The sequence below is a fragment of the Bufo gargarizans genome, chromosome 1, assembly GCF_014858855.1.
Source record: "Bufo gargarizans isolate SCDJY-AF-19 chromosome 1, ASM1485885v1, whole genome shotgun sequence".
Classification (NCBI taxonomy): Eukaryota; Metazoa; Chordata; class Amphibia; order Anura; family Bufonidae; genus Bufo; species Bufo gargarizans.
In genome coordinates this window covers 158,849,380-158,921,468 of record NC_058080.1, presented here as the reverse complement: position 1 = coordinate 158,921,468, position 72,089 = coordinate 158,849,380, and the positions used below count along the sequence as shown (strand labels likewise).

Here is a 72,089-nt window from a genome sequence, read left to right as displayed (position 1 = left end):
TTCCAGTTTTTAATAATGCGTTGGACAGTTCTTAACCCAATTTTAGTAGTTTCTGCAATCTCCTTAGATGTTTTCTCTGCTTGATGCATGCCAATGATTTGACCCATCTCAAACAGACTAACATCTTTTCCACAACCACGAGAAGTGTCTTTCGACATGGTTGTTTAAGCAATGAGAAGCAACTCATTGCACCAGTTGGGGTTAAATAACTTATTGCCAGCTGAAAGATAATCGCCCATGCAGTAATTATCCAATAGGAGACTCATAACAATTTGCTTAGTTAAATCCAGGTGGCGACTTTTTTTTGGGACAGGCAGTGTAGAAAGTAGCATTGGGATTACAAATATTTGCCCCCACACTGCCCCCACATAGCAATTTGTCCCCACACTGCCCCATCTAGTAATTTGCCCCCACATAGTAGTCCCTCCCATAATAATTTGGTGCCATACAGCCCCACATTCCCCCCCATGTACTCTATCTTCCCTAATATGTCCTACTGTGTGTCCCCCCCCCAAGTAGGCACATGAAATAAAAAAATAAAAAATGAACAAAAAATGAAAAGATAAATACTCACCTATGTCCAGGGCCAGGCGCTTGCTCGCAGAGGAAGGCGGGAGGAGTCAGGCGCATCACAGTGCTGCGTCCCGGCACAGGTGCGCGATGACGTCATCACGCACGCCTGCGCAGGGATTTCACTACCGCATAGGCCTCAGGCCTACAAGGCCTGAAGCCTATGGCGGTGATCGGCGACGGGACAGGGAGCTATGCGCTCCCGTGCCCCGCCGCAGTATGTGGGCGTTCGGGTCAGCGTTGGGCCCCCCATCGGTGCTGGGCCCGGGGCTGCCGACCCGAACGTCCCTATTGTAATCCGCCACTGGGCGTCAGTGTGCCCACAATTTGATCCATATATGCCTTGTAAAAATCTCCTGTCAGACCATCTGGCCTTGGAGCTTTCAAGGCCCCCAAGTTCTTAAAGTGTTACTGCCATTTCACTACCAAAAATGAAATTCCTAACATATGTGATGCTGAAGGAAAGTTATTCATGAAGCTTTATTGTTCAGTTAATTTTACCTTTCTGATGTCTGTATTCAGCCCTTAGCAACCCTATTTCTCTGTACCTTTATTTCAGTATCTTTCTAAAATAGCCTCCTCTGCACTTCTTGTGGTGATGCTTGCCATGTCCTTAGGGCCATCCTAAATTTCCCTCTCTATCCATAAGCCCTTGCTCTCCTCACTTGTTTTGTTTGAAAGCTGACTTTCCAAGCTTTCGGACAATACCAGAATAACAGCAATGTGTTCTGTACAGGGAAATATATCACCGGTAGAAATAGGGATGCAGTGAATGCAGCTGAAAGTAAAAGTAGGTTTTACCCGCGATTATTCACAACTCGATTTCTAACATTGATTTCTCCTCTGTTGCTTGGACTTTAGCTGAAATTCTGGTCTTGTATGAAAGCCTGGAATGTCAGCTTTCAAACAAGACCAGTTGCATGTTTTCTCCATTCAGGGGAAAGCATCATCTAAAGCAGCCCTCCCTCCTCCACTTTCTGCCCGAGCCCAGGCACTCAGGGTTGTGCTCCTTCTCCCAGTGCTCTCCCCGTCTCTTGTTTATATCAGAGAGGAGACAGCCTGAACATGAAAACACTGTGAGAAGAGGCTGCTCAATGTGAAAGTGACACATTTCTGAGTGTTATTATGAGGTGAAACTGAAAAAGATTAAATTATAAAGCACAAAAGCATTTATATAGCAGGATGTACTATACCAAGGTATAAAAAAATGAAACGGCAGTTACACTTTATTAGTAGTCTTGACTTCCTTGTGCATAATGTGAGCATTTAGCCTCTCCAGTTGCTCCGCAGTTATTTTTGGAGATTCAGTCTCTTCTAACAACGTTGACCTGTTTATTGGTGAATGGTAATCTGAACAGAGCTCTCAGTGATACTCCCCTTATAGTTTGCTAATACTACCTGGGTCGTGCACGATGATTAATCAATAGAATACTCGATTACAAAAATAGTTGATAGTTGCAGCCCTAATTCACACTACAGTGAAAAGCAGCCATGTGGTGGCCATTTTTAAAACAAGTTGAAGTCAATGGGGCTATTCACATAGCCAGTCAATAGCAGCCATGTGAATAGCGGCTGCCATTTTTATGGCCAATGGATCATGTTGAAATCAATGGGACAGTTTTTTAACCACTTCAACCCCCCTAGCTAAAACACCCTTAATGACCAGGCCACTTTTTACACTTCTGCACTACACTACTTTCACCGTTTATTGCTCGGTCATGCAACTTACCACCCAAATGTGTTTTGGGGTGTCATTTTGCTGGGTGAGAGAAATATCTTGGTCAAATGCCAACTTTGTATAAAAAAGTGGGAAATGTTGTCTTTAGCCAAGATATTTCTCTCACCCAGCATGGGTATATGTAAAATGACACCCCAAAACACATTCCCCAACTTCTCCTGAGTACGGCGATACCAGATGTGTGACACTTTTTTGCAGCCAAGGTGGGCAAAGGGGCCCACATTCCAAAGAGCACCTTTCGGATATCACAGGCCATTTTTTACACATTTTGATTGCAAACTACTTCTCACGCATATGGGCCCCTAAAATGCCAGGGCAGTATAACTACCCCACAAGTGACCCCATTTTGGAAAGAAGACACCCCAAGGTATTCTGTGAGGGGCATGGCGAGTTCCTAGAATTTGTTATTTTTTGTCGCAAGTTAGTGGAATATTAGACTTTGTAAGGAAAAAAAAATTTAAAAAAAATCATCATTTTCCGCTAACTTGTGACAAAAAATAAAAAATTCTAGGAACTCGCCATGCCCCTCACGGAATACCCTGGGGTGTCTTCTTTCCAAAATGGGGTCACTTGTGGGGTAGTTATACTGCCCTGGCATTTTAGGGGCCCATATGCGTGAGAAGTAGTTTGCAATCAAAATGTGTAAAAATGGCCTGTGAAATCCGAAAGGTGCTCTTTGGAATGTGTGCCCCTTTGCCCACCTAGGCTGCAAAAAAGTGTCACACATCTGGTATCGCCGTACTCAGAGGAAGTTGGGGAATGTGTTTTGGGGTGTCATTTTACATATATCCATGCTGTGTGAGAGAAATATCTTGGCAAAAGACAACATTTCCCATTTTTTTATACAAAGTTGGCATTTGACCAAGATATTTATCTCACCCAGCATGGGTATATGTAAAATGACACCCCAAAACACATTCCCCAACTTCTCCTGAGTACGACGATACCAGATGTGTGACACTTTTTTGCAGCCTAGATGCGCAAAGGTGCCCAAATTCCTTTTAGGAGGGCATTTTTAGACATTTGGATCCCAGACTTCTTCTCACGCTTTAGGGCCCCTAAAAAGCCAGGGCAGTATAAATACCCCACATGTGACCCCATTTTGGAAAGAAGACACCCCAAGGTATTCAATGAGGGGACTGGTGAGTTCATAGAAAAAAATTTTTTGGGGCATAAGTTAGCGGAAATTGATTTTTTTATTGTTTTTTTCTCACAAAGTCTCACTTTCCGCTAACTTGGGACAAAAATTTCAATCTTTCATGGACTCAATATGCCCCTCAGCGAATACCTTGGGGTGTCTTCTTTCCAAAATGGGGTCATTTGTGGGGTGTTTGTACTGCCCTGGCATTTGAGGGTCTCTGCAGTCATTACATGTATGGCCAGCATTAGGAGTTTCTGCTATTCTCCTTATATTGAGCATACTGGTAATGAGATTTTTTTTTCTGTTCAGCCTCTGAGCTGAAAGAAAAAAATGAACGGCACAGATTTCTTCATTCACATCGATCAATGTGGATGGAAAAATCTCTGCCAAAAAAAAAAAAAGGAGGGGAAAGGCGTCTGCCAGGACATAGGAGCTCCGCCCAACATCCATACTCACTTAGCTCGTATGCCCTGGCAAACCCGATTTCTCCATTCACATCAATCGATGTGGATGAATAAATCATTGCCGGGATTTTTTTTTTATATACAAAGTGTTTGCCAAAGCATATGAACACCGCCGCCTCCTCAGTTCATATGCCTCGGCAAACGTATCTTTTACTGCAGAGGAGAAATCTTGTCTTGCAGCGCCGCATACACTGACTTGTGTGTAATCTGACAGCAGCGCAATGCTTCTGTCAGAATGCACATCAGTGCTGCAGCTATTCGATCGGTTGGTCCACCTGGAAGGTAAAAAAAAAAAAAAAAAAAAAAGAAAAAACCAGGCCGCAACGCAATAAATTTTATTAACTTTGTAATAACTTTTGAACAGAACATATAAACTTTAACTTTTTGAACTGAACGTTAACCTTTTTGCTTACTGGTGATTTTTTTTTTAGTTTTTTTTTTTTTACCTTTATAGGACAAACCTCTCCTTCCCCATGGGACAATGTGCAAAGCGCAAATCGGCCAAAGATGTGGCAAAGTACATCATGCACTTTGTCCCAGGTGAAAGGAGAGGTTTGCAGCAGCTCTGTGTGTAAATGGGCCCTAATAGCCCTGTGTGCCTGTCCTGGTGAGATGTGATTCCTATGCTAGGTGTACCTGTGTGTGGTACTTCCGGAAACACTCCCCTAAGCATAGGGCAGGGTGGTCAGGGCAGTCAGGACAGAAATAGCGGGTGTCACGCCTTATTCCACTCCTGCTACAGACACAACATTTTTTTTGGGGTGACGGATGGGTTGAGGTACCAGCAACGACATTGGGGAAATGTCGCTCGTGTAGACGGCTAACTACACTGGTGGATGGGGCCACGGAACCTCCTCGATACAGGAGGTTCTCGATGATCTCTTCTTGAAATTTGAGGAAGGATCCAGTTCTCCCAGCCTTACTGTAGAGAACAAAACTATTATACAGAGCCAATTGAATCAAATATACAGACACCTTCTTATACCAGCGTCTGGTGCGTCGGGAAACTAAATACGGAGACAACATCTGGTTATTGAAGTCAACCCCTCCCATGTGAAGGTTATAGTCGTGGACTGAGAGGGGCTTTTCAATGACACGGGTTGCTCGCTCAATTTGTATTGTCGTGTCTGCGTGAATGGAGGAGAGTATGTAAACGTCACACTTGTCTCTCCATTTCACCGCGAGCAGTTCTTGGTTACACAAGGCAGCCCTCTCCCCCCTTGCAAGACGGGTGGTAATGAGCCGTTGGGGGAAGCCCGCGCGACTAGTTCGCGCGGTGCCACAGCAGCCAATCTGTTCTAGAAACAAATGCCTGAAGAGGGCCACACTTGTGTAGAAATTGTCCACATAAAGATGGTACCCCTTGCCAAATAAGGGTGACACCAAGTCCCAGACTGTCTTCCCACTGCTCCCCAGGTAGTCAGGGCAACCGACCGGCTCCAGGGTCTGATCTTTTCCCTCATAGACACGAAATTTGTTGGTATAGCCTGTGGCCCTTTCACAGAGCTTATACAATTTGACCTCATACCGGGAGCGCTTGCTTGGGATGTATTGTTTGAAGCCAAGGCGCCCGGTAAAATGTATTAGGGACTCGTCTACGCAGATGTTTTGCTCTGGGGTATACAAATCTGCAAATTTATGGTTGAAGTGGTCTATGAGGGGCCGAATTTTGTGGAGCTGGTCAAAAGCTGGGTGGCCTCTGGGACGAGAGGTGCTATTGTCGCTAAAGTGCAGGAAACGCAGGATGGTCTCAAATCGTGTCCTGGACATAGCAGCAGAGAACATGGGCATGTGATGAATCGGGTTTGTGGACCAATATGACCGCAATTCATGCTTTTTAGTTAGACCCATGTTGAGGAGAAGGCCCAGAAAAATTTTAATTTCGAAAACTTGGACTGGTTTCCACCGGAAAGGCTGGGCATAAAAGCTTCCCGGGTTGGCGGTTATAAATTGTGTGGCATACCGATTTGTTTCTGCCACAACTAAGTCCCAGAGCTCCGCAGTCAAGAACAGCTCAAAAAATCCCAGGGCCGAACCGATCTGAGCTGTCTCAACCCGAACTCCAGACTGGGCGGTGAAAGGGGGAACTACAGGTGCGGCTGAAATTGGGGACAGCCAATCAGGGTTTGCCAGCACCTCAGGGATTCTAGGAATACTCCCTGTTTGACATTTGGGCAACTAAATTTAGGTGTAGTCCCTGAGACTACCCAAGAAAAAAAGCAAGCCTGTCTTACAAATGGGAGGCTAGCGAAGTACCGTAGGCCGCTGCGGTTCATAAAAAATATCAAAACTGATTTTTTTTATCGCCGCAGCGCTTGTAAAGTGAATGTGCAGTGATCAAAAAAAATAATAATTTTTTGTCACTGCGGCGGGGCGGGCGTGGGTGAACGCACGTGTGGGCTACCGATCAGGCCTGATCGGGCAAACACTGCGTTTTGGGTGGAGGGCAAACTACGGTGACACTAATACTATTATAGATCTGACTGTGATCAGTTTTGATCACTTACAGATACTATAAAAGTACAAATGCTGATTAGCGATACGCTAATCAGCGAATAAGTGACTGGGGTTCGGTGGGGTGGGCGCTAACTGATCGCTAAACTACCTAACCAAGGGGCCTAAACTATCCCTAAAACCTAACAGTCAATACCAGTGAAAAAAAAAAGTGACAGTTTACACTGATCACTTTTTTCACTTTCACTAGTGATTGACAGGGGCAAAAAGGGGTGATCAAGGGGTTAATTGGGGTGCAGGGGGGTGATCTGGGGCTAAAGTGTAGTGTTTGGTGTACTTACTGTGAAGCCTGCTCCTCTGCTGAGACCAACCGACGAAAAGGACCAGCAGAGGAGCAGGGAAGCCATATAACACATCATATTTACTAATATGATGTGTTAGCTGGCTTCTGATTCGATTTTTTAAAAATCAGCAACCTGCCAGCGACGATCATTGGCTGGCAGGTTGCTGACGAAATACTCCTTTAACTTTTGCCGGCCCGCGATGCGCATGCGCGGGCCGGCTCAGTCCGAAATCTTGCGTCTCGCGAGAGGACGCACGGATGCGTCCAGGAGGAATGAATCAACCACTTTCCGGACGCATCCGTGCATTCGGCGGTCGGGAAGCGGTTAAAGGCTGCTAGATAGGTGTGCAGTATGTTCTTTTAGGGGTTAAAAAAATTTACTCATCGACACGCAGGTCCTTCGACAGGTCCTTCAGAATGGTCAGCGTGCAAGTGGATGTAATTTTTTATTTTTTTTTGCTAAAAAGAAAACATTACAGCTGAGGACCACTATGGGGAACATTATTACTCCTGTGGGACATTATGTATACTGCAGGGTTGGGATATTATAAAATAAAAAAAAGCCAAGAAATTCATCCATTGTTACGGCCATTAAAAACGGACAGACGGACAGAAAATGGATGCAAAAAATAGCCATAAAAAACTGACAGTGTGTCGTGTGAATGTACCCTAAAGAAGTGTAAAAAAAGAGCCAAGTCACAGAATATGTACTATACTCACTCTTCTGCTGTGTCTGCTCTTTCGAAGATTAATTCAAGCTACCAGCTTGTGATGTTTGGTCAGTCACCTCAGACCAGTCAGTCAAAGTCAGAGACTGCTTTCTTGGACTTGCCCTGTTTATTATTGTGATCAAATGCTGATGTCTTATTTTCATTCTGGTCCCTAGTTCCGTCACATCTGCACTGCAAGGTGTAAGGTCCTGCACCTCCAGGAATGGCATAGTTGCCGCTGGTGTTTTGAAAGTATGTGCCACTCCATTTGGGTCATTAGTAAGATCATAGGGTACTGGAGCTGAAACTTAATGCGTAAAATGTAGTACAGTCTACGCTATATTCTCTACTCTTGCACGTCACCTCAGCGGAGTAATCTGCAAAGATCAGTACTTTTTCTCCCCTTCAGTGATTTACGAGATCTGAAAGCATGCAAAATGTCTTTCTTATGATTATAATCCAAGTAATGCTCAATCACTTGCAATGGTTGGAGAGACCTGGTTTCAGGGCAATAGTCTTTTTTAAGTGGGGGTCCTACTCAGTGCCCCCATTCCATTGAACTCGTGCCAGCCAGTGCTAAAGCCACCGGTAGTTCCTCCTCACAGATATTCTGTAGGTAGTAGAGTCTGATTGCCTCTGGGAAGCCAAGGATACGCAAGTTGTTTCTCCTGGATTGATTTTCCACGTCTTCCAATGAAGTCCTTAAAGGGATTGTCCCACAAAAAATATTCTACAGTTTTCAAGCCAGCACCTGGATTTCAATACTTTTGTAATTGCATGGAATTAAAAATTTAGCATAGCCACTCAGTTATTTATTAAAAGGTAACTGTATAGCACCACCTGCTGTTTGTTTTGTTTTCTCTTATTGTAGTGTACGGGAGAGTAATACCCCGTCACTACAGAAGGGTCACTCGGGTACTGTTGTTCCCCCTGTATTTATGGGGAGGTTGGTATAAAACATCTTGTTAATGTAATGCTATGTACTTCCTGTTACTGTGAAATGTGCATGTGCAGGCCGGCTAGGGTGTCATTCCAGCTCTGAGTCACTAGAGGGAGCTAGGGAACCCTAGTTTATATAAGGCCCAGTCAGGAAGTAGTAGGCAGGCAGACAGTGGGAAAAGGAGTCAGAGATGATCCTGTGTCTGAGTCAAGGCCAGGCTATGGGCCTGTGAGAGTAGAGCAGGCCTGAAGCCTGCCGACTAGGAGAGGGTAGTAAAGGCCCTGTAACCGGGTTCCGGATCCAAGGAAAAGGTTCCCCTCCTGAGTCATCATCCGTTTTAGCTGAAACATCATAAGCAAGCAACCAGCCGGGACACAGAATACAACAAAGGCCGATCAGATAAAGCAAGAGGTACTCAAGATAACAGAGGAGGTACTAGATAAAGACAGCTTCAAGGATACGCCAGATATAGGGCATTAGACCTTGGAGAATAAGTCACATGTTTCAGGACCAGTCAGGAATAGTGTGCAAGCCGCCTGTACTGCATCTCCTGTAATCAACACTCTGTAAAGAACATTGCTAAAACCGGCCAATCTGTACTTCTAAGAACCAACTGTATTCAAATAGAAACCAACTGTCTTCCATGGAACTGCGCTTCCAACTGCGTCCATGTATGATTCTCACTGACATTCAGTAAAGTTCCAGTTTTGGTTGGCTATCCCGTGGTTGTTCCGTTATTCCACTTTACTTTACACGGCGTGTCACCATTTAATTGACACTGGCGTCACGAACATTAAATACCTGCCTGTTCCAGTATTTGCCCCGATTGAAGACGACAGTGGATCCCAGGTTAGTGGGTTAATCTGCACTACAAAGCCCAGCATACACTACTGACCCCCTGGGACACTGCATTATTTCTTTGTCCTACTTACTAAGAAGGTCGCACATGCTCAGTTCTACCCTTTAACTGCCTCCTGAACCGTGAGAGAGTTACAGAAGAAAGACATGCCCCCTGATAAAGGACATTCCCCTTAACCGCCTCCGGACTGCCTAACGCAGGATCGCGGTCCGGAGGCGGCTGTCTCAGGCAGAGTGACGCATCTATGCGTCATCTCGCGAGACTTCGTGTGAACGCGCGCACACAGGCGCGCGCGTTCACAGGATCGGAAGGTGAGCAAGTGGATCTACAGCCTGCCAGCGGCGATCGTTCGCTGGCAGGCTGTAGATGCGATTTTTTTAACCCCTAACAGGTATATTAGACGCTGTTTTGATAACAGCGTCTAATATACCTGCTACCTGGTCCTCTGGTGGTCCCTTTTGCTTGGGTCGACCACCAGAGGACACAGGCAGCTCAGTAATAAGTAGCACCAATCACCACACTACACTACACCCCCCCTGTCACTTATTAACCCCTTATTGACCCCTGATCACCCCATATAGACTTTCTCATCACCCCCCTGTCATTGATCACCCCCCTGTAAGGTTCCATTCAGACGTCCGTATGTGTTTTACGGATCCACGGATCCTTGGATCGGATCTGCAAAACACATACGGACGTCTGAATGGAGCCTTACAGGGGGGTGATCAATGACAGGGGGGGTGATCACCCCATAAAGACTCTCTGATCACCCCCCTGTGTCATGGAACCATGAACCAGACGTACAACAAGAGATAAGTGGAAAATAAGAAGGTTTTATTGAAGAGCAAGCCGTAGCAAAGTCCGAACGGATGGCTAAACCGAAGCAGGGTCTTGCGGAGACAGAGGTCAGGAACCAGAAGGGTAGTCAGACGAAGCCAGGAACAGGAACCAACGGGGTAGTCAGACGAAGCCGGAATCAGGAACCAACGGGGTAGTCAGACGAAGCCGGAATCAGGAACCAACGGGGTAGTCAGACGAGGCCAGGATCAGGAACCAGAAGCAGCAGCAGTCTTGGAAGCATGTGAACACAGGAGGAACAAGCAAGGAACTGAAGCCACAGACCTCCTATATATATGAGCTAGGCATCCAGCTCCTCCCAGTGGGAAGGAGGAGCCGCAGGGTGGGAGGCTACAAGAAAACCCAGAAACCAAGATGGCCGCCAGCACATGTCAAACGAAGGGAACAGCAAGGAGGTAAGACCATGACAGTACCTCCCCCTCAAGGGCCCCTCCTCCGCGGAGTAAGGAACGGTTTCTGAGGGAAGCGTGCGTGGAAGGCTCGGAGCAAGACAGGAGCATGGACATCTGCGGAGGGAACCCAGGAACGCTCCTCTGGACCATAACCACGCCAATGGACCAAAAACTGCACCCGGCCGCGGACCAGGCGTGAGTCCAGGATATTGCTCACCTCATACTCCTCACGATTGCCCACTTGGACCGGACGAGGCCGAGGAATCGAGGAAGTGAAACGATTACACACCAGTGGCTTCAACAGGGAGACATGAAACACATTGGAGATCCGCATGCCAGGAGGAAGCGCAAGGGCATAGGCTACCGGGTTTACCCTGCGAAGCACTCGGAAGGGACCAACAAAGCGAGGCGCCAGCTTGGGAGTGGGCACTCGAAGGTTGAGGTTGCGGGTGGACAACCATACGCGGTCTCCGACCTGGTAGGAAGGAGCGGGCGCTCGTCTGCGATCAGCCTGGAGTTTCTGGCGCTGCGCAGAGACCTCAAGGGACCTCTGGATCTGTACCCAAGAAGCACGTAGGACGGAAAGGTGATCCTCCACAGCCGGAATATCCTGGGGAGAGAATACCTCCGGTAACACGGCAGGTTGGAACCCATAATTGGCCATGAAGGGAGACGTCCCAGAGGAAGAGTTCACCGCCGTGTTCCTGGCAAACTCAGCCCAAGGCAGGAGGTCAACCCAATTGTCTTGGTGATCGGAGACATAGCAACGAAGGAATTGCTCCAAGGCCTGATTGGATCGTTCTGCGGCCCCATTGGACTGAGGGTGGTAGGCCGAGGAGAAAGAGAGATGAATCCCCAACTGGGAGCAAAAGGCGCGCCAGAACCTGGACACAAACTGACTCCCCCGATCCGACACAATCTCCTTGGGCAAACCGTGCAACCGGAAGACCTCCCTGGCAAAAATCGAGGCCAACTCTTGTGCAGAGGGTAACTTCTTGAAAGGAACACAGTGGCACATTTTGGAAAACCGATCCACAATCATGAGAATGACCGTATGGCCTCGGGATGCAGGGAGGTCCACAATGAAATCCATCCCCAGGTGTGACCATGGACGCTCCCCGGTGGCTATGGGTTGCAAAAGGCCCAACGGAAGGTGCCGAGGGGACTTACTCTGGGCACAAACAGAGCATGCCGCTACATATGCGGCGATGTCGGAACGTAGAGAAGGCCACCAGAACAGACGTGAAACCGCCCAGGACAGCTGATTCTTTCCAGGGTGCCCCGCGGCCTTGGAGTTATGGTAGGTTCGCAACAACCGAGTGCGCAACTCCTCAGGCACAAAACATCTGCCGTTGGGTCTCCCAGAGGGAGCACCAGATTGAGCCGCCAAAATCTGCTCACCCAGAGGAGAAGTCAGGCTGGTGCGAATAGCGGCCAGGATCTGATTCGGGGGTATGACCGTAGTCGGAATCGACTCCTCCCCGGACAGCTCGGAGTACTGCCGTGATAAGGCATCCGCTCTGATGTTCTTGGAGCCGGGTAGGTAGGAAACCACGTAATTAAAGCGTGACAAGAACAGAGCCCATCTGGCCTGACGTGGTGTCAATCTCTTGGCCTCAGAGAGGTAGGTCAGATTCTTGTGGTCCGTCAGGATGAGAACCGGAACCACCGAGCCCTCGAGCAAGTGCCTCCATTCTTTAAGGGCCTGCATGATGGCCAATAACTCCCTGTCACCAATCTGATAGTTGCACTCCGCGGAAGACAGTTTCCGGGAGTAAAACCCACAAGGAAGCAGAGGACCCTCTGGTGTTCTACGCTGAGACAGGAGGGCGCCTACTCCCGTCTCAGACGCGTCCACCTCGAGGACAAAAGGCAACCCAGGGTTGGAATGCGACAGAATCGGAGCCGACACAAAGGCGGACTTTAGAGCCTCAAAAGCTCGGATGGCCTCGAGCGGCCAGACCTGAGGATTACTGCCCTTCCTGGTCAGATCCGTGAGAGGCTTGGCTAGCATGGAAAAGTCCCTGATGAACTTCCGATAATAATTGGCGAAGCCCAAAAAGCGCTGCAGGGCACGAAGCCCACTGGGCTGGGGCCACTGTAAGACAGCCGAAACCTTCTCAGGATCCATGGAGAACCCCTCAGCGGAAATGATGTAACCTAAGAAGGTTACCTGGGATCGGTGAAATTCGCATTTCTCAAGCTTACCGAACAGCTTGTTCTCTCGTAAGCGTTGCAACACTCGTCTGACATCCAGAATGTGGGCCTCCATGGATGCAGAATATACCAAGATGTCATCCAAATAGACCACCACACACTGCTGCAACAGGTCACGGAAAACATCGTTGATGAATTCCTGGAAGACTGCGGGCGCATTGCACAACCCAAAGGGCATAACCAAGGATTCATAATGACCGGTCCTGGTGTTAAACGCGGTCTTCCACTCATCGCCCGCCTTGATCCTTACCAGGTTATATGCCGCCCTCAGGTCGAGTTTGGTAAAGACCGTGGCCCCTTTGAGGCGATCGAACAGCTTCGGAAATCAAGGGTATCGGGTAAGCGTTCTTGATCGTGATGCGATTGAGACCCCTGTAATCGATGCAAGGCCTCAACTCGCCGCCCTTCTTTTTCACAAAGAAAAATCCAGCCCCTGCCGGGGACGAGGATTTGCGAATGTGTCCGCGTGAAAGCGCCTCCCTCACGTACTCCTCCATGGCCTCATTCTCCGCTACCGACAGTGGATAGACTTTGCCACGAGGAGGAACGGCACCGGATTGTAACTCTATGGCACAATCGTATGGGCGGTGCGGAGGTAGGGCAACCGCGCGCACCTTATCGAATACATCCCGGTACTCTTCGTATTCAGGAGGCAACAGAGAGTCCGAGGAAGTACACAGCAACTTGACAGGCCCATGGATGCAACTAGCCCCACACTGCGGTGACCACGAGAGGATCTCGACCGATCTCCAATCGAAAGTCGGATTATGCTTCTGGAGCCAGGGGTACCCCAAGACCACCGAGTAGTGTGGAGACGAAATAACCTGGAGACAGACCGACTCTCTGTGAACGGCACCAATGGCCATCCCCACTGGAAGGGTCTCATGAGTCACGTGTGGCGGCAGAAGGGGTCTGCCGTCTATCGCCTCAAGAGCCAGTGGGGAACCTCGAGGCTGCAGAGGAATGGAATTGGCGGCAACGAACACTCTATCAATGAACAAACCACCAGCACCAGAGTCCACCAACGCCTGGGTCGTCACCGAGCCCCCGACCCAGGAGAGGACAACAGTGATCAGTGGTTTGTCAACACGGGAAACCGGGGACGAGGAGACTCCACCCAAGATCTGCCCCCGACAGGACCTCAGGTGCGAGCGTTCTCCCGGACGGTTCGGACATGCCAACCGAAAATGCCCACCGAGACCACAGTACATGCATCGGCCCTCGCGTCTCCGGAGTACCCTCTCCCCCTCAGACAGGCGAGCAAACCCCCGCTGCATGGGTTCACCCCCAGACAAGTCATCCCCAGGAGGCGTGGGAGGAGAGGGAGGCACGGGTGGGACAGCAAACGTAGGCGCCAATCTGTTAGGAGACCTCCGCAGGCTCTCCTTAAAGGAAGGTCTCTCCCTGAGTCTGGTGTCAATCAAAATCAGGAAAGAAATAAGAGACTCGAGCTCCACTGGTAGGTCCTTAGCTGCAACCTCATCCTTCAAGGCATCCGAGAGACCATGAGAGAAAGCAGCGACCAGAGCCTCATTATTCCAGCCCACCTCTGCTGCCAGGGTACGAAACTCAATGGCGTATTCAGCTACGGATCGTGAACCCTGTCTGATGGACATAAGGAGCTTCGCAGCAGAGGCAGCACGAGCCGGCACATCGAATACCTTCCGAAGAGAAGCAACAAAACCGGAAAACTCGGCAACCACCGGATTGTTGTTCTCCCATAAAGGGCTGGCCCAGGCCAAGGCCTTGTCCGAGAGCAGCGAGATCAAGAAGCCCACCCTTGATCTCTCAGTAGGAAAGGCATGTGGCAGCAACTCGAAGTAAATGCCCACCTGGTTAAGGAAACCTCGGCACTGAGTTGGCTCTCCCCCAAAGCGCTGTGGAAGGGGGGCAGAACCGGTCATACCCTGAAACACCACAGGCGCAGCAACAGGTGTCAGGGTAGACTCTGGCGCAACAACCGGAGCGGCAGTAGGAGCGGGCCCAGGAGCGACAACCGACCCATCGGCAACGGAAGCTAAATGAGCCGTGCGTTCAAGCAGGGTTTGCAACGCCACAGCGAACCGACCCAACAGGTGATCCTGCTGATCAAGTCTGGCAACCAGCGTAGGTAGCGAGGGTGGCCCTGTACCGTCAGAATTCATGGCTTGGTCCTAATGTCATGGAACCATGAACCAGACGTACAACAAGAGATAAGTGGAAAATAAGAAGGTTTTATTGAAGAGCAAGCCGTAGCAAAGTCCGAACGGATGGCTAAACCGAAGCAGGGTCTTGCGGAGACAGAGGTCAGGAACCAGAAGGGTAGTCAGACGAAGCCAGGAACAGGAACCAACGGGGTAGTCAGACGAAGCCGGAATCAGGAACCAACGGGGTAGTCAGACGAAGCCGGAATCAGGAACCAACGGGGTAGTCAGACGAGGCCAGGATCAGGAACCAGAAGCAGCAGCAGTCTTGGAAGCATGTGAACACAGGAGGACAAAGCAAGGAACTGAAGCCACAGACCTCCTATATATATGAGCTAGGCATCCAGCTCCTCCCAGTGGGAAGGAGGAGCCGCAGGGTGGGAGGCTACAAGAAAACCCAGAAACCAAGATGGCCGCCAGCACATGTCAAACGAAGGGAACAGCAAGGAGGTAAGACCATGACACCCTGTCATTGATCACGCCCCTGTAAGGCTCCATTCAGACGTCTGTATGTGTTTTACGGATCCACGGATCGGATCCGCAAAACACATACGGACGTCTGAATGGAGCCTTACAGGGGGGTGATCAATGACAGGGGGGTGATCACCCCATATACACTCCCTGATCACCCCCCTGTCATTGATCACCCCCCTGTAAGGCTCCATTCAGACGTCCGTATGTGTTTTGCGGATCCGATCCATGCATCCGTGGATCCGAAAAACACATACGGACCTCTGAATGGAGGCTTACAGGGGGGTGATCAGGGAGTCTATATGGGATGATCACCCCCTGTAACGCTCCATTCAGACGTCCGTATGTGTTTTACGGATCCACGGATCCATGGATCGGATCCGCAAAACACATACGGACGCCTGAATGGAGCCTTACAGGGGGGTGATCAATGACAGGGGGGTGATCACCCCATATAGACTCCCTGATCACCCCCTGTAAGGCTCCATTTAGACATTTTTTTGGCACAAGTTAGCGGAAATTGATTTTTATTTTTTTTCTTACAAAGTCTCATATTCCACTAACTTGTGTCAAAAAATAAAATCTCACATGAACTCACCATACCCCTCATGGAATCCAAATGCGTAAACATTTTTAGACATTTATATTCCAGGCTTCTTCTCACGCTTTAGGGCCCATAAAATGCCAAGGCAGTATAAATACCCCACATGTGACCCCATTTCGGAAAGAAGAAACCCCAAGGTATTCGCTGAGGGGCATATTGAGTCCATGAAAAATTGAACTTTTTGTCCCAAGTTAGCGGAAAGGGAGACTTTGTGAGAAAAAAACAAAAAAAAAATCAATTTCCGCTAACTTGTGCCTAAAAAAAAAAATTTTCTATGAACTCGCCATGCCCCTCATTGAATACCTTGGGGTGTCTTCTTTCCAAAATGGGGTCACATCTGGGGTATTTATACTGCCCTGGCATTTTAGGGGCCCTAAAGCGTGAGAAGAAGTCTGGAATCCAAATGTCTAAAAATGCCCTCCTAAAAGGAATTTGGGCCCCTTTGCGCATCTAGGCTGCAAAAAAGTGTCACACATGTGGTATAGCCGTACTCAGGAGAAGTTGGACAATGTGTTTTGTGGTGTCATTTTACATATACCCATGCTGGATGAGATAAATACCTTGGTCAAATGCCAACTTTGTATAAAAAAATGGGAAAAGTTGTCTTTTGCCAAGATATTTCTCTCACCCAGCATGGGTATATGTAAAATGATGATTTTTTTTTTCTTACAAAGTCTCATATTCCACTAACTTGTGACAAAAAATAAAAAATTCTAGGAACTCGCCATGCCCCTCACGGAATACCTTGGGGTGTCTTCTTTCCAAAATGGGGTCACTTGTGGGGTAGTTATACTGCCCTGGCATTTTAGGGGCCCTAATGCGTGAGAAGTAGTTTGAAATCAAAATGTGTAAAAAATGCCCTGTGAAATCCTAAAGGTGCTCTTTGGAATGTGGGCCCCTTTGCCCACCTAGGCTGCAAAAAAGTGTCACACATGTGGTATCGCTGTACTCAGGAGAAGTTGGGCAATGTGTTTTGGGGTGTCATTTTAGATATACCCATGCTGGGTGAGAAACATATCTTGGTCAAATGCCAACTTTGTATAAAAATTTTGGAAAAGTTGTCTTTTGCCAAGATATTTCTCTCACCCAGCATGGGTATATGTAAAATGACACCCCAAAACACATTCCCCAACTTCTCCTGAGTACAGCGATACCAGATGTGTAACACTTTTTTGCAGCCAAGGTGGGCAAAGGGGCACATATTCCAAAGTGCACCTTTCGGATTTCGCAGGCCATTTTTTACACATTTTGATTGCAAAGTTCTTCTCACACATTTGGGCCCCTAAATTGCCAGGGCAGTATAACTACCCCACAAGTGTCCCCATTTTGGAAAGAAGACACCCCAAGGTATTCTGGGAGGGGCATGGCGAGTTCTTAGAATTTTTTATTTTTTGTCGCAAGTTAGTGGAATATGAGACTTTGTAAGAAAAAAATAAAATAAAATAAAAATCATCATTTTCCGCTAACTTGTGAAAAAAAATAAAAAGTTCTATTAACTCACTATGCCCATCAGCGAATACCTTAGGGTGCCTACTTTCCGAAATGGGGTCATTTGTGGGGTTTTTCTACTGTCTGGGCATTGTAGAACCTCAGGAAACATGACAGGTGCTCAGAAAGTCAGAGCTGCTTCAAAAAGCGGAAATTCACATTTTTGTACCATAGTTTGTAAACGCTATAACTTTTACCCAAACCATTTTTTTTTTGCCCAAACATTTTTTTTTATCAAAGACATGTAGAACAATAAATTTAGCGAAAAATTTATATATGGATGTCGTTTTTTTTTGCAAAATTTTACAGCTGAAAGTGAAAAATGTCATTTTTTTGCAAAAAAATCGTTACATTTCGATTAATAACAAAAAAAGTAAAAATGTCAGCAGCAATGAAATACCACCAAATGAAAGCTCTATTAGTGAGAAGAAAAGGAGGTAAAATTCATTTGGGTGGTAAGTTGCATGACCGAGCGATAAACGGTGAAAGTAGTGTAGTGCCGAAGTGTAAAAAGTGGCCTGGTCATGAAGGGGGTTTTAGCTAGCGGGGCTGAAGTGGTTAATGATCACCTTAGATGATCACAAAGAAAATTAATGTTTTTTCTATGCAAAATTATCCAGCCGATCGCGTTTGGTCTGTTTACAATGAAGCAACGACCTAATCATCTGGGGTGTGCCAACATTGCCATTGCCAACACACTCATAGAGGTGATCACTTCATTGTGATACGCAAGCCCCTTCACAACAACAAGGTAACGATCATGAAGGGGAATTGACACATGTATGTGCCTTTTTTTTGTTTTGTTTTTGCAGCCACAGTGCAGCACCAGAGGCCAGAAAAATTAGCGTTTTCCAGGCAGAAAGTGCACTTATGCCCACTGCCAGTGCCCACCACTCATATCGGGTGGCACAGTACCTTGCAGATAAAAAAAAGTCATTACATTTTTTCTGTGTAATATAATTGCAGTTGCCTGCCAGTGAGTGTCAGGCCCACAGACTGTACTGTGCCCACTGCCCACCACTCATATCGGGTGGCACAGTACCTTGCAGATAAAAAAGTAATTTCATTTTTTCTTTGTAATATAATTGCAGTTGCCTGCCAGTGTGTGTCAGGCCCACTGACTGTACTGTGCCCACTGCCAGTGCCCACTACTCATATCGTGTGGAACAGTACCTTGCAGATAAAAAAGTCATTTAATTTTTTCTCTGTAATATAATTGCAGTTGCCTGCCAGTGTGTGTCAGGCCCACTGACTGTACTGTGTCCACTGCCCACCACTCATATCGGGTGGCACAGTACCTTGCAGATAAAAAAGTCTTTAAATTTTTACCCTTTAATATAATTGGAGTTGCCTGCCAGTGTGTGTCAGGCCCACTAACTGTACTGTGCCCACTGCCAGTGCACACAACTCATATCAGGTGGCACATTACCTTGCAGATAAAAAAGTCATTTAATTTCTTCTCTGTAATATAATTGCAGTTGCCTGCCAGTGAGTGTCAGGCCCACAGACTGTACTGTGCCCACTGCCCACCACTCATATCGGGTGGCACAGTACCTTGCAGATAAAAAAGTCATTTAATTTTTTCTCTGTAATATAATTGCAGTTGCCTGCCAGTGAGTGTCAAGCCCACAGACTGTACTGTGCCCACTGCCCACCACTCATGTCTGGTGGCACAGTAACTTGCAGATAAAAGTCACTTAATTTTTTCTCTGTAATATAATTGCAGTTGCCTGCCAGTGTGTGTCAGGCCCACTGACTATACTATGCCCACCTCCAGTGCCCACCACTCATATCAGGTGGCACAGTACCTTGCAGATAAAAAAAGTCATTTAATTTTTTCTCTGTAATATAATTGCGGTTGCCTGCCAGTGAGTGTCAGGCCCACTAACTGTACTGTGCCCACTGCACACCACTCATATCGGGTGGCACAGTAACTTGCAGATACAAGAAGTCATTTAATTTTTGCCCTTTAACAGTGGGCCTGATATGAGTGGTGGGCACTGGCAGTGGGCACAGTACAGTCAGTGGGCCTGACACACACTGGCAGGCAACTGCAATTATATTACAGAGAAAAAATTAAATGACTTTTTTACCTGCAAGGTACTGTGCCACCCGATATGAGTGGTGGGCACTGGCAGTGGGCACAGTACAGTCAGTGGGCCTGACACACACTGGCAGGCAACTGCAATTATATTACAGAGAAAAAATTAAATGACTTTTTTATCTGCAAGGTACTGTGCCACCCGATATGAGTGGTGGGCAGTGGGCACAGTACAGTCTGTGGGCCTGACACTCACTGGCAGGCAACTGCAATTACATTACAGAGAAAAAATTAAATGACTTTTTTATCTGCAAGGTACTGTGCCACCCGATATGAGTGGTGGGCAGTGGGCACAGTACAGTCTGTGGGCCTGACACTCACTGGGAGGCAACTGCAATTACATTACAGAGAAAAAATTAAATGACTTTTTTATCTGCAAGGTACTGTACCACCCGATATGAGTGGTGGGCACTGGCAGTGGGCACAGTACAGTCAGTGGGCCTGACAGACACTGGCAGGTAACTGCAATTATATTAAAGGGCAAAAATTAAATGACTTTTTGTATCTGCAAGTTTCTGTGCCACCCGATATGAGTGGTGGGCAGTGGGCACAGTACAGTCAGTGGGCCTGACACTCACTGGGAGGCAACTGCAATTACATTACAGAGAAAAAATTAAATGACTTTTTTATCTGCAAGGTACTGTGCCACGTGATATGAGTGGTGGGCACTGGCAGTGGGCACAGTACAGTTAGTGGGCCTTACACACACTGGCAGGCAACTGCAATTATATTAAAGTGTAAAAATTAAGTGACTTTTTTTATCTGCAAGGTACTGTGCCACGTGATATGAGTGGTGGGCACTGGCAGTGGGCACAGTACAGTTAGTGGGCCTTACACACACTGGCAGGCAACTGCAATTATATTAAAGTGTAAAAATTAAGTGACTTTTTTTATCTGCAAGGTACTGTGCCACCCGATATGAGTGGTGGGCAGTGGGCACAGTACAGTCTGTGGGCCTGACACTCACTGGCAGGCAACTGCAATTATATTACATAGAAAAAAATTAAATTACTTTTTTATCTGCAAGGTACTGTGCCACCCGATGTGAGTGGTGGGCACTGGCAGTGGGCACAGTACAGTCAGTGGGCCTGACACACACTGTCAGCAACTGCTATTATATTAGAGAAAAAATTAAATGACTTTTTTATCTGCAAGGTACTGTGCCACCCGATATGAGTGGTGGGCAGTGGGCACAGTACAGTCTGTGGGCCTGACACTCACTGGCAGGCAACTGCAATTACATTACAGAGAAAAAATTAAATGACTTTTTTATCCGCAAGGTACTGTGCCACCCGATATGAGTGGTGGGCACTGGCAGTGGGCACAGTACAGTCAGTGGGCCTGACACACACTGACAAGCAACTGCAATTATATTACAGAAAAAAAATCGAATTACTTTTTTATCTGCAAGGTTCTGTGACACCCGATATGAGTGGTGGGCACTGGCAGTGGCCATGGTACAGTCAGTGGGCCTGACACACACTGGCAAGCAACTGCATTTATATTACAGAGAAAAAATGTAATGACTTTTTTTATCTGCAACGAACTGTGCCACCCGATATGAGTGGTGGGCAGTGGGCACAGTACACTCTGTGGGCCTGACACTCACTGGCAGGTAACTGCAATTATATTACAGAGAAAAAATTAAATGGCTTTTTTATTTGCAAGGTACTGTGCCACCCGATATGAGTGGTGGGCAGTGGGCACAGTACAGTCTGTGGGCCTGACACTCACTGGCAGGCAACTGCAGTTATATTAGAGAAAAAAATGTAATTACTTTTTTATCTGCATGGTACTGTGCCACCCGATATGTGTGGTGGGCAGTGGGAACAGTACAGTCTGTGGGCCTGACACTCACTGGCAGGCAACTGCAATTATATTACATAGAAAAAAATTAATGACTTATTTATCTGCAAGGTACTGTGCCACCCGATATGAGTTGTGGGCAGTGGGCACAGTACCGTCTGTGGGCCTGACACACAGCGGCAGGCAACTGCAATTATATTACAGAGAAAAAATAAAATGACTTTTTTATCTGCAAGGTACTGTGCCACCCGATATAAGTTGTGGGCAGTGGGCACAGTACAGTCTGTGAGCCTGACACTCACTGGCAGGCAACTGCAATTATATTACAGAGAAAAAAAGTTAAATTACTTTTTATCTGCAAGGTACTGTGCCACCCGATATGAGTGGTGGGCACTGGCAGTGGGCACAGTACAGTCAGTGGGCCTGACACACACTGGCAGGCAACTGCTATTATATTAGAGAAAAAATTAAATGACTTTTTTATCTGCAAGGTACTGTGCCACCCGATATGAGTGGTGAGCACTTGCAGTGGGCACAGTACAGTCAGTGGGCCTGACACACACTGGCAGGCAACTGCAATTATATTACAGAGAAAAAATGTAATTACTTTTTTATCTGCAAGGTACTGTGCCACCCGATATGAGTGGTGGGCACTGGCAGTGGCCATAGTAGTCAGTGGGCCTGACACACACTGGCAAGCAACTGCATTTATATTACAGAGAAAAAATTTAATGACTTTTTTAACTGCAAGGAACTGTGCCACCCGATATGAGTGGTGGGCAGTGGGCACACTACAGTCTGTGGGCCTGACACTCACTGGCAGGTAACTGCAATTATATTACGGAGAAAAAATGTAATGACTTTTTTATCTGCAAGGTACTGTGCCACCCGATATGAGTGGTGGACACTGGCAGTGGGCACAGTACAGTCAGTGGGCCTGACACACACTGGCAGGCAACTGCAATTATATTACAGAGACCAAATTAAATCACTTTTCTATCTGCAAGGTACTGTGCCACCCGATATAAGTGGTGGGAAGTGGGCACAGTACAGTCTGTGGGCCTGACACGCATTGGCAGGCAACTGCAATTATATTACAGAGAAAAAAGTGTAATTACTTTTTTATCAGCAAGGTACTGTGCCACCTGAAATGAGTGGTGGGCACTGGCAGTGGGCACAGTACAGTGAGTGGGACTAACACACTGGCAGGCAACTGCAATTATATTACAGAGAAAAAATTAAATGACTTTTTTATCTGCAAGGTACTGTGCCACCTGATATGAGTGGTGTGCAGTGGGCACAGTACAGTCAGTGGGCCTGACACACAATGGCAGGCAACTGCAATTATATTACAGAGAAAAAAATTCAATGACTTTTTTATCTGCAAGGTACTGTGCCACCCGATATGAGTGGTGGGCACTGGCAGTGGGCACAGTACAGTCAGTGTGCCTGACACACACTGGCAGGCAACTGCAATTATTTTACAAAGAAAAAATTAAATGACTTTTTTATCTGCAAGGTACTGTGCCACCTGATATGAGTGGTGGGCACTGGCAGTGGGCACAGTACAGTCAGTGGGCCTGACACACACTGGCAGGCAACTGCAATTATATTACAGAGAAAAAATTAAATGACTTTTTTATCTGCAAGGTACTGTGCCACCCGATATGAGTGGTGGGAATTAGGCACAGTACAGTCAGTGGGCCTGACACTCACTGGCAGGCGACTGCAATTATATTACAGAGAATTTTTTTTTAATGACTTTTATCAGCAAGGTACTGTGCCACCCGATATGAGTGGTGGGCACTGGCAGTGGGCACAGTACAGTCAGTGGGCCTGACACACACTGGCAGGCAACTGCTATTATATTAGAGAAAAAATTAAATGACTTTTTTATCTGCAAAGTACTGTGCCACCCGATATGAGTGGTGGGCAGTGGGCACAGTACAGTCTGTGGGCCTGACACTCACTGGCAGGCAACTGCAATTATATTACAGAGAAAAAAATAAATTACTTTTTTATCTGCAAGGTACTGTGCCACCCGATATGAGTGGTGGGCACTTGCAGTGGGCACAGTACAGTCAGTGGGCCTGACACACACTGGCAGGCAACTGCAATTATATTACAGAGAAAAAATGTAATTACTTTTTTATCTGCAAGGTACTGTGCCACCCGATATGAGTGGTGGGCACTGGCAGTGGCCATAGTAGTCAGTGGGCCTTACACACACTGGCAAGCAACTGCATTTATATTACAGAGAAAAAATTTAATGACTTTTTTAACTGCAAGGATCTGTGCCACCCGATATGAGTGGTGGGCAGTGGGCACACTACAGTCTGTGGGCCTGACACTCACTGGCAGGTAACTGCAATTATATTACGGAGAAAAAATGTAATGACATTTTTATCTGCAAGGTACTGTGCCACCCGATATGAGTGGTGGACACTGGCAGTGGGCACAGTACAGTCAGTGGGCCTGACACACACTGGCAGGCAACTGCAATTATATTACAGAGACCAAATTAAATCACTTTTCTATCTGCAAGGTACTGTGCCACCCGATATAAGTGGTGGGAAGTGGGCACAGTACAGTCTGTGGGCCTGACACGCATTGGCAGGCAACTGCAATTATATTACAGAGAAAAAAGTGTAATTACTTTTTTATCAGCAAGGTACTGTGCCACCTGATATGAGTGGTGGGCACTGGCAGTGGGCACAGTACAGTGAGTGGGACTGACACACACTGGCAGGCAACTGCAATTATATTACAGAGAAAAAATTAAATGACTTTTTTATCTGCAAGGTACTGTGCCACCTGATATGAGTGGTGTGCAGTGGGCACAGTACAGTCAGTGGGCCTGACACACAATGGCCGGCATCTGCAATTATATTACAGAGAAAAAAATTCAATGACTTTTTTATCTGCAAGGTACTGTGCCACCTGATATGAGTGGTGGGCACTGGCAGTGGGCACAGTACAGTCAGTGTGCCTGACACACACTGGCAGGCAACTGCAATTATTTTACAAAGAAAAAATTAAATGACTTTTTTATCTGCAAGGTACTGTGCCACCTGATATGAGTGGTGGGCACTGGCAGTGGGCACAGTAAAGTCAGTGGGCCTGACACACACTGGCAGGCAACTGCAATTATATTACAGAGAAAAAATTAAATGACTTTTTTATCTGCAAGGTACTGTGCCACCCGATATGAGTGGTGGGAATTAGGCACAGTACAGTCAGTGGGCCTGACACTCACTGGCAGGCGACTGCAATTATATTACAGAGAAAAAATTAAATGACTTTTTTATCTGCAAGGTACTGTGCCACCCGATATGAGTGGTGGGCAGTGGGCACAGTATAGTCTGTGGGCCTGACACTCACTAGCAGGCAAACGCAATTATATTACAGAGAAGAAAATTAAATGACTTTTTTATCTGCAAGGTACTGTGCCACCCGATATAAGTGGTGAGCAATGGCAGTGGGCACAGTACAGTCAGTGGGACTGACACACACTGGCAGGCAACTGCAATTATATTACAGAGAAAAAATTAAATGACTTTTTTATCTGCAAGGTACTGTGCCACCCGATATGAGTGGTGGGCACTGGCAGTGGGCACAGTACAGTCAGTGGGCCTTACACACACTGGCAGGCAACTGCAATTATATTACAGAGAAAAAAATAAATGACTTTTTTATCTGCAAGGTACTGTGCTACCCGATATGAGTGGTGGGCAGTGGGCACAGTACAGTCTGATGGCCTGAGACACACGGGCAGGCAACTGCCATTATATTACAGAGAAAAAATGTAATTACTTTTTTATCTGCAAGGTACTGTGCCACTCGATATGTGTGGTGGGCAGTTTGCACAGTACAGTCTGTGGGCCTGACACTCACTGGCAGGCAACTGCAATTATATTACATAGAAAAGATTAAATGACTTTTTTATCTGCAAGGTACTGTGCCACCCGATATGAGTGGTGGGCAGTGGGCACAGTACAGTCTGTGGGCCTGACACACACCGGCAGGCAACTCCATTTATATTACAGAGAAAAAATGTAATGACTTTTTTATCTGCAAGGTACTGTGCCACCCGATATGAGTGGTGGGCAGTGGGCACAGTACAGTCTGTGGGCCTGACATTCACTGGCAGGTAATTGCAATTATATTACAGAGAAAACAATTAAATGACTTTTTTGTCTGCAAGGTATTGTGCCCCCCGATATGAGTGGTGGGCACTGGCAATGGGCATAGTACAGTCAGTGGGCCTGACACACACTGGCAGCCAACTGCAATTATATTACAGAGAAAAAAATTAAATGACTTTTTTATCTGCAAGGTACTGTGCCACCCAATATGAGTGGTGGGCACTGGCAGTGGGCACAGTACAGTCAGTGGGCCTGACACACTGGCAGGCAACTGCAATTATATTACAGAGAAAAAATGTAATTACCTTTTTATCAGCAAGGTACTGTGCCACCCGAAATAAGTGGTGGGCACTGGCAGTGGACACAGTACAGTCAGTGGGCCTGACACACACCGGCAGGCAACTGTAATTATATTACAGAGAAAAAATATAATTACTTTTTTATCTGCAAGGTACTGTGCCAACCGATATGAGTAGTGGGTAGTGGGCACAGAACAGTCTGTGGGCCTGACAACTGGCAGGCAACTGCAATTATATTACAGAGAAAAAATTAAATGACTTTTTTTATCTGCAAGGTACTGTGCCACCCGATATGAGTGGTGGGCACTGGCAGTGGGCACAGTGCAATCAGTGGGCCTGACATACACTGGTAGGCAACTGCAATTATATTACAGAGAAAAAATGTAATTACTTTTTTATCTGCAAGGTACTGTGCCACCCGATATGAGTGGTGGGCACTGGCAGTGGGCACAGTAAAGTCAGTTGGCCTGACACACTGGAAGGCAACTGCAATTATAATACAGAGAAAAAATGTAATGACTTTTTTATCTGCAAGGTACTGTGCCACCCGATATGAGTGGTGGGCAGTGGGCACAGTACAGTCTGTGGGCCTGACACACACTGGCAGGCAACTGAAATTGTATTACAGAGAAAAAAATTAAGGACTTTTTTATCTGCAAGGTACTGTGCCACCCGATATGAGTGGTGGGCACTGGCAGTTGGCACAGTACAGTCAGTGGGCCTGACACACACTGGCAGGCAACTGCAATTCTATTACAGAGAAAAAATTAAATGACTTTTTTTATCTGCAAGGTACTGTGCCACCCAATATGAGTGGTGGTGTCACGGCTGAGGATGGGGAAAACCCTCAGTCGTGCGGTATAATAAGGCGGATGGTCAATGCCAGGCCAGGACAGGAATCAGGGAGCAGGTCACCTCCTACACATCCCTAATGCTGACCCTGTCTCCTATCCGTATGAGCCAACCCTGAAGGTAGGAGGGCTCATACACCGGAACCTGATATTTCTGCTCGCCCTCAGGGTGGCCCTGGACTAGGAGCAGGGTAAGACAACCCGTTCCTCCTAGACACGGAGGAACAGGAGTCTCACTGGCAAAGCTACATAGAAAGGGAAACATAAACAGACATATGGCAGTGACAGGTAAGTGAGACTAGTACCACACTTACCTGCCACAGACACACAACCTGGAACCGTGCAAGTGCTGCTATCCACAACCAACATATAAGGACACAGCACACAACAGACATCACACGGGAACCCAGTAAACCATATGCTGCATTAAGAAATAGACCACACAAACACCTTCAAATCACCATACATAAACTTATGACCACAAGGGTGGCCCCCACTGGCAGATGGAATTACACAGGAGGCTGCTTCAGCTAACCATGGCTGAAGTACCCCTCAGACTGGTGATATACACTGAGGCTTTATAGGCCCAAGTAGCCACACCCACAGAGACACACCCAGTGTTCACCCACACAGAAGGGATTTAACCCTTCCAACACCAGGCAAGGGAAGACGGCCACTTAAAAGGGAAGTACACACATAAACATACACACTTCACCTGTTGCCGCGGGCAACGGCATGCGTGGCAATCATGTCCTGGGGATCAGCAATAGGGCTGAGACACAGCCACCACATGCACACAACACCACACGTTGCCACGGGCAACCAAGCAAAGGAAAGTGTCACAAAACACACCATAGGCCGTGACTCTCACCCCTCAAAGCCCCCTCACCCACACAAAAGGGAAAACAAGTGTGGGACCCCAAACATGGAAGGGAAATGGGAAAAGGGTAGCAGAATCAGTGTCAGCGAGTCTCCCCAGGACTGCTGCCAGCCTCTGGAACAACACACAGGGACCAGAGACCAACAAAGAAACAGCCCGGAGAGACTGCACTGAACACTGCGTCCACTCTCAGTAAACGGTTCCACCAAGTCGCTGCCAGCATGCATCCTCTCCCAGCACACACTAAAGCCAGTCCAACGAGGCCTGCAGCCAGCCACACCGACACAGGTGAGAGAACCACTGAGACGTGGACGAGGAGAGACCCAACCACTAGTGTGTCAGTTCACAGACACTGCAGCAACAGCCACAGAGAACTGCACAGTATCAGGGTTCCCCTTTCACCCTCCCTCCGGAGGATAAGCATGTGTGCCAGAAAGCGGCAGGCACCACATGCTGCGCCCTCTTCCGAAGGCCGGATACTCCCACCCCTCAAAGCCCCCCCCCCCAACAACAAAAGGGGAAAGTTGGTGGGGCACAAAACACAATGGGAGGGGGGAGGGGAATGAGAAACAAGGGGACACCAACACGGAAAACGGTGAGAAAGGAATGGCCGGGAATGCCACTCACCGCGCCGTAAACGGTAATACCCCCATAACGCTCTCCCTCCGAAGAACGCGCATGCACCCCATCCGCAGATGGCGGTACATACTGCACCCTCTTTCGAGGGAACTACCAGGTGAGGAGCCATTGTGGTCATACTGTCACGGCTGAGGATGGGGAAAACCTCAGCCGTGCGGTATAAGGCCTCCTGCACACGAACGTTGTGTGCATCCGTGGCCGTTGTGCCGTTTTCCGTTTTTTTTCACGGACCCATTGACTTTCAATGGGTCCGTGGAAAAATCGGAAAATGCACCGTTTGGCAGCCGCATCCGTGAGCCGTGTTTCCTGCCCGTGAAAAAAATATGACCTGTCCTATTTTTTTCACGGCCAACGGTTCACGGGCCCATTCAAGTCAATGGGTCCGTGAAAGAACACGGATGCACACAAGATTGGCATCCGTGTCCGTGATCCGTGGCCGTAGGTTAGTTTCATACAGACGGATCCGAAGATCCGTCTGCATAAAAGCTTTTTCAGAGCTAAGTTTTCACTTCGTGAAAACTCAGATCCGACAGTATATTCTAACACAGAAGCGTTCCCATGGTGATGGGACGCTTCTAGTTAGAATACACTACAAACTGTGTACAAGACTGCCCCCTGCTGCCTGGCAGCACCCGATCTCTTACAGGGGGATATGATAGTGCGGCACCTGAAGGGGTTAATTGTACTATCATATCCCCCTGTAAGAGATCAGGGCTGCCAGGCAGCAGGGGGCAGACCCCCCCCCCCCCTCCCCAGTTTGAATATCATTGTGCGGCCCCCCCTCCCCTGTTGTTAACTCGTTGGTGGCCAGTGTGCGCACCCCCCTCCCTCCCTCCCTCTATTGTTTTAATACATTGGGGCCAGTGTGCGTGCGCCCCCCCAACCCCCCCCCCCCTCCCTCCCTCTATTGTTTTAATACATTGGGGCCAGTGTGCGCACCCCCCAACCCCCCCCTCCCTCCCTCTATTGTAATAATAGCATTGGGGCCAGTGTGCGCACCCCCCCCCCCCCCCATCATCGGTGGCAGCGGAGTAGAAGATTTTCATACTTACCTGGCTGCTGGCTGCTGCGATGTCTGCGTCCGGCCGGGAGCTCCTCCTACTGGTAAGTGACAGCAATGCGCCGCACAGACCTGTCACTTACCAGTAGGAGGAGCTCCCGGCCGGACACAGAGATCGCAGCAGCCAGCAGCCAGGTAAGTATGAATCTTCTACTCCACTGCCACCGATGATCGGGGGGGGGGGGGCACACTGGCCCCAATGCTATTATTACAATAGAGGGAGGGAGGGGGGCGCGCACACTGGCCCCAATGCTATTATTACAATAGAGGGAGGGAGGGGGGGGGGCGCGCACACTGGCCCCAATGCTATTATTACAATAGAGGGAGGGAGGGAGGGGGGTGCGCACACTGGCCACCAACGAGTTAACAATAGGGGAGGGGGGGCCCACTGGCCACCAATGAGTTAAAAACAGGGGGGGGGGGGTCTGCCCCCTGCTGCCTGGCAGCACCTGCCAGGCAGCAGGGGACAGTCATGTACACAGTTTTTTTGTATATTCTAACCTGAAGCGTCTCCATCACCATGGGAACGCCTCTGTGTTAGAATATACTGTCGGAAATGAGTTTCACGATGTAGCTCATATCCGACAGTATATTCTAACATAGAGGCGTTCCCATGGTGATGGGGACGCTACAAGTTAAAATATACCATCGGATTGGAGAAAACTCCAATCCGATGGTATAACAGAACTCCAGACTTTACATTGAAAGTCAATGGGGACGGATCCGTTTGAAATGGCACCATATTGTGTCAACGTCAAACGGATCCGTCCCCATTGACTTGCATTGTAATTCAGGACGGATCCGTTTGGCTCCGCACGGCCAGGCGGACACCAAAATGACTTTTTTTTCATGTCCGTGGATCCTCCAAAAATCAAGGAAGACCCACGGACGGAAAAACGGTCACGGATCACGGACCTACGGACCCCGTTTTTGCGGACCGTGTAAAAAAACGTTCGTGTGCAGGAGGCCTAAGAAGGTGGATAGTCAATGCCAGGCCAGGAATCAGGGAGCAGGTCACCTCCTACACATCCCTAATGCTGACCCTGTCTCCTATCCGTATGAGCCAACCCTGAAGGTAGGAGGGCTCATACACCGGAACCCGATATTCCTGCTCGCCCTCAGGGTGGCCCTGGACTAGGAGCAGGGTAAGACGACCCGTTCCTCCTAGACACGGAGGAACAGGCGTCTCACTGGCAAAGCTACATAGAAAGGGAAACATAAACAGACATATGGCAGTGACAGGTAAGTGAGACTAGTACCACACTTACCTGCCACAGACACACAACCTGGAACCCACATGCAAGTGCTGCTATCCACAATCAACATATAAGGACACAGCACACAACAGACATCACACGGGAACCCAGTAAACCATATGCTGCAATAAGAAATAGACCACACAAACACCTTCAAATCACTATAAATAAACTTATGACCACAAGGGTGGCCCCCACTGGCAGATGGAATTACACAGGAGGCTGCTCCAGCTAACCATGGCTGAAGTACCCCTCAGACTGGTGATATACACTGAGGTTTTATAGGCCCAAGTAGCCACACCCACACAGACACACCCAGTGTTCACACACACAGAAGGGATTTAACCCTTCCAACACCAGGCAATGGAAGACGGCCACTTAAAAGGGAAGTACACACATAAACATACACACTTCACCTGTTGCCGCGGGCAACGGCATGCGTGGCAATCATGTCCTGGGGATCAGCCATAGGGCTGAGACACTGCCACCACATGCACACAACACCACAAGTTGCCACGGGCAACCAAGCGAAGGAAAGTGTCACAAAACACACCATAGGCCGTGACAGGTGGGTACTGGCAGTGGGCACAGTACAGTCAGTGGGCCTACACGCACTGGCAGGCAACTGCAATTATATTACAGAGAAAAAATGTAATGACTTTTTTATCTGCAAGGTACTGTGCCACCCGATATGAGTGGTGGGCATTGGCAGTGGGCACAGTACAGTCAGTGGGCCTGACACACACTGGCAGGCAACTGCAATTATATTACAGAGAAAAAATTAAATGACTTTTTTATCTGCAAGGTACTGTGCCACCCGATATGAGTGGTGGGAAGTGGGCACAGTTCAGTCTGTGGGCCTGACACTCACTGGCAGGCAACTGCAATTATATTACAGATAAATAAATGTAATGACTTTTTTATCAGCAAGGTACTGTGCCACCCGATATGAGTGGTGGACACTGGCAGTGGGCACAGTACAGTCAGTGGGCCTGACACACATTGGCAGGCAACTGCAATTATATTACAGAGAAAAAAATAAATGACTTTTTTATCTGCAAGGTACTGTGCCACCCGATATGAGTGGTGGGCAGTGGGCACAGTACAGTCTGTGGGCCTGACACTCACTGGCAGGCAACTGCAATTATATTACAGAGAAAAAATTAAATGACTTTTTTTATCTGCAAGGTACTGTGCCACCCGATATGAGTGGTGGGCAGTAGGCACAGTACAGTCTGTGGGCCTGACACTCACTGGCAGGCAACTGCAATTATATTACAGAGAAAAAATGAAATGACTTTTTTATCTGCAAGGTACTGTGCCACCCGATATGAGTGGTGGGAAGTGGGCACAGTTCAGTCTGAGGGCCTGACACTCACTGGCAGGCAACTGCAATTATATTACAGAGAAAAAATTAAATGACTTTTTTATCTGCAAGGTACTGTGCCACCCGATATGAGTGGTGGGAAGTGGGCACAGTTCAGTCTGTGGGTCTGACACTCACTGGCAGGCAACTGCAATTATATTACAGATAAATAAATGTAATTACTTTTTTATCAGCAAGGTACTGTGCCACCCGATATGAGTGGTGGACACTGGAAGTGGGCACAGTACAGTCAGTGGGCCTGACACACATTGGCAGGCAACTGCAACTATATTACAGAGAAAAAAATAAAAGACTTTTTTATCTGCAAGGTACTGTGCCACCCGATATAATTGGTGGGCAATGGCAGTGGGCACAATACAGTCAGTGGGCCTGACACACACTGGCAGGCAACTGCATTTATATTACAGAGAAAAAAATGTAATGACTTTTTTATCTGCAAGGTACTGTGCCACCCGATATGAGTGGTGGGCACTGGCAGTGGGCACAGTACAGTCAGTGGGCCTGACACACACTGGCAGGCAACTGCAATTATATTACAGAGAAAAAATTTAATGACTTTTTATCTGCAAGGTACTGTGCCACCCGATATGAGTGGTGGGCAGTGGGCACAGTACAGTCTGTGGGCCTGACACTCACTGGCAGGCAACTGCAATTATATTACAGAGAAAAAATTAAATGACTTTTTTATCTGCAAGGTACTGTGCCACCCGATATGAGTGGTGGGCACTGGCAGTGGGCACAGTACAGTCAGTGGGCCTGACACACACTGGCAGGCAACTGCAATTATATTACAGAGAAAAAAATAAATGACTTTTTTATCTGCAAGGTACTGTGCCACCCGATATGAGTGGTGGGAATTGGGCACAGTACAGTCAGTGGGCCTGACACTCACTGGCAGGCAACTGCAATTGTATTACAGATAAAAAAAATGTATGACTTTTTTATCAGCAAGGTACTGTGCCACCTGATATGAGTGGTGGGCACTGGCAGTGGGCACAGTACAGTCTGTGGGTCTGACACACACTGGCAGGCAACTGCAATTATATTAAAGGGTAAAAATTAAATGACTTTTTATCTGCAAGGTACTGTGCCACCCGATATGAGTGATGGGCACTGGCAGTGGGCACAGTACAGTCAGTGGGCTGACACACACTGGCAGGCAACTGCAATTATATTACAGAGAAAAAAATAAATGACTTTTTTATCTGCAAGGTACTGTGCCACCCGATATGAGTGGTGGGCAATGGCAGTGGGCACAGTACAGTCAGTGGGCCTGACACACACTGGCTGGCAACTGCAATTATATTAAAGGGTAAAAATTAAATGACTTTTTTATCTGCAAGGTACTGTGCCACCCGATATGAGTGATGGGCACTGGCAGTGGGCACAGTACAGTCAGTGGGCCTGACACACACTGGCAGGCAACTGCAATTATATTACAGAGAAAAAATTTAATTACTTTTTTATCTGCAAGGTACTGTGCCACCCGATATGAGTGGTGGGAAGTGGGCACAGTACAGTCTGTGGGCCTGACACTCACTGGCAGGCAACTGCAATTATATTACAGAGAAATAAATTGAATAACTTTTTTATCAGCAAGGTACTGTGCCACCCGATATGAGTGGTGGGCACTGGCAGTGGCCACAGTACAGTCTGTGGGCCTGACACACACTGGCAGGCAACTGCAATTATATTACAGAGAAAAAATTAAATGACTTTTCTATCTGCAAGGTACTGTGCCACCTGATATGAGTGGTGGGCACTGGCAGTGGGCACAGTACTGTCGGTGGGCCTGACACACACTGGCAGGCAACTGCAATTATATTAAAGGGTAAAAATGAAATGACTTTTTTATCTGCAATGTACTGTGCCAACCGATATTAGTGGTGGGCTCTGGCAGTGGGCACAGTACAGTCAGTGGGCCTGACACACACTGGCAGGCAACTGCAATTATATTACAGAGAAAAAATTAAATGACTTTTTTATCTGCAAGGTACTGTGCCACCCGATATGAGTGGTGGGCAGTAGGCACAGTACAGTCTGTGGGCCTGACACTCACTGGCAGGCAACTGCAATTATATTACAGAGAAAAAATTAAATGACTTTTCTATCTGCAAGGTACTGTGCCACCTGATATGAGTGGTGGGCACTGGCAGTGGGCCAGTACAGTCAGTGGGCCTGACACACACTGGCAGGCAACTGCAATTATATTAGAGAAAAAATGTAATTACTTTTTTTATCTGCAAGGTACTGTGCCACCCGATATGAGTGGTGGGCACTGGCAGTGGGCACAGTACAGTCAGTGGGCCTGACACACACTGGCAGGCAACTGCAATTATATTAAAGGGTAAAAATTGAATGACTTTTTTATCTGCAAGGTACTGTGCCACCCGATATGAGTGGTGGGCACTGGCAGTGGGCAGAATATAGTCAGTGGGCCTGACACACACTGGCAGGCAACTGCATTTATATTACAGAGAAAAAATTAAATGACTTTTTTATCTGCAAGGTACTGTGCCACTCGATATGAGTGGTGTGCACACAGTACAGTCTGTGGGCCTGTGGCCTCTCACACACGGGCAGGCAACTGCTATATAAATATATATATATATAAGCAGACTGATGTACCACCCCTATAAAGGACGCTGTCCTTACAGCAGATGAGTCTTTGAGGACTGGAGTGGACACAGAACACTGGCCTAGCTAATGATTTCCCTATTAATTCAGCAACAGCTGAACTCTCCCGGCTCTAACTAACACTGCAGCTTCAGAATGAATCTAAGATGGATGCTGTCCTTGCTTTTTGATAGGAGGTGGGAGGGTCTGGAAGGGAGGGTATGCTGATTGGCTGGAATGTGTCTGCTGACTGTGAGGTACAGGGTCAAAGTTTGCTCAATGATGACGTATAGAGGGCGGACCGAACATCGCATATGATCGCCCGCCGGCGAACGCGAACAAGCGATGTTCGCCGGGAACTGTTCGCCGGTGAATAGTTCGGGACATCGCTACTGATAAGTCGACGTTTTTTGGGGCATATGGGTACCATCCACAGTTTGGTACATTTTCTGGTGCTCAAAATTCCGGCATTCCTGAGGAGGAACGATTTTCCTCTGTCTTCTATTTGGCGGAAAATCCAAAATAATCTGAAAAAGATAGGCAACAGGTATAAGCGAGAGGCTGACAGGAGACGTATAAGTGGTCCGGACCTGAGAGTGGGTGATTCTGTGTGGTTGTCTACAAGAAACATTAAACTTAAGGTACCTTCTTGGAAGTTGGGCCCAAGATTTATTGGTCCATATAAGATCACTGCAATTGTTAACCCTGTAGCCTTCCGTCTTGAACTTCCTCAGGCATTGAAGATCCATAACATATTTCATAAATCGTTGCTAAAGAAATGTGTCGAACCTGTTGAGCCGTCCTCCCTGCCTCCCGCTCCTGTCATGGTGGACGGCAATTTAGAATTTCAGATCAGCAGGGTTGTGGACTCTAGAGTTCTCCGGAGATCCCTCCAGTATCTCATTCATTGGAGAGGGTACAGACCAGAGGAGAGGATGTGGGTTCCAGTGACCAATGTTAATGCTAGTCGTCTGGTGAGAGCATTCTACAGAGCTCATCCTGATAAGGTCAGTCCTGGGTGCCCGGAGGTCACCAGTAGAAGGGGGGGTACTGTCACATCTGTGACAGGTCTCAGAAGGTCTGAAAGATTATCTACGCATTAGTGATCTGACAGCCTCTTTCGGTTTCACTTTGTGTGTTGCTGGTATGTCCACACCTCATGTTCAGGTGTGGATCATGTGACCTTTACCTCGCCCTATTTAGTCTGACTTTTCCCATCACTCCTTGCTTGGGATAGCTTCATTTGGTCTTGGAAGAGCTGGAGTGTGGTTCGTGTTGAAGTCCTGTTCATCCTTCATCCTCTGAAGTTAAGTGTTTCGCTTGTTGTGTTTTGTATCCCCCCCCCCCCCCGGTTGTTTACTAGGCCTCAGTGAGACGCTAGTTCCTTCACCTGGGAAGGAACGTGTGGTCTCTGCCCTGTCATTATCTTTAGGGCATCTGAGGGTCACCAGGGTTTTCTAAGTTCCTGTGTATGGGTATCTCTACCATCGAGAGGTGTCCATATGGATAGGAGTTAGGGTCAGGAGCAGGGTTTTATAGGTGGTGACCCTTTTCCTTCCCTAGCGGTGAGGCCTAGTGTCTTTCTTCCCCTTCCTTCTTGTTGTCTTTTAGTATTCTCCCCTACTACATCCGTGACAAAGGGTTTCTGTCATCAGAAATTACGTTATGTAGCTGACTGACATCGGTGTGCTAATGTCAGCAGTACATAACAGTATGCTTTATAACTCCCTGCCTGCCGCCGTTCTCTTAAATTAAAGACTTTTAAAATATGCTAATGAGCCTCTAGGTGCTATTAGGGTGTAGCTTCAGCACCTAGAGGCTCGGTCTTCTCACCCTTTGGCACGCCCAGGTCCAGTTGATTGACTTTCGAGTTCTTCTCAGTGTCTCTTAAATCCCGCTCCTGCGCTGTCCCTTTTAGTATTCGGCGCAGTGAGTGGAGGAAGCGCTCTTCTGGCGGGTTTCCTTCGGCGCAGTGAGGAAGCTGGCAGCAGGAGTGCGTTCTTCACTTACTGAGCTGAATACTAAACGGGACTGTGCAGGAGTGGGATTTACGGGACACTGAGCAGAACTCGAAAGTCAATCAACTGGACCTGGGCGTGCCAAAGGGTGAGAAGACGGAGCCTCTAGGTGCTGAAGCAACACCCTAACAGCACCTAGAGGCTCATTAGCATATTTTAAAAGTCTTTATTTTAAGAGAATGGCGGCAGGCAGGGAGTTATAGAGCATACTGTTATGTAGTGCTGACATTAACACATCACTAATGTCAGTCAGCTACATAACGTTATTTCTCATGACAGAAACCCTTTAAAGGGTTTCTACCACCAGAAATAATGTTATGTAGCTGACTGACATTAGCGATGTGCTAATGTCAGCAGTATATAACAGTATGTTTTTGACATTTCTCCCTGCAGCCGTTTGGTAAAATAAGCACTTGTATAATATGCTAATGAGCCTCTAGGTGCTATGTGGGCGTAAAATCAGCACCTAGCGGCTCCGTCTACTCACCCTTTATCCCGCCCAGGTCCCCTGTTCTGCCCGCCCTGCTCCTCTTGATTGATGTGACGGTTCGCAGCATCGTTGATAAAATCCGGCGCCTGCGCAGTTCACTTCTGTATTCGGCGCAGGCACAGTGAGTGAATGATGCGCTCCTGGTGCCGGCTTCCTCACTGCACCTGCGCCGACTACGTCACAGTGAGGAAGCCGGCACCACATCACTAATGTCAGTCAGCTACATAACGTTATTTCTCATGACAGAAACCCTTTAAAGGGTTTCTACCACCAGAAATAATGTTATGTAGCTGACTGACATTAGCGATGTGCTAATGTCAGCAGTATATAACAGTATGTTTTTGACATTTCTCCCTGCAGCCGTTTGGTAAAATAAGCACTTGTATAATATGCTAATGAGCCTCTAGGTGCTATGTGGGCGTAAAATCAGCACCTAGCGGCTCCGTCTACTCACCCTTTATCCCGCCCAGGTCCCCTGTTCTGCCCGCCCTGCTCCTCTTGATTGATGTGACGGTTCGCAGCATCGTTGATAAAATCCGGCGCCTGCGCAGTTCACTTCTGTATTCGGCGCAGGCACAGTGAGTGAATGATGCGCTCCTGGTGCCGGCTTCCTCACTGCACCTGCGCCGACTACGTCACAGTGAGGAAGCCGGCACCAGGAGAGCGGTCTTCACTCACTGCGCCGAAGACAGAAGTGAACGGTGCAGGATTTTGTCAACGATGCTGCGTACCGTCACATCAATCAAGAGGAGCTGGGCGGACAGAACAGGGGACCAGGGCGGGATAAAGGGTGAGTAGACAGAGACTCTATTGCTTATTTTACCAAAACAGCTGCAGAGAGAAATGTCAAAAACATACTGTTATGTAGCGCTGACATTAGCGCATCGCTAATGTCAGTCAGCTACATTACAGTATTTCTGGTGGTAGAAACCCTTTAAACCACAGGGACTTAATAGAGACTTTAAGCCATGGATGTGCGCATAATTGTGCTTCTCTGGTAGCCTTTGATTCTGAGGTTTAACATCTTGTGATTATAATTTTGGTGCTTTCTTTTTACCTGTTTTTAAAAAAAAAAATGTCATCTCTTGCAGAAAAAAAATGAAAAACCAGCATGGACCCCCTGTGCAACATGATGGAATATATATTTTTTATATAATGATAAAAAAAATTGTACCTTTTTGTATTTTTTCTGTTGTGTTTGATATAAGTCCGGTATATACAATATTTTACTTATGGGCATATTTGCCTGTTTATGAGACCTGAGGTATAGGGTGTTGTCAGGATAAATAATATACATGGGGAGCTAGCCAGCATATGTGTGCCTGTGGTCCATGATATGTAGACCTCTGATACACAGTGATATTTTATAGGGGTTACCAAAGCAATTGGAATTTCTCCATTATCTGAAGATTTGGGATTATTCCATGGGTTACTTGGATGCCCCTATCCCCTCAATATGTATTGTGGTTTGTCATCTAAAATATGTTTTTACATTTTCCTAATTGGTGCTGTTGGAAATGTGGTGTGCATAGTTATATTTTATGTCTGGTCTGCAGATAATGAGTACTAATGCAGCCCCCTGAAACACCGAGGCTACATTTATAGATGTGACCAGGTGATAGGGATTCCATATTTCACCTTTATATTCTAATTTAATCCTGCTTCCCCCTTTCTTCCTAAAGATCTCTTATACTTTTGATTCTTTTTAATCCTGATAATCAGATCTTTTCAAACCCAACAGATATAGTTATGTATGCTGTTACTCAGATAAAGTTTGCGGTCCATTATGCATGCCACGGAGCTGGCGGTCATGTGATCGGGTTTTGTTGTCACGTGTGCTTTCCACTGATGGGCTCCAGGTGGAATGGAAACCGAAGCGTGCGCTGTACACTGAGTATCATGCTGAGAACCACCTGCTGTACTGGGATCCATACTGGCTAAGTGTTAACATGATTATTTTAATGAACTGTTTTTAATCTGCACCCTTGCACCATATATTATGTCTAATTTATATGATTAACAATTATGGCGTTATATGAATTTATGACATAGAAGAAAATATTTAACTTCTATATCTATGATCATGATGATGAGTTGTGATATCTAATTATGTACACCATTGATTTATGCTTTTTATCTAAAGAATCATGTCATTTATACACTTTCACATATAATCATGTTAATTATTGAATTATATTGTCAACCCTATTTAATGCACTAAGCACCTGTGTACTATGTCACTGCTTGAGAAAAGTCCCAGTGAGAGGACTGAAACGTTGCTGTTTGGTGATTGAAATACATTTTATTTGATATACCTTTGGAAGTGCCGTGGAATTTTCTTTTTTGTATTTTTTTGGATGTTGGAACGCTTCCACGGCCATCACCCCTCTACAACTTCATGCTGTGCAGCTCACATTCTCTGGACTCTTTATTTAGTAACTACTACAGCTATTTTACCAGAGAAGTGGCCTTGATTGGTTGGATCTGAGTCGGAGACATTGTATGTTGAGTCTAGTTTCAACTTACGATGGGTCAGAAAAGACCGGTATATGTCTAAAATATTGTATCCTGATGCCATTGTATCTTGAAGGAGCACTGTATCTGTATTGTCTGTCCCATGTAGAGACCATTGAAGAAAAACTACTTTATAAAGTTATGCTAATTAGGTCTCATAAGTGCCCAGGGGCGGCATTATGCCCACAAGAGCCCAAGCCCCTCGCCGGTATGCCCAGATAACCGCTCCCCTTTCAGTACTCTGGTCCACCTTGCCCTCCTACTTCGTCATCCTTCGGCTCAGAGATCGGACGTGTACGCCGTGTGACCTCCGAGCACTATATAACAGAGTAAAATAATCATTGCCCCATCGAAATATGTCTGCCAATCAACCGACAAACCATTTTTTCGTTGTTGATTGTACCTTTTTATGTGGACATAAAAATGATGGTTTGTCGGCAGCACCTCCTCGAGTATGGAAACAATCATTCTTCCACACATACAGATGACTGTAAGAAAAAGAGTGAAAAAAAACTGCAGCACTCCTCCAGTTCAAACAATGAAGTGGTTTATTCAGTAACCAGCACCAAACATACCATGGCAAACGGCCATGGAGGAGTACTGCAGTTTTCTTCACCAGATACTTTGGGATTCCAAGCCAGGATCTGACACTGCGTGCACCAAGTATCTTGATATTGGCCAAACCCCAAATCTGTGGGTTTGTTGTGCTCCTTATCTGACTTTTTTGTAAGAAAATGAGTGCAGTCTTACTCAGAAGCAGCCCTAGAATCATGGAATACATTATAGAGAAGTACTGACCTGTATGGTTGTGAATAAAGTACTTGAGATGAGAGCTAAACTTCCTATGTAGCTGCTGCAGTCTCTCCTGGATTCCTGTCTTAGGCTAGTATTACGCTAGCAGATTCCCGGCAATCGCCTGCTCATCAGTGGAGGACACTGTGGCAATTACATGCAGTGATCTCCTCCAGAGTATGGGAAGGAGAGATCTCTATGACATTGCTCGTCCCCATACAGAAACATTATGTGCCGGCAGCAGATTCTTATTGCCCAATGAATGAGCATTTGCTCTGGTAATCGGTGGCACTATTACACTGCCAGATCATCTCTATTAGAGCATTCCTACGGACAGTCGTTAGCAATGATCTCCCTATCGGCCAGCGTAATACAGGCCTTACTCAGCTCCTATGCCTACCCATAGACTTGCATTGACGTGTAATATAATCCTTCTGTGAGCCCCTCTCTCCTGGACTGATTCAAAGAATATTTTGAAGAGAAAACTGTGAGGTAAACATTTTTCTGTGATAAAACATATTAGAAAGTGTCTGGTGGTCCCTAGCACTACTTATTTTTACTAAGTTGTGTGTAAAGTTAGTGACTATTATAATGTGCCCCTATGGAAATGTGCACATTTATATATATAGTTGTGCCCTGTTATGTGCAACACTCAGGTGAGGCTGGAAGCCATGTCTGAGTACCTTTGAAAACACTATCATTCGATTAAATAGGGAAAAATATTCCAGTCACACTCTGCGTTATTGCAGGTCATAACCATAAACCATCACACGTCTTGAACGTGACTACCCAAACTAAGCGGAAGTCGCCTTCATCCCGCCTTCTCAGCTAATACGCTGTTACCAAGGCGACCGTGGTCCCGCCTCTGTAGCGCAACTCCAGGAAGATACGTAACATCTGACAGGGGGCGTGGCGAACAAAACTGACTGTGGATAAGGATTGGCTAACAGTGGAAGTCTGCCTAGGCTCACTCCATGCCGCTAGCCAATGAGAAGGTGAGCCGGTGCGGTGACGTAGGTAGTGCGTCGCTTGGGCGGCCAATCAGAACTAGGGAATAGGATCGCTCGGTCTTTGCGTGACAGCTGGGTATTCACTGCCCCGGTGCTGAAGAGAGGAAGACTTAACATATAAAGAGTCACATCTGTAGAGCGCTGACAGAGGGCTGGTGACCTGGGAGGTGAGCGCCATGATACATGTGTCTGCTATGTATTTATATTATACAATGCATTGTTATATACAAAATTATCATATCAATATATTGCATGCACCTGATTAGGAATAGCAGCCTCTGAACCTGTGTGGATTTAGCTTGTGCTTAGTCCTGATTTGCTGGGATGGTGCAGATTTTTGAAGAACAGGTCCTTTTCCTATTCAGGGTATATTCACACATGGCCGACCCGCCTGTAGCAAATCCAGTACATATTATCTAGAGCATGGGTCAGCAATCGCCATCACTCCAGCTGTTGTGGAACTACAACTTCCATCATGCACACGTGCTCCGCTGTTCTCCCATAGAAGTGAATGGAGCATGCTGGGAGTTGTAGTTTCACAACTGCTGGAAGTTGCGGACTCTGTGCAGGATAAGTAACATGCCTGTGTTTTTTTTCCTTGGCTCGGACACGGACTGTTTGGTTCGCAGAAACCCCATTCGCTTGCATCGGAGGTGGACACGATGTGTGTTTTGGTGCAGAATCATCAAATTCTCAATTTGTGAATTTGTGAACGTAACTGAAAGCGGTTGTGTCATCTGAGACGGTGGTGGCATATCACTAGCATGTTCCACCAAAGTCAGATAGGTGCGGGTCCCAACTCTGGTACCCACACCTATCTCTAGGATGGGACCCCCAAAGTGAAGGAAAGCGCATCACACGTGTGTGGAGTTCTCTCCATTCACTTCTGTGGGAGGTCTGAAAATAGCAAAGTGAGCGTGCTTGGCTGTTTCCGGAACTCCCATTGAGGTAACTGTAACCCCTCAATGCACCCCTATAATGGGAAAACCCCAATACACACCCCAGTTAGGATAACATGTATGAATATGGGTTGTGTCTTGTCCATTATAGAGAGTGAGGCTGAGCTGTAATACTGCACCCAACCTGTGGACAGGTGTGGTGCTGTCATTTTATTTCAGTCCTGGACAACCCCTTGCAAATGCAGCAGGGCAGGTCTGAATTTTCCCACTTCCACTGCATAGGAAACTGCTTCTAAAAGGGACTTGTGCGCTTTTTAGGCTTTGTTCACATCTGCATTAGGAGCTTCCATCACATAGGCATGAAGAAGAGTACGCTAGACCTTAGGTAGAGCGTGTGGACCACAGAGGGCGCACGAAACAACCGGTCAAAGACAATATTTTGGTTTCAGCAGTATTCCATTTATTCGTAAGACAACGCGTTTCGGGGTGCTAGGGTCCCGTTTATCAAGTCTAAAATAAAGATTAGGTAAAAAACGGAGAAAACATGTTTTGGGAAAACACTAAATTTGTGCTCCCCTATATAACAAACAAATAGATTATGAGGATAAATATATAAATAAATAGATAAATGAATAAAATACGCATGAATCTAATTACCAAGGCATACACTGATAAAATAATAAATATACACCTGTATAAAGGGAGGGTGTATCTTATGTGTATATATATATATATATATATATATATATATATATATATAAAACATGGCATCAAATTGATAGTATAAAAAAAAATATATATATATATACACATAGGAAAAATACATAGAGGATAAAAAATGTATATAAAAATAAATAAATTAATAATAATCATAATAAATGAGATAAGTACCAGAACAAAAACCATAGCAATAATGTTTCTGTACTGATGTCTATCCCTACCATGAGAATGATCTGTATGTCATATATAAATAATTAGCACCAATGTGAGCCACTAGCATAAAAGTCCATATAGTCAGTCTATTTGATGTGGTTGCTGGTAAACCATAGTAGAAGAGCTAGGCTGATATTTCCATACATTTGAAGAAAAACAGTATAAAATGTGAAAGGTAGCTATGGCAAATATAATGTAATGTGTCCACTGGCGAACAGGGGATCTTGTATGCACTGACAGGCAGGGGGTATTTATGTCCCTGAGGGGATCATAACCTATTGATGTCTATTGTGTATATATAACGCCGTGTCCTGGCAGCTCAGACCAAAAATAATAGTAATAATTGTTAAAGCCCCGCATGATGTGGTGAAGAGAATATATGTATATATTCTAATAGCGCTTTAATATGGATCATATTACCTGAGCCGGAAGGCTGGAGGGGTGTCACGGCTCGTCTACAGAGGCACGTGTAGAACGCTGACCTCTTCGGTAACCGCGCTGCAGAAGAAGAAGGGGAGTGAGTGGGAGGGCTTGCCGAGGTCCATGGGAGGGGTGTCCGTGGGGGGGCGTGGTTAGGGAGAACGCACGGTGGCCTGAAGGGGCGGTGAATCGGAGGGTATGTCTGAATTGGTAGGCGGGGATCCGTACGGGGGCGTGGTTGTTGGGAGCGCATAGAGAGCAGAGTGGGGACGGCTAAATGAGTTGGCAGCACGCCTCACTAGTCTGTCCCATAAGATAAACCTGACAGGCGTTCACCCCGGGACACATCTATCTTCTGTTCCTGAGACGGAATGGCCAGTGCAGACGTGACGGAAGCCCTAGGTGATATTCTGGTGTAGTACTGCGCTCCTCTCTAGAGTCCCTATTACCAGTGTGTGAATAATGCCTAACAGATGATTCCTCCCGCATCATTATGCCTTTGCTTATAGACATAACTGCTTTGTGCCACATCTGATCATCTCCATTACTGGAGTAGGTACTTCTTTTAGCGAGACTCTCAATCTAAAGCCTCATTCACACGACCATGTCGGTGCTCAAATCCGTGAGCAGGTGGTCAGTGATGCATCCGTGAAGAATCCGCGTTGGGTCCGTGTGTAAGTTTTATGCTGTCCATGTTGCATCTGTGTTTCGCTGACACTGAACAGCTGAAAAATAATTTTCAAAGAATCTCTTCTTAATAATCCGCGAAACATGGATGCAACATGGCCCCATAGACTTTAATGGGCGTGATGGATCCGTGAACACGGACAAAATAGAGCATGCATCCATGCTGAAAACACGAATCCATGGACCGTGCTAAGACCCTTTTCTGCGAATACACACATTAAAATGAATGGGGATGTGTGCTGTCTGTGGAGAACACGTACAGCACACGTCCGTGAAACACTGACGTGTGAATGAGGCTTAAGGCTGGGTTTTCACAGGGAGGTTTGGAGACCACAGCCGCATGTCCACCTATGGCAGCCAGTGGTCGCATGAATTTGAAAGTTATACCTTTCACTCTGTGGAAACCCAGGCTTAAAATCCTCTTTCATACACAGTAATTTATCTTTCTTTTTCTTTATGTTGCAGGACCCCCTGGAATCTACACCTGACTGTCCTTCTCCATGCAGTAAGAACCAGAAATGGCCGCCAACGACAGTATTCTTAGCCCAGCATATCTTGCTGTTGAGTACATTGACTCTCTACTACCAGACAACCCTCTGCAAGGGCCCTTTAAATATGCCTGGACCTACATGCTAGACAACTACACTAAGTTCCAGATTGCAACCTGGGGGTCCCTCATCGTCCATGAGCTGATCTACTTCCTCTTCTGTTTACCCGGTTTCCTATTTCAGTTCATACCTTTCATGCAACGGTTCAAAATCCAACAGGTATGTACTAAGTACCGATGATCTGTTACGTGGGATACGGTTGCAATTCTATAAGTGGAGGAGGCCGACCGGTGTGTCTTACAATGGGGCCGCTGGCGGCTACTTTCACATCTGCGATTTCTTTTCTGTTTTGAGATACGGCAAAGGACGGACGACGCTTCAGTTTGATTTAATACAACCGACTGCATCAGTTCCTTTCGGATGCGGTTGTATTAAATCGAAAGTGAACAAACTGGATCCGGGACTAACACTATCGTAAGTCAATGAGCACCGGATCCGTTTTTTTCCTGTACAAAAAAAAAACGTATCCGGCACCATTGACTTACATCGTTTTTAGTGCCAGAAACAGCTTGTTCAGTTTTGCAAACCGGACACAAAACCGCAGCTTGCAGCGATTTAGTGTCCGGTCACAGAACACAACAAACCGTAACTGAATGCATTCTGGTGCCCTCCATTCTGGTTTGTTCAGTTTTGACAATGAATGGGGACAAAACTGAAGCTTTTTCCTCCGGTTTTGGGATCCTCTGCTGGATCTCAAAACCGGAAAGAAAATCGAAGATGTGAAAGTAGCCTAAGGTTGCAAGTTTGAAATGCGTTGTGCACAGTTGGCTATAAGCACTCTGCGGACTGTGCCCTACAGGTCTATGGTACTTTGTGTGCTGCTATATTGTGCCAGGGTGCTTTTAGGGTGAAAACCTAGAATTTGGTCTCACAAATTCTGTGTGAATCAGAAATACACCCTCTGTGTGCCTCAGTACGGTATGGGGCATGTGCATGTAGTCTGGGTTATATTACCGCCCTCTTCTCTCATGTCTGCTATTCTTTGTATTGCAGGATAGACCGGAAACATGGGAGGGCCAATGGAGGTGCTTTAAGATGCTCCTTTTCAATCATTTCTGCATTCAGCTTCCTTTGATCTGTGGAACGTACTACTTCACTGAGTTTTTCAACATTCCTTATGACTGGGATAACATGCCTAGATGGTGAGTAATATTCAGTATTACTCTTGTTATACAGGGTGGACAAGGAAAAAGTAGCCCGCCTCCAATATCTCCAAATCAAACTGCCTAATAGTAAATCGGTCTTAGTTGCCCATAGCAACCAATCAGAGCTCAGCTTTCATTTTTTTCAGAGCCCTGTAGGAACTGAAAGCTGAGCACTGATTGGTTGCCATGGGAAACTAAGATTTACTATTAGGCAGTTGGATTTGGAGGCGGGCTCCTTTTTTGTTGGCCCCCCGTACTATTAAATAGCATAATAGCGCTTCTGTCTTGGGATATTACTGCCACCCCTTTATTGGAATAAGAGTGCAACACGTTTTGGGGCTTTTTGAAGCCAGAATTCTAGAGTGGTGGGCTGGATAAAGTCCCCCAAACGTTTTGGGCATTGCACACCCTCTGTTAATCAGCTGTTTAGGAGTTGCTAACCCCTTTAATATGCTGTTACTATTTTCGACTTGGATTGTGGGGTTGAATCCACATGTGATGCCTTTTCTTGCAGGTATATATTGATTGCTCAGTGTTTCGGCTGCGCGGTCATAGAAGACGCCTGGCACTACTTTCTTCATCGTCTCCTGCACCATAAGAGTATATACAAATATATCCACAAAGTACATCACGAGTTTTCCGTAAGTACAGAGCAGCAGTGGACTGAAGCTTTGACTTATGCATTTCAAATAATATATGTGCAAAATGTATTATGCCATATTAATTGGTGATTTGCCTTTTGTGTGTTTTACAGTCTCCATTCGGGATGCAGGCTGAGTATGCTCATCCCCTCGAAACCCTCATCTTGGGAGCAGGATTTTTCATTGGCATTATGGTCTTCTGCAATCACGTCATTCTCCTGTGGGCTTGGGTTATAGTTCGACTAATGGAAACGATAGATGTTCACAGGTAAGCAGCATTTACCTAGAGCCTCATATAACTGCAATCGGTATTCCCTCTTAAAGCGGCCACAGGCATCAGATTGTTACTGGCTGATTTCATTGGGATCAGACAGCAATCTAATGTTGATGAAAACATATTTTTTTGTAAATGATAGAAGAAGGGTTAAAAATAAAAAAGAAGGGATGCACACCGACTGACCACCACTGCCGTTCCAATGGTGCTCCGGTCCGCACAGCTCTTCACTTCCTGAATGGGCAGTCCACTCCATTTCCTGTGTGCCATGACCAGGAAGTGGAGAGCACTGGGGATCGGATCCGTTTTTTTTTTTAACCCTTCCTGGAAAACCTCTAAAGAAAATGTGCAGCTGTAATAATGTGGTGCTATGCTGTGATTTTTTTTATTTATTTATTTATGTTTTCACTGATTTTACAGTAGAGCTGAAACTGCCCTATGGCACCCCCAGACAAAACTGCAATGAAGTTAATTGTGTGTCTTGTGATGGAGGTCACAATGGGGCTGTATTTGTGAGTTATAACCTCCCTTCTGATCCTCAGCTGTGTCATGTGACCAACACTCTGCCTCTTTAACTGACACAGGACAGGAAGTCAGTTACTTCTCTATGCATGCCTATGAGACTGAAGCTCCCATAGGAATACATGCTGTGTTATTTGGAGAGTCAGAGTGTTGGTCACACCACACACTGCTGAGGATCAGAAGCGAGGTTATAACTCAGAAATACAATCTCTAATAAGATTACCTTCACGACATTTTACATTTTACAATAAAAATCTACTAATGTGATTGCATCTAGAAATTAGAATAAAACCTGCCAACATTTAGTACATTTTTTAACCAAAATATTGCAAAAAGCTTTAGATCTATTTATGAAGCAAATTACCTAAAAAGAATAATCTAATGATGGGGAATGGCTTAATCAGAAAGGTGTGGTTCTATACGCAGCAATATGCGCCAACATTTTATTGCAATGCAAAACTTGCCGTAAAGTTAGATATATTATTTTCAGCATTCTAGGTTTATCACACTGCTTTTTTTGTGGTATAAAATCCTGTGTGAACAGTAATCTTAGGATTGTGCAGGTTTTCATTATGAGAAACCGGAGTCCGTTACAGTCTTATAACAGTTAATTGAAATTGAATTCAAATTTTCTCTTCCAGTGGTTATGACCTTCCTTTGAATCCGCTGCACCTCATTCCCTTCTATGCCGGGGCACGTTTCCACGATTTCCATCACATGAACTTCGTAGGTAACTATGCCTCAACGTTTACATGGTGGGACAGACTCTTCAACACCAATTCTCAGTACAACAGCCACAGAGGGAAAGTGAAGATACAGGAGGAAAAGAAGATAAAATAAACTGTGTCATAAAAAACACTGCTTAATTTTCCATCATATGGATCGTGAATTGCTCTTAATAAATCCTAAATTCTATCGCGGGTGGAAGAGAGGACACTGGTTTTTATGTAGCGTGCAGGAGAAACAAGTATAATTGTGGAAATCAGCCACAGTCCAATTGTAGCTGCCACCGTACAAATGCCACGTTGGGCCTTACTGTCAGATGAGAACCCCAAATAAAGCAGAACTCTTCATGCGCAGCTGGTTGTCTCTCGCCAGCTGTGATCATTCAGCAGAAACAAGGACTACAGGAATATTCAGCATTTTTGTAATTTCCACTCCTCTCATGACTGTCTTTCCACTTTTGTGAAACGTCTTGTTTTATTTTTCTACATCGTACATATTTTAAATATTTAACGTTTTCATTGACAACCACACCCGGTTGGAGAAGACTTCTTCAGCTGTGGCACTGAAAATGTGGTGCTGTCAGTACATTTCTGTGCTGAGGTACGACTGCAGCCATTAACTCCTGTAGGCACCTTAAGCCGTGTTCACATTTCCGTTTGCCGTGTTCACATTTCCGTTTTTCACTGATGTCCGCTGTCCGCATTTTCTGCAGAAAGCACATGAACCCATTGATTTTAATGTGTTTGTTTACACCGTGCGTCAGTGAAAAAACATGGAAATATGCACCTCTTTGGTCAGTGATGTTGACCAAACGCACCCATTGATATCCGTAGGTCCGTGAAAAATCACTGACACAACATGAATGGCATCCGTTTTTTGGTCTGTTTTTTGCTGACCACTGATAGGGAGACTATCTGGGAATTGTCTTTCAGCTGAGCAGTGTCTACGGAATACGGATGACAAAAAATGGACACACAGACCAAACACGGATCCTTCACAGATTAAACACGGAGGGATTTTTTTCACGGAAATGTGAACAAGGCCTTACTCTGGTTGGCGTTTCTCATGGCAAACCAGGTCTCTGGCTTAGGAGTGCTCAAACTATAAAGAATAAATGTGGAAGAGTTTTTTTGTATTTTGCACTTTATAAATTGGGACCTTTTATTTGGTTTGTTATATACAAATCGTATCTGGAGTGGTTCAGAACTACATTTTCAGAACATCACCACTGAGTCATGGATATATCAGCCTTGGCGTAGACTGAATTTATGATTTTCTTTGTTTACTTGGCCCAGACTAAACTGACCAGATATTGTGCAATGTGGGATTGTGAAAGAGGACCTGTCCATGCTCCTGATCTGTTTGCTTATTAAATAATTCTGGAACATCTTTTCATATAACAGGGTGTTAAACGCCGTTCCTCTGTTATTCCTGGATAATGGATAAAATAGACAACAGGGCGTTACCATGCCCTTGTTTAAAGGGGTTGTCCAGCCATATATATTGATGACCTATCGTCAGGATAAGTTATCAATATCAGATCAGAGGGAGTCTGACACCTGGCAGCCCCACTGATCACCTGTGAGATGACTAGTCGGTGCTCCATGCGAGCACCGCTTCCTGGTCTTTACACTACGCGTTGTCTCCTGCGGAGCGGTGGCGTAGTGTAATTACAAATATTTGCTTGAATGCAGTAAGTGGCTTCCAAGATGTGCAGGGTAATAAACAGGAGGCAGAGCTCACATGGAGCGCTGCCTTCTCTTTAAAGAGGACCTTTCACCTAAAAAAAAAAAAATTAAACTAAGACCATAGCTTAAAGGGACTCTGTCACCACTTTCTAACCCCCACTTTTTTAACTATCGTTTTATTCATGGTGCCCTTCTGATTACAGTTGTCATCTTATATGTTAGATCTGCGGTGCCGTTTAGGTAAAAAAATCGATTTATATCACCTGTCAATCAGCTAGATAAGGTGCCCAGGGCGTTCCTCTCCTCTTGAATCTGCCGCCTGCCGCCGCCGCCGTTGGTGCCCAGCTCCTCCCCCGGTCTCGTCAGCGCTGCCTCAAACAACACAGACCCGCCTCCGGCTCTCCCTCAATGCCCCCTCCTTTTTTTCGGAAATCTCGCCCGTGCGTACGCATCCTTTCGGCATCATCGCTCTAAGTTCGCGTTATGCGCATGCGCGAGAAAAGGATGCGTACGCACGGGCGCAGGCCTTATCTAGCTGATTGACAGGTGATATAAATCGATTTTTTACCTAAACGGCACCGCAGATCTAACATATAAGATGACAACTGTAATCAGAAGGGCACCATGAATAAAACGATAGTTAAAAAAGTGGGGGTTAGAAAGTGGTGACAGAGTCCCTTTAACTTACATGCCCCCATGAAGTCTTGATCGTTTTTTCTTTTTTCAAACTGTGCCCCCGTTTGTCCGCTATGCCCTCCGGAATAATTCCCGCCGTCTATGCTAATGAGCCAGCCTCAAATGGGCTGGCTTTAAAAGTTCTCCTCGGCGTGCCTTCCATCTTCTCCCTGGCACGGAGCGCATCCAATCAGCGCGCTCCGCTCTTAGCCAGGGAGAAGACGCTCCAGTTCTCGCGAGACTTCAGAGAACTGGAGCGATTTCGTCTATCCGGCTAAGAGCGGAGCGCGCTGATTGGATGCGCTCCGTGCCAGGGAGAAGATAGAAGGCACGCCGAGGAGAACTTTTAAAGCCAGCCCATTTGAGGCTGGCTCATTAGCATAGACGGCGGGAATTATTCCGGAGGGCATAGCGGACAAACGGGGGCACAGTTTGAAAAAAGAAAAAACGATCAAGACTTCATGGGGGCATGTAAGTTAAGCTATGGTCTTAGTTTATTTTTTTTTTTTAGGTGAAAGGTCCTCTTTAAACAGCTAATTAGCAGGGCTGCCGGGTATCCGTCCCCTGCCGATCAGATATTGATGGCGTATCCTGACGATAGGTCCTCAATATATAAGGCTCGACAACCCCTTAAAGGAGTATGTCCCTACACAGTCAGGCACTGATAGGGCAACCCCAACTGGTAACAATAAGTCGTCAGTTTATTCATAGATTTCTAGGAGGAATAACAGAGGAACTGTACAATCCAGACTTCTAAGAAGAGATGCTCCAGAGTTGTCACTTTATGGAGAATTCAGTCATTTACTGGAATGTATGTCGGAAGAGCTGATAGATCCTCTTTAAAGTGATCAGTTAGTAATCCAAAAATGTATCAATGGAGCTAACGTTGAAGTGGTGTCTCCTGTTAGTCAAACCAGTCATTAAAGGAGTTGTATAGTTTTATGTAATCAAAGTTTGATCATTGTAGAATTAAAACTCCTGCAGCTTCTTGATACATTTTTTTCAATTCTCTATTTTCACAATCTCAGTTTGTTGTAAGTGAATGTAAACTTTTTTTTTTTTACATCCACATGCTGAATACCCTTCCAGCTGCTCACACAACTGATGATCTTGTTACAATGTGTTAGATTAGTTAGGCCTCTTTCACACGAGCGTGACGGATTAGGTCCAGATGCGTTTAAGGAAACTCGCACCATTTTGCAAGCAAGTTCTGTCAGTTATGTCTGCAATTGCGTTCAGTTTTTTCCACGCGAGTACATGTGCGTGATAAAAACCTGAAGGTTTGCAAACAACATCTCAGCAACCATAAGTGAAAAATGCATCGCACCCGCAGTTGCTTCCGGATACAATGTGTTTTTCACTGAAGCCCCATTCACTAATATGGGGCCAGGGCTGCGTGAAAAAAGCTGAATATAGAACATTCTGCGATTTTCATGCAACGCATGAACTGATGCGTAAAAAAAAAAACACTCATGTACACAGACCCACTGAAATGAATGGGTCAGGATTCAGTGCGGGTGCTATGCGTTCATGTCACGCATTGCAGCCGCTCGGAAAAGGGGCCTAAGGGCTATCATCATGGGTTAGTGGTTGGGGTTATATGTGCGGCTACTGTGTTTTAGCTCATGGAGCAGGGGTCGACAACCCCCAGCACTCCAGCTGTTTTGAAACTACAACTCCCAGCATGCTGAGAATTGTAGTTTCACAACATATCTGAAGTGCCGCAGGTTGCTCACCCCTGTCAAAGAGGACTGAACCTTTGTAAAAAAAAACAACGGTGTAGTCGGCTCAGCATTCCGCGTCACTGTTCTCAGATGGGTAGACCAGTTCCTAATAGAAGGGAATAGTAGAAAAGGAATTCCGGCACCAGAAACCTGTGCAGCTTAGGAAAGCAGCATGGTTTTCTACTATGGATCTTTTCATTAGGCTACATTTACATGACCTATCCGTTATGCGATCCGCAAATCATGGATCTGCTAAATATTGATGCCTTCTGTGTGCATCCTGCACCTTCTGTGGACCCCATTGTAAAAATGCCTTTTCTTGTCCTTAAAACGGACAATTATGCAAAATATTCTATCATTTGTAGCACGGCCGCACAGACGACAACCATGTGCCGGACCAATTTTTTGCAGCTCCATAGAAATTAATGAATCTGCATGTGATCTGCAAATATTGTGAATCGGACACGGACCCAAAATACGGTCCTGTGACTGCAGCCTTAAAGTGTTGGATTTTATTTTTACAATATCCTGGTGCTGGAATTCCTTTTCTGCTATTCAACACATTGTAGCACACCAAACAGCTGTGTGAGCAGAAAACAATGTAGATTGAGGCCTAGTTCACACATCAGTGTTAGGTCAGTGATTTCCGTCAGTGGTTTTTAAATCCTGCAACAGGTTTTGGCCCACGCTCACTGATGGAAATCACTGACTAAACACTGACTTGTGAACTAGGCCTAATATAAAAAGAAAGTATATGCAAAGCTTTACTGCAGACCTCCGGTTTTACATTAAAATGTAGCTGGGGAATGCAGAGTTAATGCACCTGGTTTTGGCTTATGTCGTTGATTCCCAGGCCTCTCATTTCTCACCCAAGGTGCCCACCAGCTTCGGGGTGTACCCTGTACACAGGGTAGAGCAGTAGTCGGATACACGTCCCCCTCCTCATCAGTGCTGGTACGTCCGAGAGCAGGGGAGTGGGAGAAGCTGGCAGCCACATTATTTGAGATAGGAGGGGCCTGGGAATCGGCGTCATTAGGGCACCAGGTACATTTATTATGCATTCCCCAGCTGTTAATTTTTTTTGTAAAAGCTGATTGTCTCTTTAACTGTATAAGGTTACTTTCACACTTGCGCTGTTGTTTTCTGGTAATAAGATCTGGCAGAGGATCTCAATACCAGAAAAAACATTACCGTTTAGTCCTCATGCATTCTGAATGGAAAGAGATCCATTCAGGATCTCTTCCGTTCCGTCAGCTTTCCGTTTTGTGACTGAACACAAATCCACTGCAATCTGCGGGTTTTTTGTCCAGTCATAAAAACTGAAAAAAAAAAACAGATCCGGCACTGAAAACAGTGCAAGTCAATGGTGACGAATCCTCTGCCGGATGTGTGAAAGTAGCCCAAGCCTGTAAAACACGTTAATCTGATGAGTAGATCAGTGGAGACACTGCAGTGTAGTCTATTGTTCACATTTTTACTGTTGTTCGGAGACCACAGTGCTTTTATGTTTTTCCCACACAACAAGGTGAAGATTTAGTTTGGTGGTGGACATGTTATTCTAGAAAGACGCCTTGTTCAAGGACTGACTTGTCCTGGAAATCTTAGGGCTGTTTCACATGAGCGGATGCTGTGCGTGACATCCGCTGCGTGAATGACAGCCAAGACCCGATGCGGACAGAAGAAGCACGGAGCATTAACATGACTGATAATGCTCCGTGCCTCTCTGTGATCTCTACTACGAAATCACAGTGAGATAAAGTTGTCACCGTGATTTCATAGTAAAGAGATCACAGAGAGGCACGGAGCATTATCAGTCATGTTAATACTCCGTGCTTCTTCTGTCCTCATCGGGTCTTGGCTGTCATTCACGCAGCGGATGTCACGCACGGCATCCGCTCATGTGAAACATCCCTTAATCTAGATCAGTGGTTCTCAAAGTTAGTCCATTTTCGATGGAACATTATGGGTAACATGAGAACCTTGGATCTGGACTGGCATTGATTGCTTAGCACTTACATTGCATTACACGTCTTTATTAAATTCAACTTTGTTTGTTCTTTTTTTTTTTTTTATGGTGAAATAAAATATTAATCATTCCAAGTCTGGTTGTATTAAATTAAACTGACAGTTTGTGTTTCTGTGTGTATATTATTATATATATACAGCACTATACCATAAAAAAATATATCAGGGGTTCTCTAGCCAGTAAATCCCTTCCTGTACAGGGAAAATGACTTACCAGCCTCCTGGCACTGGCTCCCTGCTCCTTCTCTTGCAGGCCTGCGATCTTCTGCTGGGCTCCATCCATGTCAACATCCGATTTGACATCGCCACAGCCAATCGCTGGCCGTGGTGGTGACTGGCTCCCCTTACATAATGACAAATGGTCACGTGACACAAGGGGGTTCGGTCTCTGCTGCGGCCAGTGATTGCGGTGATGTCAAATCGGACATTGACAAAGATGGATGGAAGGAGCTAGAGCCTGCGAAATGCCTCCCCATATGCCGAGGCCCCTCACACACAATGGGCCAGATTTATCATTACTCTGACAGCTCACTCCACTTTCACATATGGCTAAAGTCAGTTTTAGCCAAGTCAGATTTATGATCGGCCCTTTAAGACTGTAATAAATGTGGTTTGTAATAAAAGTCGCACGTCTTTACGAAAAAGTCGCATGTTCTATTAAAAAGTCGCATAAGATAAGCATGGTCCTCACTAGAGTGAAATTGCGCAATTTTTTGTGACTTTTTTGCGACTTTTTAAATAGTCACAATAGTAAATCTGTCTAGAGATTAATTTACATAAGAAAACACGCCCACTTTCAGAAAACTGGCGAGCATAGTGCAGAGCAGAAAAAAGTCGCTAATTTTTGCGCAGTTTTAGTGATTGCGCAAAAATTTGCGACTTTTTCACTCCATTATTCTGACTTGAGCTAATGATAAATCTGGCCCAATGTACTTACCTCGCTCCCCGGCACCCGCATTGCTTTTGAAGCCCGCACAGTCTCCGCTGCATCTCCCTGTCGCGCAAATAAAAACATGCGGGGTGGGGGAAGGGCAGCCAATAGCAGGCCACAACAAGACAAGACTCCCTAACGTCACCCATCACCGCCTGCTATTGGCTGCCCCCCGAAGCTGGATGTTTTCATCTGCGCAACAGGGAGATGCAGCGGCGGCTGTGAGGGCTTCAGAAGCGAGGTAAGTACATTGTGTGTGAGGTGCCTGGGAATATCAGGGGTTGGATAACCCCTTTAAATAAAATAGAAATAAATGGCAGCACTCCCAAAATGTAACCCAGTAAACTTGGGTGGATCTGACTGGGCTTTTTATTTGTGGTGGGGAAGCAACTTCTTCAAATTAGTAACACTAAGGCCTCATGCACACGACCGTTGTGTGCATCCGTGGCCGTTGTGCCGTTCTCCGTTTTTTTTCACGGACCCATTGACTTTCAATGGGTCCGTGGAAAAATCGGAAAATGCACCGTTTGGCAGCCGCATCCGTGAGCCGTGTTTCCTGGCCGTGAAAAAAATATGACCTGTCCTATTTTTTTCACGGCCAACGGTTCACGGGCCCATTCAAGTCAATGGGTCCGTAAAAGAACACGGATGCACACAAGATTGGCATCCGTGTCCGTGATCCGTGGCCGTAGGTTGCTTTTTATACAGACGGATCCGAAGATCCGTCTGCATAAAAGCTTTTTCTGATCTAAGTTTTCACTTCGTGAAAACTCATTTCCGACAGTATATTCTAACACAGAAGCGTTCCCATGGTGATGGGGACGCTTCTAGTTAGAATACACTGCAAACTTTGTACAAGACTGCCCCCTGCTGCCTGGCAGCACCTGATCTCTTACAGGGGGATATGATAGCACAATTAACCCCATCATATCCCCCTGTAAGAGATCAGGGCTGCCAGGCAGCAGGGGGCAGACCCCCCCCCCCCCCTCCCCAGTTTGAATATCATTGTGCGGCCCCCTCCCCCTGTTGTTAACTCGTTGGTGGCCAGTGTGCGCACCCCCCTCCCTCCCTCCCTCTATTGTTTGAATACATTGGGGCCAGTGTGCGCGCACCCCCCCAACCCCCCCTCCCTCCCTCTATTGTTTGAATACATTGGGGCCAGTGTGCGCGCGCCCCCCCCAACCCCCCCTCCCTCCCTCTATTGTTTTAATACATTGGGGCCAGTGTGCGCGCGCCCCCCCCCCCCCCCCCTCCCTCCCTCTATTGTAATCATCATCGGTGGCAGCGGAGTGGAAGATTTTCATACTTACCTGGCTGCTGGCTGCTGCGATGTCTGCGTCCGGCCGGGAGCTCCTCCTACTGGTAAGTGACAGCAATGCGCCGCACAGACCTGTCACTTACCAGTAGGAGGAGCTCCCGGCCGGACACAGAGATCGCAGCAGCCAGGTAAGTATGAAAATCTTCCACTCCGCTGCCACCGATGATGATTACAATAGAGGGAGGGAGGGGGGGGGGGGTTGGGGGGGCGCGCGCACACTGGCCCCAATGTATTAAAACAATAGAGGGAGGGAGGGAGGGGGGTGCGCACACTGGCCACCAACGAGTTAACAACAGGGGAGGGGGGGCCCACTGGCCACCAATGAGTTAAAAACAGGGGGGGGGGGGGTCTGCCCCCTGCTGCCTGGCAGCACCTGCCAGGCAGCAGGGGACAGTCATGTACACAGTTTTTTTGTATATTCTAACCTGAAGCGTCTCCATCACCATGGGAACGCCTCTGTGTTAGAATATACTGTCGGAAATGAGTTTCACGATGTAGCTCATATCCGACAGTATATTCTAACATAGAGGCGTTCCCATGGTGATGGGGACGCTATAAGTTAAAATATACCATCGGATTGGAGAAAACTCCAATCCGATGGTATAACAGAACTCCAGACTTTACATTGAAAGTCAATGGGGACGGATCCGTTTGAAATGGCACCATATTGTGTCAACATCAAACGGATCCGTCCCCATTGACTTGCATTGTAATTCAGGACGGATCCGTTTGGCTCCGCACGGCCAGGCGGACACCAAAATGACTTTTTTTTCATGTCCGTGGATCCTCCAAAAATCAAGGAAGACCCACGGACGGAAAAACGGTCACGGATCACGGACCAACGGAACCCCGTTTTGCGGACCGTGAAAAAAAACGTCCGTGTGCATGAGGCCTAATCCATATAGCTGAGGAGCTCTTCCTTGGTTTTCTCCCTTTGTTCCTTACCTGAAATCCTTATCTCTGTCCAGGTACCATAGTACAGATCTGATATCCAGGGAGTGAAGATTTGCTCCTCATTCTCACGGTCTGAACAAAGTACAGGTAGATTTTTTGGTGTGTGCCTAAGGGCTCATGAACACGAACGTGTGCCGGCCAGGTGCGTGCACAGGTACCGACCGTGGGGCCGCCGCATGCGGATCGCAGACCCATTCACTTGAATGGGGTCTGCATTACTTTTTTGCAGTGCGAAGGCACGGACTGAGAACCCATGAGAGCACTTTATAGTGCTTCCGATTCCTGCCTCCGTTCCTCACCCCATCTCCTGGATTGCAGGCCCATTCAAGTGAATGGGTCCGCATCCGTAATGCGGGGTGCACACGGCCGGTGCCCATGTATTGCAGACCCGCTGATTGCGGGACGAAATACAGCCACGGCCGTGTGCATGAGCCCTAACTGGGAGGCCACTTTTGAAAGAAACCCAGGCATAGACCTAAGTACCAGACAGATAGATCTCTAGTACAGCTCTGCAGAAGAGGGCTTGGATCTCACTGCCGGCAAATAAACCACTAAAGTAAGGTTAAAACACAAAGAAGTGAATAGGAGCTAGGTAAGCCGCAAGCACAGCGAGTGACTCTGTTTCCATAAACTCCAGCCACCACTTATAAGGGTTATTCTGATCTCAGCCCCTCATCACAAATGCTGGTAGTAACTGCAGAATAACTGAATTCAAAAGAACATTAAAGAAAGCCCAATTGGGAGAAATTGTCATTAATTTCAAGGCATAGTCCCTCAGGCCTCTGTTCATCTTTCCACTACTGATGGAAATCTGGTGTCAGGAATCAGCCCTTTTTTGAAGGTTCATCAGAAGATGTTTGTGCCATCTGATTTAGAGTTTTTTATTTTTTTTTATGTGGGAGATCTAATCTAAACAAAATGGTCTGAAGCTTTGCAATCTAGTCCTTCAGGAGACCCCCTTATCAGTTAAAGAATCCAGCTGAAGACGGGCTACATCCCCAGACCATAGGGCCCACTAAATGGCAATAACTGTGGCTAGATGTGTGGCCTAGAATTTTAGATTTTAAAGGCAGGTATCACCCAAAAACTCCAAGGCCATTTTTAACATATTTTCAAGGTCTCGTTTGGTACCCCCTCTTGCATACTATAAGTTAATTGACTTAGTTGACAAAATTATCAGAGTATATGCCAACATAATAGACAATAAGGAAACTTTGCAGACATTAGGGGCCACGGGCAGACTGGGGGCTTAACAAAACAAAAGTGGCCTCATGTTGTAGGCGGTTCCAAATTGGCAGCAGGAGGGGAAACACAAGTAGGCAGAGCCAACAGAAGTAGGCAGAACCTAGTGCAGCACAAAATACTACCCCAGCATAACACAAAAACAGGTAAAAACCCAAATAATCTAATCCCCTCAAAAAAGAGCCAACACAATACAAACAGAAAAACAGTACCAAATAGCACAGTGCAACACAAAATACTGCCTCAGCAGAAGCAAATAATACAGTGCAGCACAAGTATTCAACTGTCTCACTGTCCTGAGGATGGTGATATAGTTGCGTTCAGGAGGGCACCTGCAGCTGCAGGCCAGGTGCATAAGTGCCTGATGGTCCTAGCATTAATCAATGCTTAGTGTATCAGATCATTATGTTCAAGGCTGGTGTCCATGAAGAGGGCTCGGGTGGCCCTGTGGGTATTGGCCCACTGGGAATGTTTTTTGTAGGCTCTAGGGCCAATTCACCCCTGTTAGGGGCAGCATAAAGGACATGCCCCTTGATAAGGGCTTGTTCACACGGCTGTTGCCCCTCCGTGCCCAATGCACGTGCACCGACCGTGGGACAGCTGCATGGGGATCGTGGACCCATTCACTTAAATGTGCCCGCGATCCGTTCGTTCCACAAAAAGATAGAGCAAGTTCTATCTCTTTGCCGTGCGGAGGCAAGGAATGGAACCTCAGGAAGCACTCCGTAGTGCTTCCGTAGTGTTCCGTTCCGTTATTCCGTTCCGCATCTCTGGATTTGCGGACCCACTGAAGTGAATGGGTCCGCATCCGTGATGCGTAATGCACACGGAACAGTGCCCGTGTATTGCGGATCCGTAAATGCGGTCTGCAATATGGCAACGGGCAACACACGTTTATGTGAATGAGCCCTAAGGGACATGCCCCCCTATCTGTGATAAGGAGATACAGAAGAAAGTACACACCCATGATACATGTTACACCAGCTTTAAATATGCGTAGTTTCAGCAGAGGAATTAGAGTAATGAATGAGGGAGTTAGATCCATGTCAGGGACACTGACAAGTTCTAGCTTCGTTAGAAAGAGATTGTCATGTACGATATCTGATTTTCATTTTTTGCATGGGATACCTCCTTTAAACAGTTGTCCACTTTCATATCTGTAAGGGGGTAAGACTGTACAGATTGAATCTTTTTGACTCTGAGTAATATTCGTGGCTAGAAAGATTCTGGCGGACACAGTTCTCACAAGAGGCAACTGGGTTAGTGGGGCAACTAGCACCTGGTTACAACAGCCTTTCAATGAGATTAACAGGTTGTATAGGTACACTTGCTTCAAACTGAATCTGACACCACAAAATGCCAAGCAATCTGCAGGCAGCATATTATACAGCAGGAGAAGCTGAGAAGATAATACAGGTGTATAGTTTTGTGGTAAAACATTCAGTAAAACTTATTTATACATTTAAATCCCTGCTATTTTTTACTTCACTGTACACGGGGGAGGTGTTATCAGTGATTGATAGCATTCCCTGTGTAAATGTGTATACATATATAGCTGCCAGTCACTGATAACTGTACACAGGGGGGGTGTTGTCAGTGATTGATAGCATTCTCTGAGTAAGTGTGTATACATAAATAGCTGTCAGTCACTGATGGCAGTACACGGGGGAGGTGTTATCAGTGATTGATAGCATTCTCTGTGTAAATGTGTATACATAGATAGCTTCCAGTCACTGATAACTGTACACAGGGGAGGTGTTGTCAGTGATTGGTAGCATTCTCTGTGTAAGTGTGTATACATAGATAGCTTCCAGTCACTGATAACTGTACACGGGGGAGGTGTTATCAGTGATTGGTAGCATTCTCTGTCAATGTGTGTATACAGATAGCTTCCAGTCACTGATAGCTGTACACAGGGGGGTGTTATCAGTGATTGATAGCATTCTCTGTGTAAGTGTGTATACATATATAGCTGCCAGTCACTGATAACTGTACACAGGGAAGGTGTTATCCGTGATTGATAGCATTCTCTGTGTAAATGTGTATACATAGATAGCTTCCAGTCACTGATAACTGTACACAGGGGAGGTGTTATCAGTGATTGATAGCATTCTCTGTGTAAGTGTGTATACAGAAGTAGCTGTCAGTCACTAATACCTGTACACAGGGAGGTGTTATCAGTGATTGATAGCATTCTTTGTATAAGTGTTTATCCATAGGTAGCTGTCAGTCACTGATAGCTGTACACAGGAGGGTGTTATCAGTGATTGATAACATTCCCTGTGTAAGTGTGTATCCATAGGTAGCTGTCAGTCACTGATAGCTGTACATAAATCTAGTAACTATAACATGTAATATTATTACACTCCAGAAATACATCCAGGTCCCTTTTGAACTCTTTTAGTGAACTCACCATCACCACCTCCTGAGACAGAGAGTTCCATAGTCTCACTGCTCTTACTGTAAAGAAAGAACCATCTTCTATGTTGGTGTACAAACCTTATTTTCTCTAGACGTAGATGATTTACGCTTTTCATGCTGCCAGTCCTGGGTATGAATAGATACAGATTGGTATTAAGTCATCCCCCTGCCATCTTGTTTTCTATATACAAACAAACAATAGGGCCGGCATAGATGCGGCACTAGCCGCATCTATGTATAGCAAAAAAAAATATAAAGTTATCCACACGGGATACCCATACATACACAAAATATGAAATTTTATTGAATAATTACATACACGTAATAACAAGACCATATAAGACAATGATTTAAAATATATATATATAAAGCAGCAATACAGGTGATGTAGCAAATGGCAGCTCACATGCTGACCGGCATGGTATAAGATCACAAAATGTAAAATTAGACTAGGCACCTAGTAGATACCAGCAGTGCCTGAAAAAATGGATTATTTATTCATGTACCAATATTATCCTCAGAAGTGTCTGATATATCAAAAATGGATATGTATTGTGGCTGTGTGCTTTATTTGATACGCCCCTTGAGAAAGCAGGAACGAAACGTACGTCGGGGTGTGCTGACGGCTGACCGGAGGTTGGATCCCTTGTTGTTACCATTGCCCAGGTATTGTCTGTTAATTATTTCAGTGCATTGCAGCCTGTATGCCCACTTTAGATTACCCGCAGGGACCTTATGTGAGGGCTAGTTTATGCAGGCCTTTTTTGATATATCAGACACTTCTGAGGACAATATTGGTACATTAATAAATAATAAATTTTTTCAAGCACTGCTGGTATCTACTAGGTGCCTAGTCTAATTTTACATTTTGGGATCTTATACCATACCGGTCAGCATGTGAGCTGCCATTTGCTACATCACCTGTATTGCTGCTTTATATATATTTTTAAAATCATTGTCTTATATGGTCTTGTTATTACGTGTATGTAATTATTCAATAAAATTTCATATTTTGTGTATGTATGGGTATCCCGTGTGGATTACTTTTTGGGTTTTTATGTGTTGACATACATCTTACCAATAGGTTGTTGGTTTGATTGGTTGTACTATCTATGTATAGCAAACCCACAAAGAAAGCACTAGGCCAAAATATAAATAAAAACATTAATTTATTGAGAAAATTCCTAAAGTATATTTAAGAAACATGTAAGAGGGACACACACAAGTGCAGTAATACTAAAGGTCCTTTTACACGGGACTATTCAGCAGCAGATTGTCAGGAAGGAAGCGCCTGCTCGCTGCACAACATGATCTGCTGCAGGCAAACAACATTTTGCGACTGCATGAATTATCTATGAGTAAACAGCCAAAAAACGGAAACCCTGTTTCAATATTACGATACAGCTTAAAGTGCAAAAGTAGGATAACACATCTACAGTAAATACATTACTAATTAATAAAAAATATAAATATATCATAGTGCATATATCAAAACATAATAGAGAAAAAATGCACTTAATTTAAAAATGCATAATGCATGTGCTTTTTTGATCATACAAAACATCCATAGTAATGTATTACACAACACAAAAATAAATAAATAATGATACAAAGTAGAAAATAAAATTAAAAGAAAATATAAAGTACAGTATATCCACTGACCATCTTCACAGGCTTGTTCTTGTTATTTTAGCGCCACCTTCTGGATCCTATGAGAAAGATATCCAAAATCAGTCATAGAATATTATATACGCTGGTGGATCTACAAAAACTATAACCAATGTACATTACAAAAATTCATAATCAAAAACTACAGAGGCCCATCAAAAACATTGTACAAATTCACCAACAAACTGACACATAGAAAAGGAATAAAACTTTTATCCTCATTCAGGCCATTAGGTACAACTTATGAGTGAATATCCATTTTGATTCCATCTGAGCCAATTTCAGTATAAATTCCTATGCACTGAGCTCCCCCTAGTGGAGGCAGACAGTTTGATAATACACATTAAGGGAAGCTGCAGACATAGAGCTTTATAGAGATAAATCTCCGAGATTTTTCACTCTATTCATGCCAGTTTTTGTGTTGTCAGTGCATTAAAGGGGTTGTCCAGGTTCAGAGCTGAACCTGGACATACCTCCATTTTCACCCAGGCAGCCCCCCTGACATGAGCATCGGAGCAGTTCATGCTCCGATGCTCTCCTTTGCCCTGCGCTAAATCGCGCAGGGCAAAGGCATTTTTCTGAGTTCCGGTGACGAACCGGGCTCACCATGGGGCTGACAGGCAGCCCGGTGACGTCACCGGCACTGATGGGCGGGATTTGGCTCTGCCCTAGCCAGTAAAACGGCTAGGGCAGAGCTAAAGCCCGCCCCTCAGAGCCGGTGACGTCACCGAACACGCCGCTGGGCGGAAGTTACCGCCCGGCAGTGTGTTATTGAAAACACAAGACCCTGTGCCCTGCGCGATCTAGCGCAGGGCACAGGAGCGCATCGGAGCATGAGATGTTCCGATGCCAGGCTCAGGAGGGCTGCCGGGGTGAAAATAAGGGTATGTCCGGGTTCAGCTCTGAACCTGGACAACCCCTTTAAGAAACATGGTGCTCAGAGTGAGCACCTTATTTATGAAACACCTGATCCAGTTTTTCCAACGCAGAAGTTAGATAAAGTGGGTGAGGCGGGAGTGACTTTGTTTATTACATATATTTTTTAATAAAATGTATTTTGTGTAATAAAAAAACACCTAAATTTATCATAAATCTTGGGTATCACACTTTGTGTTTCACATTGGCTGAAAGTGATCAACGCAAACGTACTAGGAAACTAGGTGGTTTTGCTATGGGCCCCATGAGATCTGCGCACTCCCCTGTCTATGTCCTTTTCAGTGCATCCTTACTTGCCTTGTTCTTTTATCATATTTGCATTTGCAGATGCTGACTTACCTGGTTGCTGCATAAACTTATTATAACATTAAATATGCATCCCAAAATATAAAATTATACACAATATGTAAATTTGTTCACTATAATCTATTAGCCTGTACTGACTACATAATCTATGTGTGCAATGATAACAAATGTGGCCAAATAAAAGTTCTGTTTAGATGGAGAGTGAGCCTGAAGGATCATTTCCTCTGGTGTGCCTCAGTGTGATACTGGGCCCCTAGTAGGCTATGGTTGATATATCATGGATCTGAAGAAAAAAACAAACAGATGCATAATTTGTGTCATGTTGTGTCATGATCACATGCATTCACTTATCACCAGGGGCGTAACTAGAAAAGACTGGGCCCCCTTAGCAAATTTTTTATTGCCCCCAATCAGCTTCCCCACAACCCACCTTCAAACGGCTAGTCCAGTGCTGGACAAAAGGAGGAGTTAATAGGTTACTTTACAGTATGACATCTGGGCCCTGTATTCCCCATTAGTGCCCCAACATAATAGAATGTCCCCTTAGTGCCCGATATAGTAATCATGCCCTCTTTGTACTTCCACACAGTAGAATGCTCCCTTAGTTTACCCACACTGTAGTTATGCACCTTAGCGCATGTACACAGTAGAAAGTCCCCTCAGTGCCCCATATAGCAGTCATGCTCCCTTTGTGTGCCCACGCAGTAGAAAGGCCTCTTACTGCCCCACACATTAGTTATGCCCCCTTAGTGCCCCCACACAGTAGTTAAGCCCTCTTAGTTCCCCACATAGTAGTTATGCCACCTTAGCGTCCCCACACAGTAGAATGTCCCCTTTGTGACAACATATAGTAGTCATACCCCCTTTGTGCCCCCACATAGTAGAATGTCCTCTTTGTGCCCCCACATAGTAGAATGTCCTCTTAGTGCCCTCACACAGTAGTTATACCCCCTTAGCACTCCCATGGTAGTTGTGCCCCCAAACAGTAAAATTCTCACTTGGGGGAAAAAGGGGGCAAAAGGTAGTGTTGCACCCTTAGTGCCCCCGTGCCAATAGTGCTGCTTCCTTGCAGTAGTTATGCCCCTGTTGCATTAATAAAAAATAAAAAAAAGTAATACTCACTTAGCCCTGTTCCCTCAATGAACAGAGCACAATCTGCTCTCCCCATCAGGCGTGATGCAGTGATGTCATCATGCCTGCTGGGCTGAGTAGAAGAGAGCACAGGGCAAGGGTTGTGGGTTCTTCTACTCAGCCTAGCAGGTGCGATGATGTCACTACATCTGGCCTGCTGAGAAAGGCATAGCTGGGCAATGAGGCATGGACTGTAGTGGATGACGGACATAGTAGTCAGACTCGGGCCCAAGTCCGGCTACTGTATCTGTCATCCATTACAGCCCAGGTGTCACTGCCTGCCCTGTGAGAGATATGAGAAGATCAGATATACTTGCAGCACGTGAGTCTAACTGACAGGTCTGTCTGTGTTTTCTTTCTGTTTGTTGTGGGCAGGATCCCACCTCTCCACAGGTTCTGCTCGTTAGCTGTTTAGAGGCTCTATTTAAAGGGACTCTGTCACCAGTTTCTAACCCCCCCTTTTAAAACTATTGTTCTCTCCCTGGTGCCCTTGTCATTACAAAGCTGTTGTTATAAGATAAATCCGCCGTCTAGTTTTGATAAAAATCGCTTTTATCTAACCTGTCAATCTTCTGGATAAGGTGCCCAGGGCGTTTCTGAAGGTCTGAATCTGACGCTCTCCGCCGCCGCCGTTGGTGCCCAGCTCCTCCCATGATCCTTTCAGCGCCACCTGGATGTAATGAAATCCGCCTCCGGCTCTCCTCAGTGCCCCCTCCTCCTTTTCAAAGATCCCGCACGTGCGCACAGGCCTGTGCCTGATGCGCCCGTGTGGACTTTTAGATTCTGCCTCGTTGCGCATGCGCACTTCGCTCAACGAGGCAGAATCTAAAAGTCCGCACGGGCGCATCAGGCACAGGCCTGTGCGCACGCGCGGGATCTTTGAAAAGGAGGAGGGGGCACTGAGGAGAGCCGGAGGCGGATTTCATTACATCCAGGTGGCGCTGAAAGGATCATGGGAGGAGCTGGGCACCAACGGCGGCGGCGGAGAGCGGCAGATTCAGACCTTCAGAAACGCCCTGGGCACCTTATCCAGAAGATTGACAGGTTAGATAAAAGCGATTTTTATCAAAACTAGACGGCGGATTTATCTTATAACAACAGCTTTGTAATGACAAGGGCACCAGGGAGAGAACAATAGTTTTAAAAGGGGCGGTTAGAAACTGGTGACAGAGTCCCTTTAAGTTCGCCTCTTACTGCTTACTTCTCGGTTGATATTTTCCTTCTGGAGTTCTATACTGGTTGTTTGTGGATCCTCTACTTCCCGCTCATCTCAAGCTAAGTCCTATTGTTTTCTCCTTTGTGTGTGTGTTGTTTCTAGGTCTCAGGAAGACGCTGGTCTCTTCAGGGTGGAAGGCACCGGCTGTCTCATTCCCCGCTCCCTAAGTTAGGGTTTGCAACAGTGTCAGCAGGGCTTAGGTTCCAGCGTATGAGTTCGTTCACCATCAGGACTTGCTCATACTGTCAGCAGTCTGGGAGAGGATCAGTGTCAAGGTGGGGAGTGGGGGAAACTCCCCACCGTACAATGTCACCAAATACTAGGCCATAGGCAGGGAAAAGGGAGCTGGTCAGCATCTAAAGCTTCCCTAAAATAGCCCTAGTCTCCTAGCTGTATGAGCCGCCTTCAATGGTAAGGGGGCTTATACCCACGAACCTAGAAGTCTAGGAATCCCTGCATCGCCCTCAACATCGTGACAGGGCAGAGACCTCCTGTTCATCCATCACCACGGATGAAAGGCATCTCCAGCAGCCCAGTAGCTGACAGGGAGAAAGACAATGCAGCAACTGCAAGCAGGTAAGAACACAGTGTAACAACTGAACATCAAACACTTACCTGCTGCAGCAAAGATGGAAAAATACCAAAACAACTTGGACCCCCATGCGGACACCAATGCAAGGTGGCTCCAGGCAAGGCTGCATATATCTTTAGGTTCACCCCTCCGGGAAACCAATGGGACCCCCTTTTGGAGGTAACACACACAAAGGAAGACGTCTTGCACACATGCAGGGACAAACACCAACAACATCCCAGACATGCAACCACAAACAAGACGTACAACAAACCTCCAACTTAAACCCACACCATAAAAGATACACCAGGAGGGGAAGGAAGACAAGGAGGAAACACTCAGTATGACATCGCAGATGACATTGCTAATAACCTTGATGTCAAACTTGGATGGCCCTCAGATCTCATCCAAGTACAGATCAAGCATCTCTCATGCAAGGCAGACAAACCAAACTGATCTCAGTCTCCAAGCCAAAGGATATAAAGAGACCTGAGACCACACCCAATTCACCACCTTGCTCCAGCCAGTGAATTAACCCCACAAACACCACACAGCAGGGAGACACTACTTAAAGGGGAATTGCACATACACAAGCAAAAGGCAACAGGTTGCCGCAGACAACAGCATGCGTGGCCAGCAAGTCACGGCGCACACAGCAAAACCTGTGACACTGTCACAACATGCCTAAAGAGCAACATGTTGCCACCGGCAAGAGCATTCGTGGCGACAGTGTGACGGCGTGCACCATAGGCCGTGACAGGGATTGTTAGGAGGTTACCATTCCCTCCTCCCTAGCTTTGGGGCCTAGTCTGTTTACCTATTGCTGTTTGTTTACTTGGTGTTCCTCTTATCCCCACTTGCCGTTACATTATCAACCACCCCTACCGTCAATATTTTCCTTGCTTTGTGCAGATATGGATACTGTTAATGCACTGGTGGATCGCATGCAGGAATTATCTTTAGAGGTAGCTGACCTCCGTAATTCAGTTGCACAGTTTCAGAATTCTCAGGTGTCTGGTTCCGTCAGTGGGTACCAGGGCAGTCTTGAACCTAAAGTCGCCCTCCCAGATAGGTTGTCTGGGGGGAGTGATAATTTTGTTCCGTTCAGAGAATCTTGTAAACTGTATTTTTGACTGCGTCCGCTCTCCTCTGGGGAAGAAAATCAAAGAGTGGGGATTATTATTTCTCTGCTGAAAGGTGATGCTCAGTCCTGGGCCTTTTTTCTACCGATCGGTTACCAATCCCACCGATTGGTGGGTGAATTTTTCAGAGCCCTGGGCCTTATTTATGATGACCCAGACCAGGTTTCTCTGGCCAAATCTAAGTTGCGTAGTTTGAGTCAGGGAGAACGTTCTGCAGAGTCATATTGCTCTAAATTCAGGAGATGGGCGACTGATTCGGAGTGGAATGACCCAGCACTCCGTAGTCAATTCTGCCAAGTGCTGTCTGAGAGACTAAAAGACGCCCTGGCATTCGATGGAAACCCTGATTCTTTGCAGGCAGCTATGTCCCTGGCCGTACGGATTGATAGACACCTGGGAGAGAGGTGCAAGGTTCCCCTCACTCGGAATGCACTACCATATGGGGAAATAGCCTCTTCTGTCCCATGGGGTACAGAGACACTCGAGCTCGTGTCTGGTGATGAGCCTATGCAATTGGGACAGGTCTCTTCATGCCCTGGTAATAAGAACTTCAGGGTTCAGAGAAGAGTTTGTTTCTTCTGTGGTAAAGAAGGACATTTTATTAACGTCCTTATATTTAACCTCAAGGTAAAAAAAAAAAAAAAAAGTAACTAATGGGTCAAGTTCTCTTACTCTTTGCAGTGTGGGTGGGGAGTTGGAGAAGGTATTGGAAGTATTTGTTGACAGTATTTGTTGAATTTAAAATTATATCGAATATATAACCATCACAGTATCCATGTGATGGCTGGCTTCCTAAGCACGCAGACCAATGAAGACAGATGGCTAACAGAAGCCAGTGAGATTTTCTCAGACAAAGAACTAACTTTATCTAACATAACTACCCCCTCACTCAAGACTATTTTTAAAGACCTATACGAGATCCACAAGGATTACATTAAAGCGTGGTGGGAGATTCAATCCCTTGACAACTATATAAAAAACTCAATTGTCCCTAATGGCCTCAGAATATATATACGCCCTGCGCCACGGATCAGTACCCCTGAATTATTGGTAAAATGGGAAACTGAGGCCACAACAAGCTCCATCAGATTTATGCGACTATTGTTAGAACAAGAAAAGATTAATATCGAACAGCTAGAAAAGAAAAAAGTCACATTAACCGAGACAGCACTAAAATTCAAGGACCATACTGACTTTTCAAAAAAAGAACTTGAATTACAAAATAATATAGAAAAATATAGGTCGACCCTTGTTGAAAGGAAACATAGACAATTTACCAAGGACCTAGCCGAATTCAGGAACAACACGGCATATATAACCACAGGGGGGGACAAAAGGGGCTCTATCACTGACACATCAGCATCTGAAATAGAGAGCTCTGACCCTGAATCATCCACTTATCGCCCACAATATCCCACTCAAAGATCTAATTGGAGGGGTAGAGGACGTTATAGGGGACGAAATAGATACCCAGCCCCTAGATCCAATTGGCGTAACGACCAATACACTAGTGGTAACCCACCCAGACCATGGGGCCAACAGATCAGAGGAGGATCGACAAATGGAGCCCGGACCAACCAGGAACAATTAGAACAGGATGGTCATATATCAGGATCCTCATCCTCCTCTGCTACCTCAAACCTATCTTCTTTACCTATGACCACAACCAACGGGGTTTTTTTAGGCCCACCTCCATCAAATCCGCATGGATTGAGGGATCGTCCACTACCCCCCATAAACAAAAAATAGAGAACTCCACCACAGAAAACACCTTAATCATTAACTTATCAGGGAAAATTCTTTCTGAAGACGAGACATCCATACTAAGAAAGGGACTCACATATGTACCAACAACCAGATTTGACTGTTTTGACTGGATCAAAGATATACAACTATTTACCAGGAAATTACGTTGGCACAAGATCTTTGCAACATCAGATCAGAAGAGATGCCAGGAATTAGGTGTGGAAATGGGGGACCTAGAGGACATCGATAATCTTGTAGGTCTTCTAGAAGAGAATGAGCGACCAAGGGGACAGGGTCCCTTTACCACCTTGAGAAACAAAAGCTCTAAAATGCCACCTAAAACTTTGAACGATGCTAATATAGATATCTTCCTTAAGTCGGTCACACGAGATCTGGAGAAAATAGGATACACTACCCCTGATAATAAAAACTACACCCGGGCAGAAATAACAGCATTGCATAACCTAAAAACTAATAGGGACATTGTTATCAAACCCTCCGATAAGGGGGGGAACATTGTTATCCTCTCGGTACAGCAATATAGAGATATGTGCCTCTCCCTGGTCTCTGATAAAAATAGCTACGCAGTCCTCAGGGGTGACCCCACTGAGGCCTTCCAGACTGAACTCTCCCAGCTATTGAGAGAGGGCCTGGATAACAAATGTATAGACCGAAAGGAATATGAATACCTATTAAATGTCACACCAAAAATAGCCACGTTCTATGGGCTTCCAAAAATACACAAGGAGACACGCCCCCTTAAGGGACGTCCCATAGTATCGGGAATTGAGAGCCTTACACACCATTCTGGTATTTACATAGACAAAATCCTACGTCCATTCGTGTCAACACTCCCCTCATACCTACGAGACACGACTGATCTACTACAAAGAGTCGAAGGAGTCACTATAGAACCTGACAGCTGGTTTGCATCAATAGATGTAGAAGCACTATATACTTCTATCCCACATAACAAGGGTTTAGCAGCAGTAAAATACTATCTGGATTCCAGGTCTACGGATCTATACCGACACAATCAATTTACCCTCCAACTCCTCAATTTTGTGCTTACACACAACTATTTCATATTTGAGGACCGCTTCTACCACCAGCTCAGGGGCACTGCAATGGGTAGCCCCTGTGCACCGACATATGCCAATCTGCTCCTGGGCTGGTGGGAGGACACGGTCGTCTTCTCTGAATCGATGTCATCCTGGACCAGATTCATCTCTTTATGGTCCAGATATATAGATGACATTCTACTACTCTGGTCAGGTACAGCTAGTCAATTTCAACAATTCATGGACACCCTGAACTCAAACCACATTGGACTGTTTTTCACCTTTGAAATGCACCCCAATACCATCAATTTTTTGGATGTCTGTCTGGCAAGAGATCAACACAATTACATTAAAACCACCCTCTTTAGGAAGAAGACTTCAACCAACAGTCTTCTACGCTGGGAAAGTTTTCACCCCACTCCCCTGAAGAGGGGCATTCCAAAAGGCCAATTCCTAAGAGTTCGAAGGAACTGTTCCAACAGTCAAAACTTCTCGCATGAAGCATCTAAACTTTTTGATCGCTTCAAACAAAGGGGCTATCCTGACCCCTGTCTGTTTGAGGCATGGGACTGGGCCAACTCAAAGGACCGTACCACCCTCCTTCAACCAAACCCTAAAAAACCAGACTCTCAGGATCTAATTAGAATCATCGGCACCTTTGACTCAGAATCGAGACAAATTCGAGACATCTTAAATCGATATTGGTCTCTTCTGAAGACCGACCCTGATCTTACACAGGTTCTACCGGATAATCCGGCAATCACCTATAGACGCGGACGCAATATAGGTGACACCTTGGTCCACAGTCACTTTGAGCCCCCAGAAAAAAAGACATGGCTGTCTAACAGACAAGTGGGCACTTTTAAGTGCGGTAAATGCAAGGCATGCATGTATATAGTCCCCGGTAAAACATTCATGAATAGCCTAGGTGATCAGACATTCTATCCTCGCAGTTTTGCAAATTGTAACACAGCTGGGATAATCTACATGGCTCAATGTGACTGTGGACTTAAATATATAGGCAAGACCAAAAGAATTTTTAAAAAACGGATTCTTGAACATATCGGAGATATCCGAAACAAACGAGACAAACCGATATCCAGACACATGTGGATGAGTCATGCAGGGTCCACTAAAAGTATCCATTTCTTCATGATTGAAGTCCTGAAAATGTCTAAGCGAG

General features: G+C 46.0%; 1 protein-coding gene across 1 annotated transcript; it reads left to right on the top strand.

Moving 5' to 3' along the window:
- Positions 1-41,330: 41,330 nt before the first annotated feature.
- LOC122940276 (methylsterol monooxygenase 1-like) lies at positions 41,331-49,540 on the top strand. Its single transcript, XM_044296883.1, has 6 exons — positions 41,331-41,463; positions 44,701-45,002; positions 45,837-45,985; positions 46,503-46,629; positions 46,743-46,897; positions 48,067-49,540. The coding sequence occupies exons 2-6, from the start codon at positions 44,754-44,756 to the stop codon at positions 48,263-48,265; spliced, it is 879 nt and encodes a 292-aa protein (XP_044152818.1). The 5' UTR covers positions 41,331-41,463; positions 44,701-44,753; the 3' UTR covers positions 48,266-49,540.
- The last annotated feature ends 22,549 nt before the right edge of the window (positions 49,541-72,089 follow it).

Excerpts from the sequence above, each read along its gene's own strand:
- LOC122940276 (XM_044296883.1), top strand. The coding sequence starts at position 44,754 with ATGGCCGCCAACGACAGTATTCTTAGCCCAGCATATCTTGCTGTTGAG. Across the intron at positions 45,003-45,836 it reads AACGGTTCAAAATCCAACAG|GATAGACCGGAAACATGGGA; the intron begins GTATGTACTAAG and ends TTTGTATTGCAG. Across the intron at positions 46,898-48,066 it reads GAAACGATAGATGTTCACAG|TGGTTATGACCTTCCTTTGA; the intron begins GTAAGCAGCATT and ends TTTCTCTTCCAG.